Here is a 72089-nt window from a genome sequence, read left to right as displayed (position 1 = left end):
CGATTTATTGAACTATAATATAAGGTTTGAGTCCAGCTCAATGGGCTCTCTGGTTTGAGTCTAGCTCATTGAGCTCTCTGGTTTGAGTTTGGCTCAATGAGCTCTCTAACTTTAGTCTAGCTCGAGCTCTCTGGTTCGATTTATTGAACTATAATATAAGGTTTGAGTCCAGCTCATTGAGCTCTCTGGTTTGAGTCTAGCTCATTGAGCTCTCTGGTTTGAGTTTGGCTCAATGATCGAGCTCTCTAACTTAAGTCTAGCTCAACAAGCTCTCTGGTTCGATTGATTGAGTTATAATATAATGTTTGAGTCTATAGCTCAATGAGTTCTCTGGTTTTAGTCTAGTTCATTGAGCTCTCTGGCTCAGTGTGGCTAAATGTGCTCTTTAACTTTAGTCTAGCTCAACAAGCTCTCTGGTTTGAGTCTAGCTCAACGAGCTCTCTGGTTCGATTGATTCAAGTATGGTTTGAGTCTAGATTTTTGATCTCTTTAACTGAGTCCAGGGGCTCTGCGGGTTTGAGTCTAACTCAATGAGCTCTGGTTTGAGTCTAGCTCAATGACCTCTACGGGTTTGAGTCTAGCTCTCTGGAAAGAGTAGAACTTCATGTTATGAAAATATAGTTCTGGTGACGGGACAGAATGCCTACTATCAGATATGTATACATGAAGATCAATGTTTGGCCCATTTCATCATAGTTCTTTGTATGGTAGAGCATGCTTATACTAATCGCGGTCCCGTCGTACAGGGGCATTTAAACAACATTTAGGCTGTAGGCTTTCAGGGGGCGTTTGCTACTTGAAGAGCTAAACTATTCGCTAGAATATACACAAAAGTAAGCGCTTTTCCCATGAAAATATGGTGCAACATGCAAAGCAAGCCTATACACTTATCTAGGTCAGAAAAAACACATACATGTACATATTTGTATAAAATTCAAGGTTTTACATTTCAGATTCAACTTTTTTTCCGTAAATGGCTTCAAATCAGAACAATTTGGAACTGCTGATTTCCTGAAAAATTGCAACATAAATCACATGAGTTCTAAACAACTTGTCATCGTCTGTAATTACGATACATTCGTCTGGATTCGTGTTGGCGATTTGCATACATTTTGAACCTATGATAGCCATGCGTTTAATGAGTGTGTTACTGGTTTATTACCTATTATTTGCGATATTTAGTTTTTGTTCATATTATTTGACGGAAGTCACAGTGCAGAATTCTCAGGGGGAACATTGCGTCTTAATCGGTTTGGTCGGCACAGAGACTGGCCCAGTGACCGCTATGAGCCACATGGGTACATTAAGGGTACATTACAACCAAGCACCTCGAATGCTACAACTCAGTTTGCCAGAAATCGTTGGCATGATTGCATCCGAACGGCACATTGTAGGGGAGCTAATGGAGCGACGACAGAGTTACGATGGTTTGATGTAAACATAGGATACCGATAACCAGAGAGGTTCAAGCTAAATGTAGCTCCGTAAACGAAATACAACATGCTTGCAATGTTTAAGTGTAAGTAAAAGCATTCAAATACAAACCGGCATGTAATAGTTGTCATGTTTTCAAAGAGGATTTCTGGTAGGTTTATAGTGATCGGTCCTTCGACAACTCAATTTGTAACTTCAGTACTCGATGGCAAACGAACAAAGTTAAATACACGGTTTAAACACAGTGAGTTATGTGAGTAATACGTGTGTGTGTTTTCACGCTGCGCCATTTTTCACTAGCATGCCCTGCTCCCTGAGGCTGACGGTCTTGCCCCCCCCCCCCCCCCCCCCCAAGAATGGCTCGTTCAATAATAGCTCCTGGGTATGTTTTGACGTTCGTGAGTAATAACGTTTTGAATTTGCTATTGGTTACTCACCGGCCAAAAGTTTGTGTGTGTTTAAGTTTACCCGTAAAACAGAAACGCATACACGGAAGATGCAAACAAGCATCAATGTTGATGTTTATTTTGCGAAATAATCAGAGGTACTCGGTCTGTCCATGAGTGACACTAAATCATAACGGAGTCCGTCCTTTTTCACTTAACTCCTGCCACCAGTTCGCTCGCTCGCACACAGTCTGATCATTCGACATCCTGTGAAGTTTTTAAGTCAAGTCTCTTTTCATCATTATCCCATAGATGAAATGACCCTCATATAGAAGAGACTTGCCCATGACCCACACTGATCTATCACCTGGCCGAAATCATTGCCTTCTTCTAACTTGTGTTTCTTCTAGTTGTTTTCAATTCCAAGACAAGTTCTACAAGCAGGCAGCTGGTACCTCTATGAGATCTTCTATATCCCCACTCCTAGCTGACATATAATCATGGAAGAGCTTGAGATGTCATCCCTACTCACTGCCAATCTCAGACCTAGCTTGTGACTTCTTTAAGTGGATGTCACCTTCATTGTGTGGCCTAACAGACCGGATTCTCTCCTCCACTATCTGCATTACCTCAACCAGCAACACCGCATAGCTCACCATGGAGCAGAGCAGTCCTATACCCAAGTTCAACCTCAAACATGTACAATGGGGCTACGAGTAGAATGTGAATAAACCCAAACCAAGATACCCTTCCCTTCGTCTCCAGCGTACTTGAGGTAATCATGTGTCACGGTCTACCACTCTGCTCAAAGAAACCACACCGCTCTGATGCAAGAGCAAGCAAGATCCATCCAAGCGTGCAGGAGTTTTTACCACACTCCCTGTTAATGCAGCGAGGTCTAGGTTAGGGAAATCGGAGGGAAGCGACTTTTAAACTCGAGGAACATCCAGGTTTACGGAAGAAGGGGGGATTTCGGGAGGTCAAATCGTCAACACATTCAAACTTCACACGAACCACCAATATTGAGTAGACGATTAGTGCTGCAGAGTTGATCGCTCCAATCTAGGCATGGCACCCAGGACGGATCAGAGAGACTATCAAGACCCATTCCTCAAGACATCGGCTTGCGCTTTAGTGACACTTGGCTCCCACTCTGCCCGACCAATCGATCTCCTAGATCCAGGGACACATCAATAACGCCAAAGACTTGGATCTTCTATATACCTTCAGTCTCCATATATAGTCTCCACTAGTCTTCACCAGTCTCCCCACTTCCCCGTTGCAGTGCTTGTTTGACACACACTCCCCACCACACAAGAATCTAGCTCTAGATCCCCGCCTACACGCCCCATCAAGCCAAACCCTGCTAGCTGAATCTCTTATAGCACCTGCTATAGCTAAACCTTTTAGCAGCAACAGAGTATGACATTCTCATGAAGACGATTAAAGCAAACTGGTTGAAACGTCGGGCTCATAACCACATAGATAATGATGTTATACATGGTGTCTCTGCAAGTAAGCCTGAATCCTAAATGAGATTTTGGTGGTGTTCCTAAAAAGGATTCAACGTTAAACTCTTCTTGATTGTCCTTAATGGATGCACTACAAAGGAACCATAATGTGGAATATAAACGTTGGTACCTTTATTCCTATCGTAGCCAGGGAATGGGGGACGTTTTAAAAGAATGTGCATAACATTGGTGAGATTGAAAATATAACTTTCATTGTATAAAGATGCTCCTGAAAAACTTCCCTGAAATATTTCTGCTAAATATTTTGAGAAATGAGTTCAACAAACAATTAGTTTTGATTCTCACGAAAACATCAACGGGGTTTTACCGCTGATGCCCGATTGAACTTTCTTATGGTTATGTTGGGTCACAACAAGTGGTTTTTGACAATTAATGTTGCCCATGTTTTGTTCTTGAAGGTTTTTTTCACCAAAAGCTGATGCGTCAGCCGTTTGGTCGCGGTAAAGTAGTTATTTGGCACAACAAAATACATATGCATTTGTTTTGAGGGTTATTGAAGTATATAAGGTCATTGCTCCTCTTTCCTATAGTTTCGCTCATTGTTCATCCAGTAATACATGTATTCCAAAGGGAGTATTCATTCCATCCTTACATCATCGTTAAAGTTAAACAATGAAGGGAACTACCCATGAAGACGTCTCAGTATTAGTCACTCCACCACTCAGGCTCCTTCATGGCGCTGTTGAAGAAGATGAGCCGGAAGTGATGCCCTGTCTCCTCTCATCCCCCGGCATCCTAGACCAGTAGGAGCCTTCTTACTTTCACAACTTCCCCACATCAGGTATCCCCTTCTCACATAAGAGAGTTCTGCACTTCATTCATGTGGTCACGAGTTCATTACCCTTTGATTTATTGGATTTTTAGCTGAATGGGTTGATCGTACGGGGACTGTGTCACGTCATAACACCAGTTTGAATCTGTTATTGTTCACATTGACTTGTCATTAATCGACTCTGACAATCCATCTTACAACGTGAGGTTTTCACTCAATTGTGACACTAAAAACATATTTCAGCGTCGGAAATAATAGTCTTTCCAATGCGGTGAGGTATCGGGATGTTTAATTTCCAGCAATTAGGATGAACGCCTTTACCTTCCACTAGACGTGCGCAATAATATCGGTTCGGTTTTTCAAGACACGATATTTGCATTCTCACGAATAAGACTCAATTATATGAAAGTTGGGCACTTTGTTATCCCCTGGGCTATCTAGAAGAGCAAGGAACTTGGATACGACGTAATGTCACGTTGGAGATCACAACGCCCGGATAAGGATGGTGTTCATTACAATTATATGACTGGACAATTAAACACATTCAAATTATGTCCAGCTCATAGACTTTATGTTTTCAATTATACACTAGAATTTGTTGGGAAAATGGTGGGTTTTATAATTATTCTGATACAATTGTGGATATGTTTTGTACCGAGTCAAATTGTTGTATCCGTGGATTAGGAAAACCTAATCAGGTGAATTGCACGCAACCTAAGTATACAATCATTGTTAAACAACATCTGAATATCCATTTTGAAAAGAAACCCACCTAAAAGCCCCCAAACCTTAAATAATGACATAACTCGATCTAAAATTCACCAGTCACTGTGCAGCGTTTCTACCCAAGAAGTCTTCCTGTTGGTCGGTTAGCTTGTCTAATGTTAGATTTATTGTTGTCTATATGGATCGTGTACTGTCCATTAGAAACATTTGAGTTACTTTTTGTACCACCACCGTCTTGTAGCCGTGTCAGCACCAGGGCATCGAAGACACGAATCTAAGATGATGGAGACAGCTCATTAATAACTAAAGCCCCCTATTCCTTACCAAGGGGAAGTGTGTAAAATAGCTTTGGTTCTACATCCGAGTCGTCCCATCGGCACCTTCAAGGAATGGGTGGAGCATCAAACTGTCCGCCTTTGTTAGATTAAACGGCAGATGGATAAACCCTGTACCCAAAGCCAACATTACAAGTTAAGCTTGCTGCTCATCTTACCAAAGCTCGTATAGGGGCCTACTCGGTTAACGCACGTACGGTATGCTTCAAGAGAATGTACACCATGAAGAATAGTTTAGTACTGACAAAGAACAACATGGAATACACACAAAGAGACTTAACTGTGAAGACACAGATTTGTTTTACAATTGCGTGAAAGTTGGTTTTAAAACGGGGGCAAGAATGGGGGGTAATTACACACAAAATTGTTTATGGGTTAGGCGTAATTAACTATTCTAACCACTCATTATGGTTGGTTAGAGTAAGGGTTATTTATATTGGTCATTGAAGTTGCAAGAAAATAATGAAAGAAAAAAACACTAATGTTGCATATTGTGTGTTTCATGTGCCTGAGAACACCTCCATGCTCAAAGTCAAAGCCTTTCTCAGATCCAAATGTTTTGGTGGAATTGTCTCTTTCTCCAAGATCACATTGCTTCAGTATTTATGGTCGTAAATGTATGGAGTAATGACCAATCTAAGCCTCCCTTCAAGAAAGTGGAGATTATGTTCGAAAATTTATTTTCAGCCCCCCCCCCCCCCCCCAGCACAAGAAACCAAAAAGGAGGAAACAAAAAAGGAAAAAAAAGGTAGAGGAAAGTGTGCACAATTCCAAAATAGAAGATACGTTGGAGATAGGCCTAATGAACTTGATGGCTCTAAAAATACGCCCGGGAAAAATGCGAATCACGTAAGTCTGAAATCAGCCGTCAAATTGGACCAGCGATCCGGAACGCTGCATAACTTCCCCATCCGTAAAATGTTGACTGCGTCTGCTTTAAGTAACCCAGACGACTGTTGCATGATTGAAGCTTTTTAATCAAGTAGAGCTGTACCTCGCTTAGATATAAATTGCTTTGAAACGGAACGGTTATCTGGTTTTAGGTATACGTTAACATGGTTTTCTGACGTAAGTCATTGTGTGGAAATCTTATTTGGAGGGTAAGGTGTTAGAGTTAATTCCTTGATTACACATGAGTTTTAATGAATGCTGTCACTGCATACCTTGTCAATTATTGTTGTACGTATCTTGTACATAGGGAGAGGTGGGCGTTTAGAGATGAGAGATTGCTAGTGATGATATCCTTGTCTCGCCAAGATAACATCTTTATTCCTTTTATGTTTCATAATCAAAACCAAGTCATCTTGTTTGTCTTCCATACGTGATGAGGTGGGCAAGAAAAAGGCCGGGTCCTAATGCTACACAACACGTTAACGTGGAAATCGACATCAGTGTTCACTATTGTTTCCCACAAATTTAGTAAATTTCCCCCCTTTACATGTCATGTTGTTAAACTTGTATTATAAATGAATCGTTAAGTGAGTCTGGGATCTTAAGTTGCCCGATGGTTTAATGATTCACAAGTCAAATTACTCACTGGTCAAGTTTGGGAAACAAATCCAATGACCTGTAGTGTAAAAAATTAAACTAATAAAAATATCCAACCGTGAAAGATGAATGGAAAGTTTAAGGAACACCGTGTTGTCAAGTTTTTATTTGTCTTTATTACTGGTGATCGACCTAGGCCTATAGTAAAGAACTTGAAGTCGTACACCGTACAATGGCCGTCAGGTCATGAAACCACATACACCCATTAGTTCCAGGTTTAATCTCTATTTAATCCCTGTTGCTCTACTATATTTTTAATATCGTGTCAACCTTTTGAATTTGGTCCGTTCCCAATGTTGCCTTTCACCGCACAATGCGGAAAAAGTAGGCCACAACGAGCAGCTGGAAATGCCCTATAATAGGTTGTGGAGACCAGGAGGGAAGCGACTGCTAGGCCATTGGCCAGACGGGGAGAAGGTCAGTCTACTCCCCGTTACCTGCAGCCCCAAGTCCCTGCTGCTTACTTATAACCTCACACTGGGGATAGCGTATCAGAGGTGTCGATGGATTTCTCTGAATAAGATTATTACTATTTGGGAACCCAGAACTAGTCACTTGGGGGAAGAAGTTATTCCATGCTCTTGAATACGCCAGTGGATGTTATTTGGCAGCGATACTGTTTCTGGTTCTACCCCCATTGTTTTGTTGGTTCGTGTCGGTAGAAATAATTATTGTAAAGGGTTTGCTTAGAAAGAGCTGATTTTGAACGGGTTGGCGATCCCGTCCATTTCAGTTTAGTAAATGTCGTCTCTTTTTATATCACGCCATGTACTGAATAGAACCTCAAGGAAGGGAGATATGATTGTTCCTCTGTGTTTGAAAACGGTCAGCTATAGGCCTACCAAGTTTTACGTTTCAGTATTCAAATGAAACACTTATCAGTTGTAATTCGTTTTAAACTTTTGGCAGTTTCAATACGGATGACAATTTATGTTTTTAGAACACGTTCTACGACTAGCGTGTAACTGTATTCACTCATCTAGAAGAAAACTTCAACCAAGTAAACACAAATCAAATCCCAGTAATTAACAATGATGTAGCAATACATTAAGGGTAAGTGAGTCGGTTAAATAGCGTGACTGCGGTGTTTTTCTTAACCGTTCGGGCATGGGATGTTGATGGTTTTGTGGCCGCCACCGTGCACCGAGCCCGTATTAAATGCCTATTTAAAAAACATTGCTAATAATTATTTGGCTTCGTTTCAACCGTCAAAGAGGGCAGACATACTGAAAATACGCTATCGATTTCAAGGAAATGCTTACTCCCATTAGAGTTATAGTTCCAAAAAGAAATCGCTGACATCAGCTATCTTTTGACACTTGTTTTAATGTAGTATTATTAACTCAACACGAGACGTGCATGCCTATGGGCAGGTACCAATAGAACATTCATTTCTAAGAACACCTGTCAACGATACAGGGACATTATTGGTATCTGCCGAGGGTTGGGAGGAAAGGTTTACTACCAAAGCACGGTAACTTAATATGTCTAATATTTCAATTTCAACAATATAGGACATGAAATGGAGTGTATCTAAAAAGTGGTTAAAACAAAGAATGTAAATTAAGTACACCAGAAAATCCATTCAAACCCAGGTTGGAAGTATTTATAAATACATCGATGTTCTTTAAATAATCATTAAAAAAAAAAAATAATAAGTATAAGTAAGTGTTACAAGACTGCTCTGGCTATAGAAATAAATACAGTACATGTACTGTACAATGTTCTTTTAATTAAAAATATATGTCAGTCAAATGAAATAAAACAAATTTAGTTTTGCTTTTCATCGAAATAGACTTTTTTTAGGGAAATAATCTTTCCATCAGTTCCACAAGACCCTATTTGGTGACCGGTACCCCAAAATGACATGGTCTACCGTGACGAAAACATCTCTTTATCTGATTACTATATTAACCACAAGTTACTAAAACTGTACCATAGCTTTAATATGGGAGAATAATTGGGCGGGTGACTAGCACGGCTTCCGTTTCCATTGCAGTTCTTCCTGCTGAGACCTCAACATGGAACCAAACAAATCGTGTCCAAGAACTTTACAAGTTACTATGTAACGACGTACAATGTCTATGTATGCTTGTATTCATGCCCTGTAAAAACACAAGAGAAACAGATAAAAACCAACATGTTTTACGTCGAAAAATGAAATGAAAATGAAATACTCTGTTTTATGTTTTCTTCAGCACTTTCCCCCAATCATTTCAAATTTTGAATTAAGTAAACGCTAAAAGCAACTTGTTTTTTTTTCAAATCACATAATATGCCCGAAGAGAAAATTTTCTGGGAGCTGCATTCGAAGTTCGTCTACATCCAAGGAAAAATAAACACACAACAGTAGCAATTTCATTTGATATTCCCTAATTTTCATCGGTAATCAAGACTGATACTGACCTAGATTGTATGTTGTTTGGCAAAAAGGGCTGCAGACGTTGGCCTATATAAAACGGATGCACTCATTTTGTCAGTTGTTTTCTTTGAGTGACATTTTTATATTGAACATTACTTTCTAGGAAAATAAGTTGTTGTCTAGTTTTGTGCCATTTTGTTTTTCTGTGGACGTCCCCTCTTGTAGCGCAGATGTATTTTACTAACTGCCCCAACATAATGCGTGGGCGACATTGTGTTCTGATACGATAAAGGCACTCGCACATTTCATAACTTAAGAATAGCTTAGCAGAACATATCGTTTAGCCAAATATCATGATGTACACAAACGACAAATATCACACAATATGTGGTCTGTAACCGGCTGGTATATTATGTGTCTGCTAAGCAAGATTTGTTTGTGCTTAGAAGATTGAGAGTCTTTCCGATTGTAGTCCCTCCTGCTTGGACTGAAATCTCAGCCTGTCCGATACACGTGGCGCCTCTAGATGCAATCACTGATGTTAAGGACTAGATTGTGTGTGGTCGTCTTTCAAAACACGTTCTCTTGGAGACAGACGTTTTGAAAAGGGATGTGAAGAGGCAAGAAATGTGATGCTCTACATCTTAAAATAGATTGTGGGTGATAAATCCCGTAAGGCTTGCCAGAATAAAGCTGAAACGTCTCCCCAGTTCATACACATTGTCCGTTTGGTTATGGGACTACATACTTAAACCAGTTATAAGAATGTCGTAGACGGACAAAATCTTCAGTCTTCACGGTAAGTTAAAGGAAAGGCATAACGGGTTGATAGTGATCGACACTTATTTTATTTATATATACTTTTGCTTTAATAACTAACATCGCAGCTATAGAGCTGGAAAATCAAATAAAAATAATTTAAAATAATTAATAAACGAGAAGAAACCCAACAGACCATAGAGTTACACGAACCCAAGTAAAAGCTGGACATTGTACGTCTCGTGTTTTTTCTTTTCGCCATCGAATCCAACTCGACGCAATTGTGAAGGCACAATCTGTTAATGAAAATGCTACGAAGCTGCGATAAATACCCCGTCCGTGTTCGTCAGGAGGCAGTACATCCTTGCTATGACGTAACAATTTCTCTCAATCAGATCAAACGCAACCATTGAATCACATTTACTTGTTCCTTGTATGGTGACCCTAAAGGGACATCGCACATAAATAGTTACGTAAATAAACACAATTCACGACTTGTGCCCCATTGCATTAATATTGACGCACATTTTCATGACAAAACTTATCACGACTTGTGCTCAGGTCGTGAATATTGACGTCAATACATGACCAAATTTTGGCCAAAGACGCAGACATTAATTTGGTGTGTTTTTAAGCAACCTAGGTAGTTTATTTTGCTATTACGATTTCGATTCTATAGTTGCAACTGTGCAGTCCTCTCAGACTATGTGGTGTTGTTGTGTTCGCAGTGGCGGATACGTCGTGAATAAGCAGCCAGTTACAAACAACAACAGGATAATATTCATCAACAGTTGCGACAAAAATAAAGAACTGCAATGGGCACAGGATATGCATAGTAACTGGTGGGTGGCACCTTAGCATGGTGCAGCGCACATAGTGAACGTGGCTGTGGTTTGAAGAGTACAGTGACCGTCCACACCGGAACTCTTTCATTGATGCTTGGGTAAATAAACAAATAATGGCGGTTGGTTCTATGTCTCAGTTTGGTGACAAATCGTACGTAGTTCGATCGTTATCCCGCATTGGCAAACAAGAAATGTTCCTTGTGGCCAGTCAGCCTACTCACATAACTTGAAAGGGACAGAAACAATATGGGTTTTTACATTTCAATTAAACAAATACCTACCTGTAACAAAAGTAGATTTCCGTTTTTATTCACAAGACAACGCTGCGCAATCCTCGATGCAATAATATACCCCAACCAGGGTTCTATAATTTAAACCAATCACACAGCAAAGCCCCCGAATGGCGAATAGGTAAAGCCCCCGGACGGCGAATAAGTAAAGCCCCGAGCGGCGAATAAGTAAAGCCCCGAACGGCGAATAAGTAAAGCCCGAACGGCGAATAAGTAAAGCCCCGAACGGCGAATAAGTAAAGCACCCGAACGAAGAATAAGTAAAAACCCCGAACGGCGAATAAGTCTGATCAGCGTAAGAATAGCCACAAGGTTTTAATGCTAATAATATTGTTGAAAAAAAAGAACAAGATATAAATAATTGCAGATTGGTCAGCTTAGTTTATTATATTATACCCTTTAGACATCAGACCATTGTCAATAATTAACAACTAAAAGATAAAAAAAATAACTGACTACCTCAGATAAATCCTCATGGGATGATAACATCCTGAATATGTCGATAGCCAAAGATAAATTGTATATTTGGAAGGCAGCATCTTACGTTCAGAAAGTCGTCATCCTGAGATCAAGTGTATCTTGAAGACGAAATTCTACTTGTAAGATGTCGTCATCAGCTGACGTTTATGACATTGTCATCCTACGGTCAATTATATTTCAGAGTCTGAACAATATGGATGGCGCTTCTAGAGCTCCTTACTGGTCCCAATCGACCATCAAATATATGGCCAAGGCATCACGTGTCGACAGTGAAACAGTATCCTGAGAAAATAGGGTCGACAGAAAAGGTCGTGAGAAGTTTAAGAATATCTTGAGAGATAGCAATTAGGGACGGGGTGTTTTGATGCATCTTTAAGTTGAATAGTGGATGAGGAGACATGCGCTGCGTTGTCTGGAGTGGAGCATCAACGTGACTCACCTGATGCTCGAAGCTACAGGGAGGGATGGGTTAATACATATTGGTTAAACGTGTCAGGTGTGACCAGTGATACCCACAATTAATGTCGGACTTAGATGGAAAAGTGAAACGCAATTGAAATGATATGAGATCTTTTAAATTCAAACGATCGTTTTGTAGCTATACTCAAGCCTGTGCGCGTGCTAAATGCTATTGGTGTGCGGAGACTAAAGGCCCTGTCACACCTTGGCGTTTTAGACAGCGTATGCCGACGTATAAAACTTTCTCTAAAACGTTGGCATACGCTGAACTATATCAAGTGACTTTTCAATTTTGAGCGTATACATACAAAGCGTATTCATAACGAGTTAGACGTATACATCCCGTATTAGTAACTTACACAGAACGTTTCCATAACGAATGCTTAGCGTGTTGCCGGCGTTCACAACTTATGATTTCAAGCACGTTACTCATAGGTTAGAAATAAGTTTTGGGTACGCTAGACATTATCTCGGCGTATGTCGACTTATGAGTAACGGTACGTGTGGGAACGAACGTATAACTTACCTACAACTTATGCGGAACTTATGAACGTCGAGAATGTTTGTGCATGCACAAAATTTCTCGACTACCTCGCCTTACAACGACGTATATTAATGTGCTTCAGCGTGTTCTTAACTCATACAAAACTTACCCATAACCATAGATATAGAAAAGAATAATTATTTTAATTCTATATCTATGCCCATAACTTATTCGACGTGCGCCAGCGTATTCGCCAAAATTTCCATACGCTGGCTAAAACATCAAGGTGTTACAGGGTCTTTACAATGCTTGATATGTTGTCAGGACACAAACATGGTATGTGCGGCGCGGTAACGTGGTTTCAACTGGTGTTTGGACACAAGTAACCCATAGTGAGACAACAACCTAAATCGCCTACCCCTAATCACAATTTCAACGATTACATGCTCACGGTAATATTCAGTGATATCTGCCGGAGTGGACCTTTTCGCAAATACCCATTGCGCAAGCGCTAACTGTTAAATGAGGTGCATGCTGGTCTAGCTATAGAGATCAAGGCTTGAGCGCTAGCTAGACCAGCATGCACCTCATTCAACGCCTACAGCGCACGTGCCGACTAGTTGCGGTAAGGTCTATGACTTTCCACTGATCCCTATATCCCATCTTTTAGTTCTTCCTTCAGGTAGCCGGTATCGTACAACTGGTGTCTCCATAGATAGTTTTGATCTTCTTCTTGGACGAGTACTTACAGCGTACACATCGTTTATAACACACCATTGTGAGGGGAGCGGGGGGGGGGGGGGGGTACCACCACAACATAATATTATTTATCTTAGATACAGGTTGGGCAGTTTTTTGTGGTCCAGGATTGGCACGACGATGGTCCTCATTGCTTGTAAAGTTCAAAGGCTTTCAGTGTTTCGGTGTTCCAAAAAAGCGTAACAACAAAGAGTTACATGTTATGTAAACAGAATAATTGAAATAAGAATACAAATTAAAAAATATTGCACATGATCTAAAAGAAGCAAAAAAACTTCGGTTTCTCTTCAATTTGGGTGAATCGATGTTTCTAAAGGTTTGAAATTTATAGCAAGATTATCATAAATATCAGAATATTGCATTCTTAAAACGGTTTAGTTTAAATGGTATAGTGTTGCAGACTACTTTACTGATCCCGCATGAAGTGCTCTAAAGGAACACGTTGGATCGGACGAGTTGGTCTTTGAAAAGCCGTTTGTTTATGAAATGCATATGGTTAGAAAGATGTTTTAAAAGTAGAATATAATGATCCACACAAGTGTGACTCAAATTGCGCGGTTTTCCTTTAACGTCTCGAATTAACACGGTCGGCCATTTTAAGGAGTCAAAATTTTTACTCCACAAAATGGCCGACCGTGTTTCTTCACGACGTAAAAGGAAAACCGTAAAGTTTCGAGGCAGGATTGTATGTATAGTTATGTTCTACTTTTAAATTATTTAGCTATTCATTTGCATTTCAAACGGTTCCAAACGCTCTTTTCAACGACCAACTCACCGATCCAAGGCAACGTGTTCCTTTAATGTGCGTACATTCGTTCAGAGTCGAAACAAGGATTTTAAATAAATGTTTCCGCGCGTTGAAAGTGGAATTTTACACTCGATGAGCCAAAGCCGAGTTTATTGGAACATAATTCCATCTTTTAATGCATGCAATTATTGCCTCAAAATCGCACAAAATGCAAATTCTCAATTTGTGTGTTAACACACCCAAGTAAATCTTCACAATTTGATTGAAGGGAAGACTAAACTACAACGAAGGTGTTTTGCTCCTGTGTTTAATACATGATGTGATCTTTACATGGGCAGTTATTGGAAACACGGTTTATGGTGTTAGGTCCATTAGTTTGACCAACAAATGATGGATATCGACCATTCAGAATCAAGGATCCATACGAGCTGGATTGTGGAGCTTAATTCTTATAATAATCATAGAGCAAGAAAAACAGCATTCATGAAATCTTGTCATTTTGTGAAAATCAGTAAAAGTTTGCACCAACCCTTGTTATTTGCTTCCTCATCTCAGCTTAGTGATGACAAATTATCCTGGTATGTCACACACTTTCTAGTGACAGTTCTTGGTGGGTTAACAAAACAGTCTTGCAACTGTTCGCTTTTTGCAGGAATTTCTTTTTTAAACCGATTTGTTGTTTTCCGGTTCCATTTTTGTATAAGGAAACAATGTATATAAAAATTGCTTTCATTTGAGATTGTCCAACTCTCCATCTCATAGATGTGTACTCTCTCATGAGCTGCCATTATTGTGCGTATGCATTTTACTCTCATGATATAAGCTACATGCGCCAAAACAGCACACAGCCATAATTCCTGAGTTTCTTAATGAATCATTCAACACAACGAGTAATAACGAGAAAGTCTTAAGTATTAAATTAATTGACAACAATTTTATTCAGCACCATTAGTATGGTATCGCCCAACAACTCTTCTTTTATAATTATGGTTATACAATATAAACCACAGTTGATCATACAGTGGGTAGGTATTGTTTTATTTTTGCCTGATTTGTGATCAAAGGTGCGTCGTTATTGACCTATCCTCGTAGTGTAGCCACCTTGGTCTTATACCAGTCTTCCAGAACTCATCGGTCTAGTCAATTAGAACATGAGTATATAGGCCGACAAGATAGCATAACCAAGATGGCGACCATAGAGATTTTACAATATTACAATATGATGTTTAATTTACACGAACGCAGTTTACATAAAGGGTTAGGCCTATGTCCAAAATGTAGATAAAGATTTAGCAACATGTTTGGCACAAACCTTACAATAACATCAACTTCATTTTATATACCTGTAGATACTGAACAATACTCCATTCCATTATTTGCGATAGGAACAAGCATACACATGAATCAAGTTTTAGACAGATTTGTAAATTTAATTTCATTGATTTGTAACATCTATTTTATAATAGCAGTCACGCACAATAAACCAATTAGACAGATTGTCGACCAATCATGTACAGTGTACTAAAGACAATTGTTCCTCAGTCACACTTAACATCAACGTTGATTGGTCAACATAATACTGACACCATGCATGCGTCTTCGTAAACAGCACACGTATAGTTACATTATAAAGCCAAAATCCACGTGTTTTTTTTCCAGTGAAGCCCGGTTCATACTTCCTGCGAATGCCAATGCGATACGAGTTTTGACGTCACATGGCTGTTTTCGCAGCAACTGTTTCGCATGAGTATGACCACCAGTTACTGCTGCGAATTATTCGTTGCGAAAATGTGACGGCAAAATTCGTATATCGCATTCGCTTTCAGTATGAACTAGGCACATGATCATTTGAATACACCAAGCAACATGAGGTCCACTAGCCCTCGCGACAAGACAGCTATAATGAAGCGACAGCCACCCTTGCGCACGTCACCTATATACTATTAACGGTTGACGGTATTTAGATGCATTTGATATAATTCCATTTTCTTTTTACATAACGGTACATCTAGAAACATTTTTCATTTGGTAACAGGTGACATGATATTGATTACAACATGATACAGTTTCATAAATATTGAAAATTCTCAAAATACTTTTCTCAAGTACAAAACAGCATAACAAGTCTTCAATTTTCAACAAAAATGATGATATCTATCAATTTGATAAAGATGTTAATTGCTGATATCGAAAAACCCAAATATTCTAAAGTTTGATTTTTCACCGTCATGATGACACATTTTCCGCTGCAACACCTGAAACCACAATGTCAGCGTATATCAATCAAACACTTAGTGTGCGGAAGAAACAAGACGATTTACTGGTATCGAAAAGCCATTTCTTGTTACCGTTGGGGAGGTAAGCCCCAATGTTCCAGGTCATGACCTCTCCCTTGACAGGTCTTTCGGAAATCACGACCATCCGATGGGAATACTGGACTTCTATTTGGTCTGCGACTACACACCAGAAGACAATGTAGTTCTGCTCACTGTCAGGAGAGTCATGCCTGTCATTAGCCACGCTAAATTGGAACAACATGATATCACAAAATCATGCAGGGTGAGGGATGTGGGATGAGAGACTTGAACAAAGTTACACTTAAGAAACCGATGGCCCGAGTTTAATATGCATGTTTTTGGAAAATGCCCTGAAACGTTCATAACACCCCTTCTAAGGCATTACTCTTGAAACAATGCATGTAGTTGGAACGACAATGGTATCGCCATGTACCATTTCATTTTCTTGGTTCCTTGTTTACGTTGTATCAACGAACTGGCCACCACCTTATAGTGACATTATTACTTCATGAGGAATGTGAAATTTCATTTTGAAATCTTTAAAAAAAATGTAACACAAAGTCAGATTTGATTCAAAATTTGGACAAAACATCTCTAAGGATGTCAATGGCTGTAGTGTGCACGAACCGATAACTCAATCCTTAAAACCCACTAACCTCTAACATACAGCACCGGATTGGAATGAATTTGTCTCATTATACATCATTTGTTTTCGAGTAGTTTGATGTGGTAAACAACAACATCAACATCATTCCTAGTCAAACTGCCTCGATAAATCCCTAATGTTTAATTATAAAGAACTTCCTGATATAAATGACAATAACTGTTGTTGGTCTGATTTGCTTTCCATTAAGCTGCAATATTCATGATCGACGTCAGTAGTGTGAACCAAATGATGACATGGCAGTATTACCAGTGGTTCTACACAATGTTAACAAAATATCATGTGTAATTTGAGGGGGTTTTCTTTTAGATTCCAGTAAAACACTGGTATTAGAGTTACATGTATACATGGTCATATTATTAAATACATATACGCACACACATTTTCATTGGTGTCCCCCAACATGTGCCAACATTTACTTCTTTGTCTTTCGCTTTTCCCCAAACAATAATTCCCTGGACCGTTTGAAATTACACTCCGGAAGTTCAACCAAAGTATTTAAGAAAACAATTTTAACTTACATATTATTTGGGATATAAAATGAGCACATTTTTATTCAGATTTGATTACTCCCTATTTATTAATAACCATTGATATAATTAATATACAGCTTAACGTAAAGAGAAGATATATACTTTGTTTGAGTAGGAATAAAGAATACCTGGCTAAGCCGTATTGGGCAAAACTTAATGTAAACAGTGAACAGTAAGAATTTACTGGGTCAAAACAGGTTACCAGCTACATAACAATGAAATGTATGTTGTTTTTGACTGGTAACACATTTTATTTTCCTACTTATCAGCTTTAAATAATTGGGCCCTGTGGAAAACTGCTGCAAAATTGTCACCTGGTCATTACATGAAGGACTACAAGTTTTTGAAAATTATTTTCCCTCTATTACAAGAAAAAGACGAAGGAATGCTATGTGAGTTGATAAAGTAGCGGTTTAATTGAATCAAGGAGGTGGACGTGACGCAGAGCCTGCCTGAGTCCCGCAGTAACAAATTTCGTCGATAATGACTTTGTTTCAAGCGCATGTGGCGATGACAGGGAAACTATACTACGCTGAATATGAGATACCTCTAGCCTAAATGTAACAACCAGGATCGTCCATTTTCCAATGTCTTTAAACATGAGGATACCATGTAAATGAGCTTGGTATCCATTCACTAAATCACTATGACGGATTCTTAAACATTCCAATACCTTAGAACCTCTCAATTGTATAGCCGACTCCGAATTGATGGCTTCAGTCCTGGTTATGGCCGGAACGCCTAAAGTCCATTCTTTAACGTTGTGGTTGCAACAAACAGCCGGAGTCAAAGCCGTAGCCGCTTGATTCAGACGCGGCCTGTGTTTACCGTGCGGCTGTCTCTGTCCGTGTTTGGCAGTGAGTCGCGGAAGATGGTCGAAGTCCAAGCAGTCATCACGGACAAAGGACTGGATGTGAAGTTTATTATTAAACATGTCTCCAGCTTCGCACCAATATGTCACAAAAAGAAGGTAGGCCCCTATAGATCCATACTGCGTCCTTCCTACATTCCAAATAAGTCCACCAAGTGTCACCACGTCTTTTCGTCAACCGAGCCAGCGTAATAAATAAATACTTCTTCGAAGTCATTTGGTACAATATTAATTTACAATGATATAAATTACCAATCTTCATATAAAAATATTGTTACACTTTATATACATAAACTTACACAAGCTAGTTCTGGGTCCGTGGCAAGGCGGACGATGCGTGACGTGTTTCAAACTCCTGAATATTCATCAGCTGTCTGTTTTATCCTTGGAAGATTCTGTGTTCGCTTGTATTAATCGGTGTACCCATGAATAGGGGTCAGGTGACTCGTCATCTGGGGGCCTGTCTTCAGGAAGGGGGCGTTTTAAGAATTGGAATGCCCTGGCACCCGATCGAGTCCTATAACGAGCACTCACTGCTCCGCCATCCCTATTAAACCCCAAATACATCTCCGTACGCTGAACGGGTTTCAACTCAGTGTAATCATCAACGATGGTTTCTGTAAAGAGGCAACATACTCCAGAGGTCATCTTGAGCTTCTTCTGAAGAAAATGAAAGAAAAAACAAGAAAGTTCTTACTGAAAATAAAACTAACGTAAAAAATTGACCGAGAAAACGAGAGAATTATTATGATGAAGTCGAAAAACTATTTGTATTAAGCAGAAGGCATGCATCCGTTGGCATTAATATTTAGCTAACAGTCGCTTACGCTATACCTTTCAAGTTAAATACTATACACAGATACAGACATAGACTAGCTTATGCAAGTAAAATATTACAAAGAAGATCCTGGATGGAAAAAATGCGGGACGATTGTGAAGGTTTGACTGGCAATTCCTTTCCTCCCATCGACAAATGATACAACTTAATACAAGGTCAGCACGTGGGTATGTAATGCATGGTACTTTATCCATTGACTATACGTAGGAGCAGTTTGAGTCTGGACCCAATATTGGCAACAGTCCCAACCAATCTTAGATACACATGTCATGTTTATCAACTGCAAAGCTCCAATAATCATGTACAATGATGTACAATAACATGACATTATTCTATCTAGGGATGTCTCGACCCAGCCAAAACACCTGAAGGACATATGATTTAGAAAAGTAAATCGGGCAAAGAAAAAACGCTCTTCAAAATGACGTCGAAATGCACTGCTAGTGATAGTTAAGTTGAATTATCATCAGTATTATTAGAAGCCAGGTGGTGTCTTGTTAGACTACATCTTTATTTTGACTTCACAACCATTTCTCGATACAAGTTCAGATCTATGTCAAGGATTCCTCGGCATTTAAATAACATCCGGATGAGGCTTCATACTTTCCCTTCTGGTGTGGAATTTCATTTGTTTGACAGACAACAAAAGCCTGCTTAATAAGAAAAACATATGCCTTAGTCTGCTATTGTGGCGTGATGTCAAGTCATGACTATGCGTTGGTTATGTACACAGAATTATCTGCTGCGGTGAAATATCGACTCAACATTGACCCCGTATACAGAATTGTTGACGAGCAATAAATCATATTATCCCGTTTGGCTTTACACAAACAAAATATATCCAAATTCCGTTGAGCTGTAACACTATATATAATTATGCGACATTATTGGGTATTTTGTGGGTAATTCAACTGCTAAAGAGGTTGATAGCAATGATGAAACTTTTCTTGTCATCTCATAAGTTAATAACGGGAAAGAAACGCGACTGTTTGCGACATTTTGTGCCAATTACAGTACACGGACATTTCGATTAATACAAGGTGCACTAATATGAATATTATGACTGACCGGCCGTGTCCACACACAGTTCCATATTTATGCATAATGTAGCTGATGAAAATGATCTTACTTTGTAGTCTATGGAGTTTCAGCTTCAATACACAATTCATTAGCAAAAATGTTTCTCCCAATGTTTTGTTTAAAACTAAAATATTCAAATTGCATTCCGACATTTATAATTTGTATTTGCATTATTTAATATAATAATGTTGCATAACGGTGAACGCGATGATTGGTCTACGTGGTTGCCAGAGGTTCATTATCCTAAAAGGCCGTTCTATGATAAACTGATCAAGCTCCGATGTACATTTATTAAATTAGAAGAAGAAAAAACTTTTAAAAAAGGCAAAATATTATATATAACACAAAACACCCCCATATGGACCTGCCCATTGTCAAGAATGTTCCATCATTTATGTGTCCGGTAAAATAAACCAGACAATGGGTTACTTTTAGTTATAAGTTCAACCGATTTCTTGGGGTGATTTTGTTGTATCAATTGCATTTCAAATCAGCTCAGTTTCATGAAGCAGAAGTTCTAATAAAAAGGTTTGCAAATGACAATAAAATGAAGCCGTACAAACGATGTAACCGCGGGGTCAACTCCCCAAGTTCATCGCTCGGACAAAGTGTTTTTGCTGCAAGGAACACTGGAGTCTGGTTACACAAAGCGAACCGTCAATAGGGATAAAGGAATTCAAAATCAAAAGAGCTGCATGCACAACTTGGGAACCCTGAATTGTCTTTAGTTCATGAAAACCAGACGGGCCTGCCCAGGAGCAAATTAGTGAAACTATTGACGGAGCTCGTAAAGTTGGTCAATTACGCATACTTCCGTAGTGGGTAATCAATACACGTGCATAGTCCGTTGGCACAAAATATAAATTACACTCGAGTCTGAATTGAATCGTGTTTCATCAATCTTGAAAAAGCTCTTTCTCTACATCCATATATACACGCTGGGTAATTTACATCATACTGATTCCCGTTATAGATCATGTTGAATGCAGTGCATACTCCAAGTGAGTTTAGACAATCTAAAAAGCACATTTTAAGAAGGTTATTATAAGTGACTGAAGCTGGATTTTCAGGCAAATAAATTTAAAGACATAGTCTGATATTTTAGAGGGAAAAAAATAAAATAAAATTTATGGCAATCTTTCCAACCTTTTTTAGTTTGGATTTTCAATGAGAATGGTTCTAACCGGTTATGCTGGTTTGTGAGTTGCTCTAATCTAAATATAAATTTCAGAAATAGTCGACAACTTTCGATTTACGGGCATGTGATTTATTTTAGAAGAGCCTTTCATTTCTGCAGTTCACTTGATATTGTCATGAGCATTCACCTCAACAAGAGCAGCCATTTTGTTTTGGTTACAAGCCTGTCCCATGACAGAGTGCTAAAACATGTGCTTGCGGATATTTGATTTTGGTGTTAATGGCATGGTTAAAGCCTGTTATGTAACATACACCGAGGCTAGCTTGATACTGAAACGGTGTTTAGTGCTTTTAATAGTGCAGTCAATGTTGTGTTATTGACGACGAAATGGTTAGATTTATTAGCTATTCTCAATAATGCATTTGATATTGTTATCATGATTGATACCATAGCTGTTCCTGTACAACCAACCGGTTAGTACGACGATAGTCACAAACTATGGTATTTTAGACCACTTTTGTCGATATAGGTCAATTACAATGTCTTCACCACAGACTGATCATTCAACTCAATTAGACAAAACAAAGGTACTCACCCGTCCTACGACATCTCCTTTTTTGTTCATACACAGATAATATTGGCTCTCCTCTCCCTGTATTGTTATCCAGCCGTCAAACGAGTCTGTCCGGATTATAATTCTTGCTGACGAAAAGAAGGAAAACGAAAACAAATATGAATACCATCACCCATCAAAAACCGTCTGGATAGTTATTGCTGACGAAAAGAAAGAAATCAACAAAACATGACAGGGCAGACAGGCTTAGCCATTTTCATTAGGCTGTCTTCATATATTGCACGAAGATTGTGATGTACATATGCTAGGTTCTTTCCCAGAACCATGTTAACTGAAAATTTACTCGATGATTGATAAGTTGTAGAACAGAAAGGACACGTCATACGTCTATCGTGAACCAGTAAGTGAACCTTGCTAGGAATGATCTTGGTTTCGTTGATCTGCTGTGACAATTTCCCACTTGAGGCTAATTTCACGAAGTCACTCAATTGTGTCATTTTGTTTGTCACTGGTTGGAACAAGGACCGTCTGCAAAATGTAATTTTCAATTGAGTCTAAATAAACACATAGTTCGCGTGTCCCGTGCAAGATTGCCATTAATCTATAAATTGTGCTGAACAAATTTGACAGAAAGGCTGAAATACGAAATAAAAAAAATTGAACAGCCAACATATGAAATATTTTTATCCCGACTTCCCACTGTACTTTTCACATGTCGTGAAGCAATGACCACATTTCTCTATATTCACATAAGACAGACAAGTCATTTCAACCTTTAAAATCGCTCTCTCTCTCTCTGACAAGGACCCTTGCCTTTCAAATTACAGACGTATGGAAACCAGTAGCGAGGCAGTAGATAACTCGTTGGCGACGACAGGTCTTATCTTTAATCGTAAACCCTTATCAGTGCGAGAATGTCACAGTTATTGACTATTATTACCCACTCAAAACGAGTATTAGGTCACGTCAGGTCAAATCGAGTGGCTGCAATAAAATTGCAAAAAGGGGAAGGATTTGCGCGCCAATTGCAACACAAAATAATGCTGCATGTATCGGCATAAAAAAAAACGCCCGAGGAATTATTGTGCACTGTACGTGATGAAGAGCTTTAAAGCCTTCAGGGTATCAATCTAGACTGGAAATAAAGGGTGAAACTAGAACTTCTCATAAGCAAAACAAAAGAACCAAAATGTATAGGGCCTTGGTAAATTTGACCGCTATTTAGATCGCAGAGTTATAAAACCACTTGATAGCAGGCAGTGATTGGGGTTAACAGGAACTGTTTGTGGAGACTGGGTAGGTAATGGTGGCGACAGGACTTGAGACTGACCTACTAATGGTGTGTATAGTCTCTAGGAATGATCAAGAGGTGACACTGGACGAATAAGAACTCAACTTCGGTCTTCAAACGACCAGTTGTCCAACTTGTTTTGTAGTATCCTGAACGAGCTGTCCGCGTAAGATCAAACGCCATCCCCCCTTTTTTTTTTTTTGGGGGGGGGGTCACAGACAGGGGTTCAAAATAAGACAGCGGCCGAAGTCTTTGCATACGTTATTATGAAAGAGTCCTTTAACTTACGAAATGACTTTGATGTTTCATAATGCCCTAACAAGTTCTCTTAAATAAGTTTTATAACTTTAAGGCCATTGTTTGGCTGGTTGGTGTTGGTTGGTCTACAAAAAGGTGTTCTCACACAAATTGAGGAAGTTGAAATACAATTTGGGTTGAACCCAGATATAAAGCTAGTGTATCAGGACAGACATGAAACCCTTGAATCCTACGGGAACACATGCAACTCAATCTCTTGGTGGTTTTTATGGCAAACAGCTTGCCATAACTTGACCCTATACCGGTCACACGCGCCCTGCAAGGAGACGGCACGCCTCAGTTGACATTAACCAGGTAGAACAACCCCAGTGCGTAATACCAGTAGCCCAGCAATGATTTAGGATCATCTGCGGGTGGTGGTGTTATGTTTATCGTCAGTGAACCCAGCTGCAACTACGTTAATTGATTGACAGGTTGAGGGGGTGATACACTCATCATGCACTCATACGATCCTAGTAGTAGTGGTGGTACATTACATGACGTGTTTCATGTTAGGTTGTGTTCAGAGCACAACCTTGAGTACGTGATTTTTGTAACTCCTGAGCCAAGCGGAAACTATCTCACGGGACACCAAGCACTATCAACAAGAATCGCCATCTACAAAGGCAGCACCGACAACGAAAAAGAAGTCCCAAACGCAGCCAATTATTTCACATAACATAAAACCTACCAGTACTAAAAAGTGACTTAAGTCAGAAACTGGATCATCGTCCAGCACTATGCTATAGGTGTCATGCCTAGCACAGACAATTTTAAATATCAAGTATCAATATTAAGGATCAAGTTGGTGAAATAGAAAAGGACGGAAAATTGCATCGTTTTGACATCGTACGGGACTTGTGTTTGACAGAACTAAACATATTGAAATGTTACTGTTTAGTTTAAATAACACAACGTAAGACTAGAGTGAACTGTCCAAGTCCACTTGGTACGTTTCAGTGCCAATGGTATGAGCTTTATTCGATTGGGCTTATGTCTGAACTCGTGAAGAAACTTTAACAACACGACACTTGCCGACACGACAAAGAATATGACGTCACGTCCTGTCACCCATGTTTGGGATCTGCTGGCCAATTAAAATGGTAGTTTCTGTCTGATTCCCCCCAAAATCCCTTTTCATCGTTCTCTTTATGTCATTTTTGTGCTATAATCTCCCTTGATGGTTATTACAAATACATTGTCTGCGTGTATGCAGACAAAATGGGGGAAACCGAAATCCGAAAAGCCCTGATTTTCCAATGGGACCGGGCACTGACGTCAATGAGGGAGGTTTATGCCACTGGTTTGTAATGATTACACATTTAAATCATTATGACAAAGACTGCCTCGATTGATGCCCTTATTGTTAGCTGGTAATGTTTCAAACAACCTGTATTTTTTGGGTGGTGTCGCATTGCCATTGCTCGTTGTCGTCTGTAATTGTCAGTCCCACCTTCAAGCGCCCCCTTTTTTTCCAGTGAGATGTGTGGTTTTTAACTGTGGGGTGGGTATTAGGGGACATTCTTTGTGGCAGGACAGCTTTGTAGAGGAGCCGCTGGTCACCTGTTCCTCCACGCCACTCACTGGCTTGGTATTTAAAAGCTATTTTGATTCATTGTTTCTTTATGTATCGTCTTGTATATTCATATTTTTATGCCAGTGGAAATTCTAATAAAACTAAAACTATACTGCCAAACAGTCCGCGTTTCAATGTGTTTTTTCCATGGTGTAGGGTTCAAACTCAGTTTGACCATAGAGTAAGGACAGAGATGGTTTGACTACTTTCCGTATCCAATTGGCTGTACTTTTGGGTGGCCTGTTTGGACGATCACTCCAGTGTCCTATTCATTGTTCAAGGTTTGCAGCTTTGTTCGCTAAGAAAATCCCTACGTTAGAGAAACCACAAATAATTTTGTATTTTGGTTTGTGTAGTGTCGTCGGCAATAACACAAAAACACAAAGATCACCGATGGCGGGAATTGGCAGACGATTCTCGTAACTTTTTTTGTAAAGAGAATTTTTTTCCACTCCGCATCAAAAACAACAATTGAATATGGAAAGCAAGTGCATGATAAATGCAGGGTACACTGCTTATCAAAATACACGAAAGCCTAATTTTACCTGTATCACTTAATAGTCTACCCGCCATGTGCGGTGTTTTTTCGGTACGCTGGTACTATTATTACCAAATACTAATACCCTCGCAAGCTGGACAGTTCAAAATGTCACACATCTCTTTCAAAATTGTAATTAATAAAGACTCTATTGTGGGAGGCCATTGTTCGTTATGGTTTGCAAAGAGCCTTTTTATTATAGCTAGCTCGCCCTGGCACGTATTTTCCTCTGAAAACAGCTTGACCAAACAGTTTAGGTTAGCACACATTATTATAGATTTAGTTATTTGCAACACAAAGAAGGCATTAAATGCTCGCGAAAGACGCGGCAACTCTGTTTTCCGTGGTAAATTGAATTAACTTATCGGAGCCTGCAACAACAGCCTCACCAGAGGGTATGAGAGGCTTAGACAAATCTTTGCAAAGATCGGACCATTTCCCGAAGTATCCGGTGAATGTTTATAACACTTTGGGTCGCTTCGGGTTTTTTTTTCCAGTTCGATTTTCTTGATGGCTTATTCTCAGTCCCTTTTCCCAGTAAGGTTACAAGATACGCCTTTGTGCGACGTCAACATGGTGATATACTTGTTCCCCACTTCCCTATTGCTCTTCCATGCTCTAAAGCCGTAGTCCGTACTTTTTAAAGAATGAAAAATCGTGACAAAGAGTCTGTAAAAAGAGCCCAGTGTGTTTCTAGTCCTACTTTCTAAGACAAATAATGAGCGTTGATTCCTTGAATGACTTAAACCCTTGTCCCCGTACCAGAGGATTACTTGGTTTGAAAGGGACTCATCACATTCAAACCATTGCTAAGTGGGCATCATTTCGGGGCTTGATTACGACCTTTTAAAACTCTTGAGAACAATTTAAAGCAAAACAAACATTTACCCTGTACTTAAGGGCCAGCTATTACTGACTACAACATAACAGCTCTTATTTGTGGGCAGTTTAGCATTGTGGACGGGTAATAAAATGTCAAATGGTGTTCTGGTTATTGGACATGTAGACATAGCTCGCAAACTAATTTGTTGGAAAGCCCAAATCAACGGGCAGACAGTTTTATCTAAATTTCATTACCAACGTTAATTTGTTTACTATAATTCTCTCCGTATTATTTCAAATGTATAACAGGAGTATATACTATGGGGTATTTGTACTCGTCTGGGCTCAGTTTTTCTGGCATACCGTCAACTCTGCTATGACAAAGCTGTACTGTATGAGCCGTGGATTTGTGGAATGGAGTGACTGACATTCATTTCAAGCTCGCTTTGTCGGTATGAGGTCACCCCTTTTGGCACTGCGTTCTCTCTTTTTGAAATACAAGGCTTGTAGTGAAATATTGGTGCGCTGGATACATGTCATTATTTCAGGAATAAAGCAGTTTTGTGTGGTGCAGGATAAATTGCCCTAAGTGCGGAGTCCTTTGTGGTGATATCGTCGTGGGAAGGTAAAGGATGACTAGAGTCCGTGCCAGAAGAGATCGCAAACAATGTACAGGGATCATTGGCTGAGGTTAATTTACAGTGAACAACCAAAATAACTCAACGTGGGGTATGTTCAATTGCGTCAAGTCTAACCTATTTTGCAATCGACCAAAAAGTGAAAAAAAGAAAAGGAAAAAAAAGAAGAAACAAAATACAAAGAAATCATGGCTAAAAATGCTCCGTTTGGAATTTAAGTGTAGAGTTCCGTTTCCAAAGTTCCACCGATGAAATGTAATACGAAAGAAGCAGTACTTTATTTCCGTACTATATAATACGCAAGTTCTTCATTTCACTACCATTAGTGGTTATGATTACCGGGGAAAACATCCAGCTTGTGCACGTATAACCTTGTGCTTTCAAATACTTTTCAATCGAAGTAAGAGAAAAATCTATAAAAAAAAAATAATAAAAACATTCAATAGACAGGAAATACCCGTGCCAAAGTTTTCAGCTTTCAGATTAAAAACTCATCATTTATTTTATCAATTCTTGCACGACGGATATTGGGCCATGGGGGGAAAGCAACCACAAAACATCTTAGCTTACTGGAGTGTAGGCCCTAATCCCAATAATATCTTAAATGAATAGAACCAAAAAAACACCACCCCAAAACACCTAAGTTGTTTTTCAATCAAATCCAGGGCCAGGAGTTCTTATGACCTTTATGATGTGATTTGAACATACTGTGGTGCAAGAGTGAGGATAATTATTCCACGCACGATCAGGTTGCCGACGAGCCATTTCAATCAGCAGTAGAGCTCTATTCAAATCGGTATCAGCACTGAACAAAATATTAGAAGAAACATCAGGAGAGTCTCCGCGTATAAAAGGCCTTGTTTGTCGAAAGAAAATTGCTTATGTCAAAGACACATGATACTCGTGATTAACGGGGGGGTAAGTTAAGGTCTGTGTACTGTTTGAGCAAAACAATTCCTGGTTGTAATGTTGCAAGAAATTGCGATGCAGGGCTTGGGAGTGGAGAACAGAATGGGAGGACACACATGGGGAAATGACTCAGGGGGAAAAACTTGTTTGTTTCAAGGTAGCAATGCATCAGTATAGGCTTGTCGGTTATAATGTTAAAGCTTTTAACTTGCTTAACCAAAGCTAGATGGATATACATAGAGCTATAGAGTTTAAATATATTGGTCTAGGGCTCTATGCATATAGGCCCCTCCCTAGACTCTTAATCGGTAGGGGTTTGGGAGCTTTTTTAGTAGACAGATTTAAAAGGTAGGCCGAAGTAAAATGAGGTGTATGATGAAACATGTTAATTCCATCGGCGGCTCCTGGTGGTTGCTTGACCCCTTGAGATTTGCGCAGTGGTTGATGTGGTCAAGCATATAGGGGGCAACTCATTGCAACCCTGGTCGACCATGTTGACGTAGGTGGAGCCGGGCATCATCCCAGCTCCACTGGTCTCTTAGCTCCCCATCCCTCAAAAGACTTGACTAAACATCTTTGGTAAACAGATCTCCTTTCAGAATGACCGTTTTACTTCCGACAGGACCTGACCAAAAGTCCTTTATCTTTTTATAGAAGATTTTACCAATACATATAGACGTATATTTGGCTTTCGAGAGCAAATGAATTCAAGGAATTGTGTCTATATGGTTAAGGATTTTGCACTGGATCATGTCTTTACAGGCATTGGTACAAACAACATGTTTCAAAGCAACAGGCACCACGATTCTATGATATGGAGGTAGGAAGTCCGTGTAATTCATTCTGTTACCGAACAAGGAATTTCCTCCCGTCGTGGCCTTGTGCATTACAAAGTAATTCGGCCTTAATTTTCCTGATTCAGTTGTTGCATGATGTTATTGTAAATGATTACTGTCTTTCCGGATACACGTTTGCCATGGTACCTTAGGGCAACCAGCGATCTTGCGGGCAATTAATCTATTTAAGGCAGCCGATATCTACGGTATTACGGGTATGACACTGGCTGGACTAAATGAATGTTCAGCAGGAAACAAGTAGATGTGGGAACTCCTCTTCTGGATATATAAACCAGAAGGAAGACGGGTTCATTCCGTGCGAGGTACGAATGAATTACAAGATGATTACTCACCATTCTACACACATCTACAATGCATCCGATTTCCTGTTACACAAAATGCTAACAGGCATGCATATTCTTCACAATTCAGGTCTGCACTTTATTGAATTATATGCCTACAATTTCATATCTGGCATTGTGACTGGTCTTGGGAGTAACAACAGTCAAGCAATCCACGCATGACGTCTGAACGTTGGAATAAGATTAACAAGAAAAAAAACTTTCCCGCCGAAGAGCCAAACAACTTTGTAAAAAAAAAAAGAGTAAGCCTATTATTATAATTCACATCTTTAGGCATAAAATAAAAGTCAGGAGCCCACTGCAACAATGTACAGTCGAAGTTTCTGCTTGCCCCTTGTGTGGTAAATCCTAGCTGTGTCAGCCACAGTCGGACAGTGAACAAAACTATGTCAGCCACAGTCGGACAGTGAACAGAACTATGTCAGCCACAGTCGTACAGTGAACATAACTATGTCAGCCACAGTCGGACAGTGAACAGAACTTAGTGCTGTCAGAGCGGAAGGAATAGCTGCCAAGTGCCTCATGTCGCTGCACATCGCTTTTTTTATAGGGATCGTTTAGGGCCGGTTGCCGACTATTTTGTGTAAAATAAGCTGTTAGTATTAAGTAATTATTCTTTAAATAATTGTGTCACGTGGCATGAATAGCAGTGCTTATTTAATTTGCAGGTAAAAAACCAAAGTAAACTGTGAAAATCTTACCGTAGGCTTCTCCATCCTCTCCCATTGCGTCTATATCTCTCTCTTGTATCCTTAAGTGCTTATTACTGTTTCGATTATACAACTGAAGATGTATCGGTGCTGATACGCTGTTGTTTCGGTCCAGTCCAGGCATTCCTCTTTCGAAGTTGTTACCGTAAGCTAATTGGACTGATTCCTGAAATGGTGAAGACACAATGTGTTTAGTGGAAGGAGAAAGGTTACACGTGTCATGGAGGAAGAATCCTCCATGCACATATTATTCTAATGAGTTCCGAATGTTGGAACTCTAGTATAACCGCGAAGAGGTTGCTCATTACTTTACACAAACGCTTAACAACTGAACAAACTCGAATCATAGACTATTTTACGAAAACATAAGTTACTTGAACAAATTAGTAAGTGTTTCGGAACCTTGATCCCTCCTGGATAATGCACGCCGTGTTACAAAACAACACAGCACACTCTTATTGGCATAAAAACCTTCCGTAAATAAACACTAGCGTCTAATAATAGCAATGACAACCGCAATGTATGCAGTTTGTACCATAACCCCGATATCGTGAAGTAGCTTGATTAGTTCCGAAGAGGTTTGGTAAAGTACACGTCATGACCAGTACACGGAGGGCGGTTCAATTGAATAAGCCAATCACATGCGGCTACCATCAAAAAGACGGGTTTGGGACACGACAGGCCGCCGTCTTTGCATGAGATGCCGCTGAGCGTTCTATTTGAACTTGATTTTAACGTAGTTGGGTTTTAACCGTTACATTTGTCGTGAGCAAATAAATAGCACATTATAACGGAACCAGTTAATGGAAGTGCTAATTTGAAGATAGGGGTCCCTACTTCATGCGAACCTCAAGCGAGCAGACTGCTGAAACCAAATTCAAAATGTGCAACGATGGACGCCTTTGATCTCGGAGTCGGTAACTGTTTTGAGAGAGGACCTTCCGGCAATGTAAGACTAGTATTAATATACAGAAATGGAATTCGGTATATCGAGATTGAATTATGATATTAGGACATTTCTCTCAAAGTAACTAGTGTTGTTTTGATGCTAAGCATGCACTAAACAAACTTGTACCCTTGCTGTAAACCCTCTTTACTTTAGTTGTCACACAAGCAGTGACTGGGCCTCATGTCACATTTGTCTTAGAGCACATACCCCTGCAGACAATGCAAATTCACAAACCGTAAACACAATGTTTTTCTTTCATTACACACTTACAATTGCAGGCAACTTTGGTCTATTATAGTAAATCCATTTGCATTGTTCTCCATTGTCCCAAATGCTCGCTGTATTGGTTTTTAAAACCATCTGTTACAGCCTTGAAAACAGCCAAGGAAGGCAAGCAAGATTAGACGCTGAAAACGGCACCCCACTGTGTATACGTCACGATTGGTGTTCAAGCTATTATCATGTCTGCAATTTTTACAATGCACACATTCATGTAATGTGGTTAATATATCACATCACATTTCAGAGACCACTCCACGGTTGGATGTTTTTGGTTGTTGGACTGGACGGCACTACAAAGTTTAGCAGACAATTGGTCAGTTTGACCTGACCACTGGTCATCCACACTGCGGACAATCCCAACCCACACACAGTGGCGTGTTAGCTATTGACCTCGTCATAATAACATCCAAACTTGGCCGTTTTCATACTTTGTCTGCTAATTTATATTGGCAGACTAAAATATAAAGTTGACCCCAGGGACATATTACGATCAGTTGGTGACTCAATAGAGCATAAGTATAATGTAGGCCCTACGTTGGCTTTCTTGCAAGGGTACATTCTCAAAATGAATATGCCGTATATAGGCACTCAGTTCATGAATTTGAACGAAGTTTGAATCAAATTTGAGTGAACTTACCTGTATGCTAAGACACCAGATAATGATGATATGTAACAGTCTGGAAAGAAAAGAAAAACAAGAAATACACAAGTGGTAAGTTGTTATGATGGCATACACACTTGGCTATGCACCTATTATTTGACATGATAAGACAAGCTTTGGACTGTAAGTGAAGTGCAGAGGGACAGTGACCAGTCGCTTATTTGATATAGTATGCAGCACTGATATAATGGAAGGGCTGGTTTTCTAATCTAGATTGCGACACACAAAACACATAATAATGTCAGCTTGTGGATTATGAAAAATCACAATATGTAACCTAATGACCGTAGCAGCATTTACAAGTATTCCAAATATTTGACACAATAAAAGCATGACAAAACTTGACATTATTGATAATTTGTTTGCGAGATTCAAACCGAGAAGGCGACATCCTATGAGTTTTTACAGAAATGGTGCTTACATAGAAAGTAACCGTTTCTCCACAAACATCGCTGTGGTCCAAGATATGATCATGAAGCATGAGTTTTTGTACAGTGGCGGTTGCATAGAATACAATCACGGACGTTGGAGTTTCATTCGCCTCGCCACCAAAGCAGTACCCCCAAAGGCTTCGGGTTTGGCCCAACACGTTAAACCAGGCCACCGAATGTTGATGAAGCGGCTAAAAGTACGAGAACAAACTGTGAAGATAATCAGCCAAATATTTACATGTGCGGGGCTTTGGAATGACATCTCATACAGGCTCAATTAAAGGATGTTGAACAAGCGGTAAATCCTTTTAAATAGAACTGCTGGAAGCAGCAACAGCGTGGGTGTATCATCCGCATAGACCGAACCGGTAGAACAACACATCCGACGGAACGGGATTCCGATATCGCACGGGCATCAATTCCCCTAGACTCCACTGATGCTTCGGAGGCATTGACTAGTCTGGACGTGCGCTATCCAACGGACGACTGTCATGACGTGACTGTGAGATGCGATCCCAACGACACCTAACTGGCGAATGAAAGGACTATACTTCATACGTCGATCCACGGTGTGCCTGCAGTCAAGCATAACTGCTCGTATACACGAAGGCTATGCCTATAAGCTGGGAGGACATAGAGGGAGCCATAGACATGTAAATGAGGCTGACAGTCTTGTAGTTCAGTTGTCCCGCCCTGCTGGGTGGGCTTTCGATCCACTTCTCCTGCCGATCATACTATTCATGCTAATTAGCCCATTGAGACTGGATATTAACTCATCATTACTGTTGCACTTCAGTGTAGCAGGGTAGCACCCACTGCACCACAAGAGGTCTTCCCAAGTTTACACTCCATCACATTGCTTCGTCAAACCTCAAATTGTTTGATACACTCACTTCATAGGAAATACCCATTTTTCATGCATGTCTCCTTTAGGTTATGTTTCATCCAATCCAGTAACAGCTATGAAAGTCTAACTCTTTAGTCAGACCTCAGCAGTATACCTCAGTCATATCACCATGATCGCACCAAGTCACACCACATCAAGTCGATTGCAATAACCAACTACTATCCAAGAGCAAGCTTCTAACATTCGAAGTTGCCATTCGTTTATTTATAGGTCTGGTTAAGATTCGAACAGTCCCGAACCATGACAACGATTTGATATTCTCCTATGATCAGAGGATGGATGAATAAAGATGATAATCAGGATTGTCTAGCGAGTCCAGAGCGACATGTGGCGCCGGCCTTTGGCGCAATAACACCCACTCGACAATATTCGTAAATATGCTGCCCGGGGGCGGCCAAACTAGCAAATGGTTATAGCCAACATGTCATGGTACTTTACCAAAAGACCTACAGGTCACACAAATTCAGTTTTTCCTTTTTCTGCTTTCATGGCAAACGGTAATACAAGAACGACAAACACATCTTTTTTTTTTACGAAAATTTTACCCGTTTTTGGTCGCACAGAAATACAGGGGATACATAATGAGTTCATTCTGAGCAAGATTCACGGTTACAGCGTCACGGTCAGTTGTTAGTCCTTGGTTTACTCAAGTTGGCAAAAACACTTCTTTATAATATATAAGAGATGTTAAATTTGCATCGGGGATAAAGAGTATACAGAGTGTTCACTTTTAAGACATTTGGAAGTTTGCTTTATCAGGTTCTTGAAGCCAGTCTTTTGTTTGTCCTTTATTGGTTTATATTTTAAATTGTTCTTTGCATGAATTCTATATTCAAAAGTGTTGCCTATTATACACTCTTGTATTAAAACAGCATGAAGAAAACTGTCACCATTCTGTGATGACAGGATCGCTTTATCGTGAGTTGTATGGTTACAATAAAGAAGTTGCTTTTACAACATCACACACTTCTTTAAGTCTTTATGGTCGTTTAAATGAAATACTATAAATAAACCTTTCAAATCGCAACCTTAAAGCGATAGTTTTAGTCGAGATCATAACAGAGGCATGGTGACGTTGAGTAAACTTTCACCGTGCAATCGCACGTGGCGTTCATACTGGGCGGGCCGCACGCTTGACATCCAACTGGAGTGGTGTATTTCGACATAAGAATGTCTAGTTGGGGTGATTTATTGCAGTGTCACTAAACTTGGGCCGAGTGTAGTTTCTTGATACAAACACGCGATCACACCGTGTAAAATATGCACATTATTCAGCATTTTGACACATTTTTTGACAGGATTGTTGCACTTTGGGCTTAACTGTTTGTAAAAGACGAAAAGAAACTACACGTGCGCCGAGTGAATTAACTCCGTTATTTTGGAGCCTTTTGTTGCTCAGAATATTGACCGTTCAAAATACATTGCAGTCTTTACGAACAGATCAATGACAACACAATGGACTATTAACACTGGGTCATAGATGTGGTTATAATCGAGAAAGTTACATAATGTATAATTGGATTTAATGCATTCAAAAGGCGCAACTGAACCGGTTTAAATGTGTTTAAACGGTTATGATATTATTTTAACGACTGAAGATAGACAGCAGCTATAGCCGTTGACAATGGGTGGGATGCTCTGTGTGCTTGTATATGGATTACAGTGTTGTTGGTTAATGGATTTGTACCTTAAACAAATCCATTCAGTTGAATACCACCTGGTTTATTCTTCTCCAGGTGGTACCCGTCCAATAATATTTGCTTAGCTCGTCCTTGGATTGATTTGAATTGATTATTGAGGTATTTCATTCTGTTTTATATCTCTCTCCAGGAAATCAACGTAAAGGTATTTGATGTAAAACACCAAAATAACACGAGGAGCAGTTTGCAACAGTGTAAGCGACCTAAGCTGCGGATTACTGCTCGGTTCTAGCCCCGAACGCACCCAAATGAAATTGTAATCGTGTCCTACCCTCTAATGCTATTATGAGTTATGACCGACGAACCCGTTCAACCCGAAGAAAATCTGAGTAACTTACGTTGGTAAAATCTGCGTCTTCATGCTGCGCCATGTTACGCTGCCAATGACACGGGGAAACCGCGGCACTCCTTGAGCGGACTGCCTCCCCCTTGTCTCACTCGCTCCGGTTCCAGCCAGCAAGGTTGCTCTGTACAGCGTGCTCGTGGAGAAATGCCAACAAAAGTTTGTGATGAGCTTGGCTTCATTCAGTATAATCCAAGATCAATGCTGAGAATATGTTGAGGATATTGAATGTGCGTTCCAGCTGCCGCCTGCTCAAACTCTAACGAATACAGTTTCCCAGGCGCTTTTGATCGTTGTCTCTTTCAGAATATTGTTCGTCACTCATCCGAGGGAGCTTTAATGGTGCAAGTATTTTCTCTTTGTAGCTATTAAACAAAGATCATCGCATAGAAAATAACAAAATGGTATAACCAAGATTTTGTCATATACACTGTATATGTTACAGTATAAATGTTCATTAGAGTTGCGATGACTGGTGGATCGAGTACAGACTGCTGATATTTTAAAAACAAAACCTCGTCAGCCCTACGAGCAAAACCCAACCATGTTCTTTCTACAATGTCAGGAGAGTGACTAATACGGTTTCATCAATGCACATGGGCCACGAGGCCTTAAAAAGCTCTGCTTCTTTTACCCGTGCATGCGTACTGGACGCACGGGAAGTATCAATGGGACTGGGCTCGTGTATCGGTTCAAACTTGTCGGCGCCCTCGGTCCATTCATAGGCTAATAATTGTCAAAACACTGAATAATTAATGGCAAGCAGCAGGTCTTATAACCTGATCGTAAGATCGATCCACAGACGAAGAAGGTTTGAGAAAAGGTATTGCACACGTGGTTTAGAGAGGGTTGGAGCAATGGCACCGTTATCACCCCGATGGTTCTCAGGAACTCAGGAGACGCCAGCCACCCATCGACCCAACAACGACAAATATTCAGCTGTCATTATGCTCTAAATGGCGCCCCTCGTGGTCTAATTTGCTAAAACTCTATTCGATGAGGTCCTAAAGAAGAAGTAGATCGTGGTATCACAAGTCGATGCTGGTAAATATTATACAAATATTGACTGCTTCGAGTGCTATGGTTAAAACTATGACTCCCGAGGTGATCCCCGTAGCGTTCTGTTTTCCCGAGGCGAAGCCGAGGGAAAATAGAACGCTCCGGGGATCACCGAGGGAGTCATAGTTTTTAACCATTGCACGAGTAAAAGCAGTCAATATTTGTTTTATAACACCCCAAACATTTCTAAATACTGTACTATTATTATTAAGTTACAGACCTGAATGCTACAATCCACGGACGACGCGAATACAGATTGCAAACACTTTTGCTGAATGTGTTGCATGTCGTGTCGTGCAATCCGAAATGGTTACAGACTATTAATTTATCATCCTCGTACACGCAACGGACGTCTGGGTACTGCACGCCGTGTGCTAGTCTGTCGGACTAGCGCACGGCGCCATGTGCTAGTCTTCGGACTAGCGCATGGCAAACCGACGGCCGTCGTGTAGCAAAACTAAGACATGTCATGTGACGCGCTCTAAACCAATGAGCAGGCAGAATCTTTGCAAGGGGTGTTATAAAGCTGCATAGTATATCGTACCGTCTTACGGACCAGTTTACTACGGTTCGTGATCGAACACACAATAATACAAATAGACAGCCGTCATAATGTGCACACGTCCAGTCATTTTTGCTAACTTCAGTATCTTGGGCATAAATCGATGAATTGATGCAATGGAACCCAAACACCAATCTAAAAGACGTCCGTATTTCATGCTTTAATTACCGTTAACTTGATAATATAAAACAAAGAGGATGGATGGATGGAAAAGTTTTACTTTGAACTTAAAACTCTCCAGAACCGGAAGGTTTTATTGCACCATGAAATATTTCGAAATAAGTGTCGTTGAATCTAAACGTGAATGTAGACCATCACAAGTTCACACGTCACTATGGAGTGACAACATTAAACCGCCTGTTACTCACAGTGAGAAAATAAATTAACACCAATATTAAAATCGCCTTAATAGAGTGAGCATTTCATGTTCTGCCTGAGTATGTTACCATAATAAACTGTACATTATTTCCCCTTTACGGATGGTGACAGTAACTTCTTGTTTCAGATACAGGCTGACATGATGTATCCATGATTTATCCACGGTCTTTGTTGATAAGATATTGTTTGTAGGTTCGAGGTTTCAAATAATTCAACCATTTCAGCCCTGGCAATGATGAGTCTGAAGTGATGACATTGTGACAACAGAGGGCGTACTAGTATTGGCGCGGGTAACCAAAAGTGGAACTAAAATGAAATACAAGTTAACCTTCCACGTATCGAGATCCAGTTGTTTTCTGTTTCTTACAAGGTAGTGTGGTCTTCAAATAGTTCAAAGACCAAGACTGTGATATGTACATCTTTATAACATTAATTAGCAACGGGCCCTGTATTCATTGGGAATAACAACCCGGAGACGATCGCATTTTATCTGCTCATATTCTTCCATGCCTCATCATTGCTAGTCATTGAACCCACAAGACAGCCAGAAAGAAAGATATGTACATGTGAGAGGGCGGGGGGGGGGGGGGGCAGTGGAGCGGAGGTTAGTCAACAAGCTTGAGCTCTTAACCTCTCTAAGACGTTGGGCTTCACCCCTCCTCACATCGCCAAGAGAGAAAAACCAGTAAGAGGGGTGCACACCACATGCCTATGATATTAAACAAGCTAAGTAGATAGCTATTGTGTTGATCATTAACTCCATGTCAACACTTACTCCATCTTGCTATCAACCACTTTGGTCTGAGATATATTCTTTATGTATAATTAGACTATACGGAGTCCCATTATATTCTTGTCTTCCAACAAACAGCATGAGGTTAAACTGGGACCCCTGCATCAAACAGGGGGAAACCGTGCACTGACATCTTTGTGTTGGAATTACAAACAATCATCTTAAACTGAAGTTTCAGAATAGACAGATGAGTTATTGGCTGGAAGCATAAGAGGATAAGGAATCGATCGTGTCTGAGCTGTACTGGGTCTTATCGAGTGGCGCTACATCTCAGTGCATTTGTGGCATGAAGGATTCACAGGAATGCAAGGATTACCAAATACCTGGATACTCAAGTCTTTAAGATTGGGTAATATTTGCCAACAAAGGACAAGCACACGTTTTGTCAACAACAAAAACACATGAAATAGCTATATTACTGTATTATTTGTCAATGCCACCATACATTTCAGTACACCTTCGGTGCATATAGGTCTAACTTTCTATTTGTTTCGGACCAAGTCGACCTTATATCCGACGAGGTGCCTGTATTAGCTGCTACTGGGTGATTGAATGACCATGTATGTTTGTTATTGAGACCCTTTTGGCTGACGTTGTAAGCGATGATGGTGTGCCGATTTAACCAGAATCTTGGTTCGTCCTTAGTTCAGTGAAATGTAAGGGTCATTAGAAATAACAGGTCTTGTCTATAGGCATCGGTTCATCCGTAGATAAATTGGTCCAAGCGACACGAGGATATCCTTATTGCTAACAAAAAGCGGTTTGATGATCCACAAACCATCTGGTAAATCATTGCACAGATTTCCTGCAAAACACGGGGAATGGACATTTTTCTAACCATCAGGTAAAATAATTTGTCTGATCACTGTCCGGGTACCTTTCAAATGATTATAAATACTAAAAACGAAAACAAATGGTGATTTACAGATCTCACATTATCGAAAAGTCAATAATGTTAAAAGCATATTAAACGATAATTCAATTTCGATGAAACGCCGTCGGTATTCGTGATAATTTCAAGAAACATGGGTCTGGACACTATTGGTAATATCAAAGACCAATCTTCTCACTTGGTGTATCTCAACGTATTCATAAAAATTAATAACAAACCTGTGAAAATTTGAGCTCAACTGGTCGTCGAAGTTGCGAGATAATAATGAAAGAAAAAACACCCTTTTCACACGAAGTTGTGTGCTTTCAGATGCTGATTCGAGACCTCAAATTCTAAATCTGAGGTCTCGAAATCAATTTTCGGAAAATTATTTCTTTCTCGAAAACTATGTTACTTCAGAGGGAGCCGTTTTTTACATTGTTTTATACTATCAGCAGCTCCCCATTCCTCTATGCTACTAGAGTAAATACCAATAGAGTCCACTGCCTTTAGACAAACTTATGTGACATGATAAATATAGTTGAAAGTTGACGTCTATGTATAGATTAAATCACGGATTCACCATTTTTGAGTGATTTCCCGATGTAGCCTACTGCTACTTTTACACAAAGAAGGTGTATCCTTTTGGAGTACACTAAATGCCTGGATAGACAAACTATCGCATCGGACCGTTTTCCCCGTTATTAGAAGTATTATATCAGTATTTCAGACGGTGTATTTCGCTTGTCGAGTGCTAGTCAATCCCGCACTATGAAAGCTATAAATAAACGATGTCAATTTTGACCTAAGGAATACATTTAAATAAGTTGATTAAAAACAATTGTAAATGTAATTGTATTCAACCGCGTCAGGGATAGTATAGGTTTTCCCGTCCAATTTCAGCAAAAATCCATTCACTTTAACTCCTGGCTCAATCATTACCATTTCACCGATATGTGACGATCACTGTCCATCAGGCTAATCGTTTGGGATTCAAACCCACGACCAGTCTTCCCATTACCAATTAGGTCATTGCCTGTCATTGGCAATGAGTACTATAAGTGCATCGGGCTTACCCCATACAAAATAACTTGACTATCATGGGATTCAACGATATCATGATGACAACATGTAAATGTTTTCAAGTAACTGATATCCTGGCACTACCACTCAAGGGGCCAGGGGGCCAATATTTAAAAGGTAATAATTGGAAACAGATTAACCTTGATCCTTTCTTTTTTCAATTTCATTTTAGATTCACGTTTTGTCTCTGGTTTTCTATTATTTTTTTGGTAAAGAACCACCGCCTTCAATTAACATCATCGCCCCGCCCATGACAATAGGGCCTTCCTGATATTTCCTGTGCCATATTAATTCCGTTAAGTCTTGTCATTAATTTTGAGGCAAGCAAACGAACAAAATGGGAATGTTATCATTCTTTACTTCCAAACCTTTGATCGCAATGGCAAGTTTCATACTTGTTACCATAAAATGCAAATATTTGGCAGCTGCATTTTAATAAGTTCCTGGTAGATTTCAAATGAAAACAACTGTCACTAACTCAGTACTCAATTATTGTATCAAATCCTTTGAAGCTTATCTTACAAAATGTTGTTTGCTCTTGGATTGCACTAAAGTCGTCATAAACGGACTTGGTAATGAGGTTTGTATACACTACCAAAGGAACTACCATCAAAAGCGGTATTTGGAATTGATTGTTTAATGGCTATTGCCGGCGAAAAAACCGGCTGATTATTTTCCACCTTTCCATTCGAACACAGCACACACAATGTCCGAAGTTCAAGATACCTTTAAATTGTGAGGCAAACATGAACCGCAGATCCCTGGTGGTGATCAATGTGTTGGCCTCCTGGAGAGGCCGTGTGAAAGATCTTTCAGAACAACACCATCAGCAAAGTAGACGTGAAGAACTACATCCTGGAGTGACTATCAGGGATATCTTGATGGGCTTCAAGAGGTTTGGATTAAAGCCATATTATAAAGCTCAAGGGGGAAATGGCCATTATAAAAATATTGGACTGCAAAATGTCATCATTTCCGTCGAAAGCAAAATCGAGGTAATACCCTAGGAAAATGTGTAAAGGCATCAGAGAAATTTAAATAATGTTTACCTCCTCTTGGCATGTCGGTGTCCACAATAATCCAGATTGAGCATGGGCACCAATTAAAGACGTTGTTAAACGCTGAAATGGCATCCTAAAACGTCAAGAGCGTGATCGCGTGTAAAAAACGTCATTGTTTCCATGTCCGTGTTTTCGGCGTTTGACAGAATCTATGGTATTGTGTTAGATTCATTATAAGTTTGCACTTTGGACGTGTTGTGACAATACCTTGTTGACATCCTTTAATGCACAACATGCAAACAATTCACCGTGAAGTGGCTCCCAATACGTCTAATATAGCCCATTAAATTGGACCTAGGTATACCGAACTTCAACTCATACCAATCTCCTGCAGAGTAGATAATGTTTACCCATTATCAAAACTATGCCCAGAATTTACCCCGTTATGCCGAATTATGTCAGATATTGTACGATAACTCGAAAAGTAAGTTTTAATGACGCCGACATAAGTGGATGGGCCTGGCGGGACCAGGGATGTTAAATCACGCAGTGAATGGTTGTGGTTGGCCAAGTGTTATAATGAGCAAATTACACTTCACTCTAACAAGCATTACCCTGCACTTTGAAATAAAGCTCCATAAAGGTCATGCTATACTAGATTTCGAATTGATCTAAAGGTTGGTCTCGGAACAGTTTGAAACAACCAACATTCAGTTATTGTCTCAGTTGGTTTATAAGAAATGGAAAAAAGAAGAAAAAAAACGAAAAAACCCAGAAACGCCCTCCCCCCCCCCCCCAAAAAAAAAAACAAAAAAAAAACCCAGCTATTTCTTTATAGGGCACTCACACAAAAAAAACCCACAAATTATCAAAGATTTTAATACGAGTAAAGGGTCACAAAGCCATATGTAACCGTGTTCAATTCCAGGCCAATATTAACAAACAGTAAAGCAGAATTATCACGACAATCCAGTATACAAGTCACACATATTTGTCGTGAGTAAATTTCTTATATTTTTGGACGAAAAGCTATCCCAAGTTAAGATTGACCTCAAGGAAAAACGAGAACAGTGTGATAAGTAAATCCTACATACACGGGAGGTAATACATTTTTTTTACGATTCATCATGCCCATTGATATTTTTTATTTATTGCATAACATTATCAATTAACAACATTTTCTTAGCAAGGTTTTACTAACCCAACTTATAGTCTTGTATTATTCAAAATCAAAGGAACAGATTGTGTGTATAAACTTAAATTACTGGTCGTCAAAATTGTATCTCATTTTGATTAGAGGAAATTAATTCATATAGTTTGTTCGCTATAAGACTATAGTGTTTATTTGCAACATTACAGTCACCGCAGTGGCGTAAATAAAGGAGGTCGGCCTCAATATTTTGTTTGATTCTTTATGATTTAACATTACCGGAGTAAAATGATACATTTTAAAGCTTTGATGTCATTATTTCAATGTTTTAAAACTATTTTCCATTTACCGGCAAACAATATGTGGACTATTAAGTATTATTGTGTTTTTACACTCGCCGCCGGATTGTCTTCAATTCAATGACATAGCACGAGCCTTGCAAAGGAGCTCGTTTAATGCAGACGGATATTAGTTTTAATTGGCTAGAAGTGCCTCCCTTCAGAACAATAGTGCTGCAGAAGAGATATGGGTTCACAGGCAACATTTTCGTCTAGCATTTTTGCATAGCAAAATATTTAGACCGAACAGTTTTATGTACACTGAATGCTAATATTGGATAGCAACTGACACACTTTGTGTAGCATTTTACTCTGCTATGCTAGGGAAGTCGTTCCCTGGTTCACGTAACAATCATCTGGAGTTGTGACCAAGATTCGTGGACTTGCCAAGTCCAGTTAACGTTGCGCCCTCTACCGGTGACTAATAATACAAAAACTTGCTTTGCAGAACAAGACTACTAGCCACCATTCATTTTATACTTTGTTTTCCTAGTTCCACATTTAGGTTTTCCATTGATATGCTATTAATGTAAATGAAAAAGAATCAAGTGATGTGTTCTTGCTTACTTCTCATTTCTTTCTTTCTCACATGTACATGAAACCCCATCTAGTTCCCTTCCACCAGTACATAGTTTAACACTGCTTGGTTTGACTCATCCAATTAGTAAAGTTTTAACAGTTGAACTTACTATAATTTGGTGTACTACAATTTGTAACAGTGTGAAATAAAACATGAAATTTTTACAATCAAATGGGCTTAAAATAGAACCCTTTAATTGAAACTAAATTTAATTCTTGTTCAGCTATCATTGATTAACTGACCATAGAGTAAGCCAAACTGCAGGTTGCACTAAAAATACCAGTGTTTTGTTGGTCACACTACTCTACTGGGTTGCAGGTGTCGCATGTTCCTTGCTTTATGAACGTGTTCATTATATTGCAACATTACCACAAAGTGGTTGCTCAAAGGTTACTTTTTGTAGCAAAACACAATGTCTACAGATTTACATTCTAGGCAGTGGACACTATTGGTCAGGATTGGTAATTACTCAAAACTTCGTGTGACAAGGTTGTTTTTGCTTTCATTATTATCTCGCAACTTCGACCCGATTGAGCTAAAATTTTCACAGGTTTTATATTTTATTTATATGTTGAGGTACACCAACTGTGAAGTCTAATCTTTGACAGTTATCAATAGTGTCCACTTTGAAGATGGTGGTAGAAAGCGTCTCTTCAAATTCATATTACTTGCTTGGGTGCTGTAGTTTTTGAGAAGTTACTAAAACAATATAACAAAAATAACTTTCTTATGAACCTTATTTTGTCATGTACAACCTATTTACCAGTATTGTTGGTATTAACAATTATTTGTGTTACAGTGTTTACTCATTTCTTAAAAACTACAGCCCCTCAGCAAGAAAAGTAAATCAGTGTACATTGTTTTGTGTCCTACAAAAAGTACTCAAACCCTTTAAAGCACTCCTGATCTTTGCAACTCTAACCGGTACCCATCCTCAACCACCTCCATTGGTTATGCCACTGAGTTACATAGGAATGTAAAGTGTAACAAAATAGAGACCAGCCAGAAAATTGTACAAGTTGATCCTTTTTAAAATCAAAAACAGAGATGAGAGCCTGAATGTTCTGTAGCTCTGCTGCCGTTCCCCTCTCGTCATTTCACAGCATTCACTTTACTGTTACACATCTTTAAGGAATGTTTGTATGGCTTTGCCAATGTCATCTGGTGAGTCTTCCTGCAAGAAGTGCAGACCCTTGACAGAGATTGTTTTCTGATTCGGCCAAGTTGCACACCCAATACGGATGCTCGGAGAGAAGAAACCGGGTTCAGCATCAATGTACAGTTTGGGAATGGTTGAAGTAGTTTTCAACCAATCACTATAGGCATTAATGACGGCAACAACATCTTGCGGACCTTCATTCTCCAATGGGATTTCTCTTGGCCAGGTCAGGGTTGGACGACGATCTTCACCTTTGTTGCGGAAAGGCTCACGGTATGCTTCCATCTCATCATCACCAAGCTCTCTCATAATAGCTTTTTGAAATAACAATTCTACAAAGAGGTTCTTTTCCAGAACCATATCCTCTCCAGCTTCGGACCGAAGAGCTTGAAAAAACTGCTTTGCAATTTCAGGAAACACGCTCCAGTCTGGAACAGTGCTTACTAAACTTTCCATGTGAATGATAGACTTGATCCGATCTGAGTGCATGTGACACCAGTGAAAGCCAAGCCCTGACCCCCAATCATGGCAAACAATAGACACCTTATGCGGAAGATTCATAGTGTCAAACCAAGCCTTCAGGTATCGGTAATGTTCTCTATACCTATACTGAATTGGTAACTTGCTGGACCTACCCATACCAATCAGATCAGGAGCAAGACATCTTGAACTACCCTCAATGTGTGGTATAACGTTTCGCCACAAGAAGGATGAGGTTGGATTCCCGTGCAAGAACACTACAGCATCTTTTGATTTGGATTGATCCGGATCAGAGTCATAATAAGTCATCTCTCCGTCTAGAACTTTGACGCGACTACATTTTCCCCACCAGTCTTCAGCCTTGGTAATGTGGGGAGGAACCGATGATGCATATCTCATAGATGCATGGGAGAACACACTGCTTCCCATACGAAGACGGCCCAGTTGATTAGCAATGGTGTGGAGTCTGTACGAGGACGCCATGATTGTTGCTGCTCTCATCATTTGCCGATTGGTGGCGTGTACATTTATGTGTATATTTTTTTCCCAGGACGATCATGGGCTAATTAACATAAATGGGCGTGTATTATACTCCGCCTGCTGTGGAATAGCGCCCTCTTGTTGATAACCGACATTCACACATCACGCAAGTGTTTACTTCAGACGGGGCCCTTATTATCCGCACGGATGAAGATTGAAGACAGGTACTTGCTGCTTGCTATTCAGACACAGTGATTCCATTGGATACAATGATATCATTTGACATTATGCAGTGGCTAAAAGCTTCCGTATCTGTGTTTTGATTGGTCTGAGGTAATGGTTGTGCAGCTGACAAACATTACTTTGGACCAATCCAAAACACAGATTATGGAAAGCTTACTTTCGGTCGTATGCATGCTGTATCAACGTGTGTATTTTGTATACAGTACAGTACATGCATGTGGATGTACTTGCATGTAAAGTTGGTGTAGAATTTGACTACATGTCTCTAGTGTGAAATGAATGTAGGTGATCGAAAGGTGAAGATACACGGGGCGAGAGGCCACTCATCTCTGGCGTTTTTTATTCACGAGCCTCGAGGTGTGACGTCAGATGTTCAGGCTATGTTTATTGCTGGTTTCAGGTAGTTTTTAGTCAAGAGCAAGTTTCACTCGAACGCCGCGTCTAATCGACTGATGGTCGGTTTCTTCGGGGTGATCTAGCCCGTCTACACCGTGTCCAACATGCCTTGGTCGATGCCGGCTTGTCATTAAACCCAAGAGAAGCTTGCCACTCGGAAGAGTGTGACAAGCTTATCTTTTTCTAATGATGACGCGGTGAACAGCCGAAAGCAACACCCGGAACATATGAGCTGGCCGAGACAAGTGAATGCTTGCCAATGATGCCATGGCTTCTGTGTCAAACAGTTCGACCTGTGGGTGTGATCTAGATGGAAGTAAAACATCTCCCCATCAGCATGCGTGCATGCACGCACACGTACCACACCCCAAAAAGTAATCGTAAAATAAATAAAAATTGACATCATCAGGTGAATTGACAAGTAATATGTTTCTCCACCATGGTTTCACTCACTGAGAGACTCCCATTACTTAAATGTTGAAAAACGAAGTAAACACCTGTTCAAGTTAAAGCAGTTAAAATGAATTCATCATGCGGCTGTCGGTGGCAGGAGTTTCTCTCCCCAGAGATTCTGTACCCCATTGGAAAATATAAACATAGAAGGAGGGCGCTATCAAACCACATATCATTGAAGTTTGTATACAGTTCGCCATATTGGGGTGGGTGGGGTTGGGTTGGGAGACCACCGAATCTAAGGCCCACAAGTCACGTCGAGTCACTGCTGATACTTGTTCTATTATAGAGCTTATAATATCCAGTACCACCAATGAGACCCGTACGCGTATCAATTTTCCCCAGGGGCCCACTTAGCATAATGGGCGTGTTCCAGTTTTCGCGCGTGCGCACTTGGCACTTTTCGCTGTGGTGGCAGTCAGTGAAACTGAGGGTTCCATCGAAGCACTCCAAAGCACAAACGTTTAGTTTTGTCTGAATGAACAGTAAAGTTATTTTTTTCAAAAGTCGATTTAAAAGGTACAGGTCATATTAAACGTCATAATTCGTTAAAGTTTTCCGAGCAACAAAGTCGACTCTCAGGCACACGACCGTGTCAACTGATAGCACATACAACGTCATCTCCAAGATACGAAAATCGGTCTTAAGCCGTGAACAGTGCAGTAGTGCCCGTGCAACAAGGTATTTACATTTGTATGGAAATTCAGGCATAACACTTGTGTTAAAGGCAATTAAGTGAAGATATCACTTTTAATGCTTGCACTATCTTCATAATTCATTATAATATACGTACACAAAACAAGTGACTTGTGTCCGTGATTCGTCCACCAAAACCTCAAAAAGTGATAACGCAAAACAAACTACTTTAAAAGCTTCCTAATATATAACTATCTAAATCATTGTAAGCTTTCATATCCTAAGATACTAAGTAATACTGTAAACTACTCATAATTTGAATATATTTATAAAACTTTGTAAAAAGTGTAAGTTTAAATGTAGGGCATCAATGAAATAAATGTGTGCAAATACAAATACAAAGTGTATACGACATTAGCATGGCGCTATATATGCACTAGACTTTGTTCCAAGTCTGTGATCGTGGTTTTTAGCCGTTCTGATAGCCGATACATTATTTTTTGAAAAAGTGCCCTCTTGGATAAACCTCCGTCATTATCCTACGATAGAGCGTGATAGCAAATCTGCGGTGGAATTGTGAGTGATACAGAGTAATAACTGCAGTCTTAAACTTGAAATCAAGTCTAAATGCATACATGTATGGGGACGTCGTATCTGTGTAATTTTAAAAATTTCATTAAAAAATATTTTGAATAAAACGAAGACAACTGCTGGCTATAGAGTCATACACAGGGTCTCAAAGAACACTTGTAGTCACTGTAGATGTTTCTTCCATGTATGGCTTCACCGGGAAACCATGCTTTCTTGTTTGACGTGAAAACAGGAAAAACTCAAAACAAATGGGGCCAGTTGAAGTCATTGAAGATCGGTGTGTAGTGTGAACATTTCAATGTCCATCAAGTTTTAATATATGTTTGCATACTTCATATTAACAAAAGAAGGTAATTAGGGCATCGGTTGATATAAGGCTTCATTATTTTTTTCCCAATTCAAGGAAAAAGGCATAATAGCGTGAAAACTGGTAAGGGGAGGATACATGTACAGGTGGTGTCGGGTTAACTTGATTCTACACCTGGTCGGCGTGGATTGGCATGGCGAACCCCGATAATTCTTGTGCGCTTTTTACACGTTTGGTTCACACGTCGTGCGTGGTGTGCGCGAAAGTTGGTAAAACACGCCCATTATGCTAAGTGCCTCAGCTTACCTGGGAAAAAAAGCGGGTTCACCCGTGTGCGTGTGAAAAGGTCATAGGCCTACTTTATCAACAACAACAATAAATGGGGCGCAAAGGTCGGACCAGTGGTGTGTGTGAAAGTTCGCAAAGTCCATGAGTTTTAGAAAAGTTGTCTACAACAAGTAAAAGGTAACTAGAATATCAGTTAAAACATTGCATTAACATCTAAAGTTTGATTAAGTCTTTCAATGTAAAGCAACACAAGCAATCGTGAACACTTGTCGCAGGAAGAATATGTGGTTGATTGTTGGACATCGGGCCGGCAGCATATCGTATCCATTGTCATGTGTTGTAATACAGTCGTTTGACCAGTTCGGGATCACTTTTTGAATTCACATTGTTTTTTGTTGCAATCTCTTTGATATCTTAAACAAAAAAGTTTATCAGTTTACCTAAACATGACATAAAACTCACCAAGTATTCACTGACGAAAAAATATTAGTTCTTTTGAAGAGGCTTTAAGAAAAGTATTGTCACCTGTTTGACCAGTTCAGGATCAGTTGAATCTATTCTGAATCAGTAGAGTGCCCTTTATTGCAAACCCATACTCCCATTCATAAAACTGTCTCTCAAGGACACGAAACTTCAGAGGTGTGTTGGCATGGACTTGGACTTCCTTTCTTTAGTGAATGTCATGCAAGTGTCCTCAATAGCAGCACAAAAACCCAGCCACAAAACCCCAAAACAACAGCAAAGGCAAATGAAAAAGTGAAGCGAACCTAAAAAGCAATATTGACCCCTCCAAGTTTAATTTTCTCACAAAATAAAAAATCTACAAGAATTTGTTGAAGTAATGTTTCTCAAAATCAACTAAATAAACTTTCTACTGCAGTAGTATGATTTTACCATACTTACTGACTTTGTAAGTTAGTGCGGCACAATTTGACGCAATGAGATGTTGAGTGATCCCGAACTGGTCAAGGGTAAGCTGCCCGTCCAAAGAAGATTTTGGGATCTTCGTCACCTCAAAAAAACAAGATGACTGCACAGTATTTACAGGAATGTCTTTTTACACATTCTTATCACTTTACATAAATATTTTTTGCCCCGGCACTCCAATTCTACAGGTAAGAAGTTTTAACAGTGTTTTTCAACCAACATTTTTAAACAAAAAAATGATAAATTTCGCAGACAACCTTCAGGAAAACAGCCATAATTTATTTGCTGATGATATTTGGCACCTTATTTTGGGGTTTGTTGGTTTAATGGGTGTTAATCTTCACATTTATCAACAGAAATTGGTAATAATGAGAAGTGATATAACTATTTGGTTATTGCAAAGTTGAAGTGATCCCGAACTGGTCAATGATCCCGAACTGGTCAAATGACTGTAGTAATGTATTGTTGTTTTTATCGACTGACATTTTGCTTTGATTGAGCTTTCGTAAACTGCTGCTACGGATAACTTTCCGTACGACGCCACCACTTTTTCACTCATTTTTACAAAAAGGGATATCTCATTGAGGTATCGATAAATTAGATACATATTTCATATCGAATGAAAAAGTGGTGGCGCAATACGGAAACTTTTCCTTTCAGTAGGATATTATAACGGGAAAATTGTTCACAATCAAAAACTATATATATATTTTTTTAAATCATCTATCCAACCTTTTTACAATGACACGTTTACGTTGCGAGAGATAGTCTGCTATTTATAGTGCTAATGCATGCACGATATTGGAGCGACGTCATATGTTTTCAAACCGGTCATTGGTTGGTATTTTATTGAATATTCAGGAGCTAGTATGGCATGCAAAATAAATAAAAAATATCATTCAATTCCTATAAACCCTTAGCACGCTACCAGGTTGTACACACAGTACTCCCCTGGCGCTAAATTTCCTGTGTGGCGCTACTAAAATGCACTATACATTTTTCCTCAAGACTTTTACTCTGTGAAGACAGTGTTTTGGGCTAAATTGCAAAATAAGTTTTTTACTCAGTATTTTATTTCCCATCTAATGCAGTAACACTATGGGTTTTGGATAAAGAATAACCGAGATACGCTTATTTCATTACCACTATTCTATCACCGGCCGCCAAGCCCAGTTGCTGTCGATTTTCATCGGGGCAATCGATCGATCCAGACCCATCGCTGCTGCCGGCAGACCCAGTGTAGTGTTCATGTACATTGTTATCGTTGACAAGTACACAGTACACATACAGCATTTTCAACACATCAGAATCTCTCGAAAAAAGCTCTTCAAAGTTTGATTCTCTGGAGTCTGAGTCCTGAAAACAGCAGAGCCTCTGTCACCGGTGGAGCTTGCACAGTCTCGCGGTACACAGGAATCAAAGTTGGGGGTCGAAAACATGCGAGGGTCGATATCATATGACCCTAGGATACATGTATGTTTCTAGAAGTAACTTACATTTATTTAGTTAACATCATTGGATTGGTTTCAGAAATGGCCACATTGACAACGTCTACTAGTAGTTTATTACGATACAATGAGTAGTGTTGGCAGATATTGGCACATTTCTGTTTACAGAGCATTGCTTGTAAAGGAACATTACAAAACAGTTGCTGGCAGTGTATTATAAGCACTTTATTTTTTATGTAATCCACCATACACATAAACTAACAAACCTGGAGAAGGTTGAGATTGATCGGCAATCTAGGTCACAAGAAAATAGTGAAAATTTTGAGGTGTCCATCATACCTCAGAAAGGCTAGACTAATCATTAAGTCTATCGCGGTGATAGCGGTCCCATGTATGCTGTTGAGGAGACAAGTCGGCAACCAGCAGTTTGCGTAAGAGTGTACAGGAAGGCTAATAATGGGTAGTCGTAAAAACATTGCAAGAGATTTTAACCTAAAAAAGATTATTGGGTCCAGAGTTCTAGTATCTCAAACGAATCGTCAGTGTTGGATTTTGAAACTGCAGTTCATCCCTACTCCCTACAGTTTCCCATTCCCCCTCCCCCAGCCTTTTTTTGTTTCTCTCCAAGAAATTGTTTACTACTCACCAGGGCCCAAATTTTATGGCTCTACCTTACAGGAAATTCTGTGCTTGCGTCAAGCGTTGTTCACAGGTTAGCTGGGAATTATGGCGTATGCGCTTGGGAACTCCATGTTTCTAGATGTTCTACACTTACACAGCTACTGCAGAAAATCGGTGCTTGCCATCAAGCGGAGAATGGTGATCATAATCGCAGAATTTGGCAGTAAGCAGAGCCATGGAATTGGGAATGTTCTGTGTATGCTGTTGACGAGAGAGATCTGAATCCAGATGAATAGGAAATTTATTACTGATACATGTAAATAGGTTGTTCATGTTTGTTTTTCAGTGTAAGATGTGATAATTATGTAATGTACATCAAATAACACCACGATGCACTTTTACTACCTTTCTATTTAGGTACCTTCTAGACTTCACAACATCAAGCTAGTGGTAGTTTCATTATGGCAAGGTAATTTTTATACATGTTTGCAATGTATTGTGGTTTGTATAACTCAAGTCTTTGGCTCTTACTCAAATCTGACTTCAGTTAAAATGATGTCGACTCTGACTGAACTTAAGACTCATATTCAGAAAAAGACTAAATCGAAATCACTAAAGGCAGTTTAATTCTTTTGTTAATGTTAGAAATAAGTGTATCATGACTTGTTAATGACTTGAGAACTTGCACACAGTCTTTACTCAAGTACAAGTTGAGTCTAAAACTTGACAATCTGAAGTGTAACTTTGATTCTCTTTTGTACTCTACACTATTAGGCTTACACTCATTGCATAGATTAATGTCAATTTAGAATGCGATCTCTTGGTTTTTCAATGCCACTTTCGCTATTTTTGAACAAAATAATGATAAAGACACAATACTTTACATTGTACAGATATATCAGTTTTTTTAAATCAAACTTTAGTTTTTTAGATTAGCAATGGAGCAATTGTTCTGTGAATATCTGCCCTGATGACCAGGTAGCTTTTTCTGTAATAGGTAGTTGGGCTTTGCTTCTGGTAATGAAACAACAGACTATCAAGCATTACATTTTGACAGCTGTAACAATGTATGAGATTAATAGGTTACACTAATTAGTGTGTCTTTTCTTTTCTCTCGTACATGCTGCTAATGTGTTATTGAGTTTTCTTAATGTTTTAAACTCCTCACCAGAAACAAGCCAAGATGTTTCCAGATATTGATGGATTTTGCCAATTTGTTCAAGGCATTCATTGGAGTGAACTATTTGTCCATAGCGTTTGCAATAAGTCAAAGTGGCATTGCGGTGAGTTGATTGCTTGTACCTATAATGTTTCTATATAATAGCAGACCCCTTGCAATGTTGTTAATTAAGATTAATGGTCAGTTTGGGTAGCCATACCGGCACCCATACCTTACATGTCTGATAGAAGGCCTTGCAAAGTCACAACAACTTTTCTGAATGATTGTGTTAATGGTACCAGGGGTAGCTTATCTTGACGTTGCTAAGCAAAAACTTGCCCTGAACTGTAATAATAATAATAATAATAACAATAATAATAAGACTTGTAATGTGCACATATCCACCCTGCTGGGTGTTCAAGGCGCAGTAAACCAGCAAAAAAAAAAAAAAAAAAAAAACCACAACACGAAGAAAAACAGACACAACAAAATTAGTCATTGAAAACCTGTGACATAAGATAAGTTTTGAGAAGAGACTTGAATTTTGCAGTACAAAGACAAGATCGAAGATTAAGTGGTAGAGAGTTCCAGATGCGTGGCGCGGCTGAAGAAAAAGACCTGTCACCCCATGAGTGTCGAGACTTTGGTTCAATGAGGAGAAGCATGGAACTTGATCGAAGATTCCTTGATGAAGTGTAAACTTGAAGCAGTTCAGAAATATAGTGGGGAGCCTTGCCATTAAGAGCTTTGTGGACAATGAGCATCAGCTTGAAGATGATTCGTTGAGAGATAAGGAGCCAGTGTAGTTGTTTCAGAATGGGGGTGATAGAACAGTATTTTCTAGACAGTGTCACAATGCGGGCAGCAGTATTTTGGAGCCGTTGAAGTCGGGAAATCTGGTTGTTAGGAAGACTGTAGAGAAAAGCATTGCCGTTGTCAAGACGAGAAGTAACAAATGCGTGAATGACCTTTTCAGTGGCACTTCTGTCCAAGTACTTGCGAATCATACCTATATTCCTGATGTGATATGATGATAAACGAACAATGTTGTTGATGTGTGGCTGAAGTGTCATCGATGAATCAAAAATAACCCCTAAGTTCCGAGCTTTCAGCGAGGGAGCTATCCGAGCATCACCGATGGAGATGTATGGCACTGAAACCTTAGTTAACTGTTGACGTGACCCAAATAGAAGGAACTCTGTCTTATCATCATTTAACTTCAGGAAGTTTTGTTGTGTCCAACATGCCTCGAAATTGCACGGTTTTCCTTTTACCTCGTCGACTATCACGGTCGGCCATTTATGGGAGTCAAACTTTTGACTCCCATAAATGGCCGACTGTGTTAGTTTGCACAGTAAAAGAAAAACCACGCAATTTCGAAGCAAACTTGTGTGGATCATTGTATTCTACCTTTAAAACATCTTTCCAACCATATGCGTTTTATAAAAAAACGGTTACAAACGCTTTTATAGACCAACTCGTCCGATCCAAGGCAACGTGTTCCTCTAAGTCTTTATTATCATAAAAATGGAACTCACAAATGGCAAAAGCCAATCGCTTTTGTGTGAACAATATAAGTCAATTTCTGAAGCTAGAAATAGCAGGAGTGGGGTATTCACTAGCTTACATCCCAATTCATTTTTATTTAACAACAATTTGATTTACTTTTTTTAATTCTATACACAGCTTGGCATCGTTGGATTACTCCTGATTTCCATCGCAACAGTACATTGTTGTCATCTGATCATCAAATGTAAAAGAGAACTTATTAGACAGATCATAGAAGACAATATTTCCAATGAACACCAATCTCCTGAAACTCTTATGAAGACAAGACACCTGCTAAATACCACACTAGAGAAACGACTTTCTTATGGAGATACAGCTTCATTGTCTTTAGGGAAGGTTGGAATAATACTAGTCAATGTTTCTCTAGTAGTTACACAGTTTGGATTTTGTGTCAACTATTTCATATTTCTTGGTAATACATTTCAAAAAATGTTTCCTTATCATCTTCCATATATTGCTGTTGATAACAGCAGCACTACATGGACAACTCCACTCCCAAGCACTGTGCATCTCACTACTGATAAAGTGGCGCTTTCAATCACAAATAGTTCATCACCTTTAGTGAATATTTTACCATACAGTTTTGTGTCTCAAAGCCCTGGCTACAATATCTTAGTGCTTTTACCACTGCCAATTTTTATACTGTTTGGATATTTGCGTAGTATTCGTCAACTTGGTCCAGCAAGTGTCTTCGCTAACTTGTCTAGCCTTGTAGGCTATGTTGCCATGATGGTTTACATCTTATCAGGTATGTCAGTTTTAGAATTAATTTTTTTCTATCACAATTCATTACTGATGTACATGTAGTGTATTCATCTTTAGAAGCTGTTAGCAATGTGAAAGCTTTTTGTCTGAATAAGTGTCGGCCTTCATTTGAGAAATAATTGTGATAGAAACAAAACTTGCAAGAACCATTACCTGTTTGTAACTGTGTAGATAATGGTGTAGATAACTGTGTAGAGTGTAACGCACAGTAGTGTTGATAAATACCTGTATGAGTGTATCTTCTAGTGAACCTTATTCTCTTTTCATGGTTTCATCCAGATTTTTCAGTCAGTGATACTATCAGTTGGGCCCAATTTTCGACGTTTCCCATTTTCTTTGGACAAGTAACTGCAGCTTTTGAGGGTATCGGGACGGTAAGTTTTTACTTTAGATAAAATGTATAGGTCGTTGTTGTCTAGTGAAGTTTGTGGAAGAACCATATAATTGATTACCTACAAGCACGTTTAAGTGGAATTCCCTAATAGCGCTCTGTGTTATCCAACATCATTCAGTCAACAACTTGAGGTAATTAAATAAAAATAAAACTCAAACAAAACAATTTGTTTTTCCTTTTACCACTTGTAAGCTTATTAAGTTTAAGTGCATGCTTACTTTTTGAAGGTTTCAACAAAGTGCATGCAAAGTGCATGTAAACATGAATTGGTGTGCCACTTTGCTAGCTGCACATCTGCTTTTGTGTTGTGTTTCCGCTGTGAAAAAAAAACAGCATTGCATGCAAGATGCCGAGGTGTTCCATATGCACCATGATTTAAAGGATTTGGGTACTTTTTTAACACAAAACATAATGTCCAGGACATTCCACTGCAGATTTACATTAAACTTACTCAGTTTGAAAATAATAATGGTATAAAGCTTCCCCTAAAATATTAGTTTCTGAGCTGCTGTAGTTTTTGAGAAATGAGTAAAACAAGTCACAAAAATAATTTTCATCTTAGCTGTCAGTGAGACAACAATTATTTTAGCATGTAAAAACATTCTACTATCATTATCTTCAAACTGTTTAAGTTTAAAAGCAGTGGAACACTATTGGTAATTACTCAAAATATTTATTAGCATAAAACCTTACTTGGTAACGAGTAATGGGGAGAGTTTTGATAGTATAAAACATTGTGAGGAACGGCTCCCTCTGAAGTAACGTAGTTTTCGAGAAAGAAGTAATTTTTCACAAAATTTATTTTGAGACCTCAGAATTAGATTTTGAGGTCTCGAAATCAACTTCCATCTGAAAGCACACAACTTCGTGTGACAAGGTTGTTTTTTCTTTCATTATTATCTTGCAACTTCGACGACCAATTGAGCTGAAATTTTCACAGGTGTGTTAATTTATGCATATGTTGAGATACAGCAAGTGAGAAGACTGGTCTTTGACAATTACCAATAGCGTCCAGTGTCTTTTATGTAAATCTGTGTACATTGTGTAAAAATAGCCAGACCCTTTAACCAGGTTGTATGATTATACGTTATATGGCTAGCAACCATTCATGAATCAAGGATTCAGAGGAACTTGATGATAATGATTATTTATTGTCCATTAACTTGCATCCTCACTGTTTCTTGCAGTGCATTGACTCATGGCTCAAATTTAGTCTCGAGTCACAAAGGTTGATTTGTTGAAACATGGAATGGAATGATGCAAATGTTTATGCTGTGTCTGCTTGTTGTGTCTAATTAAAACCCTCACAGAAAATAATTCACCTCCGATACCTACAAATGCATTAACAATGCGCAAGCACAAGTGACTCCGCTGAACAAAACAAAGCACCTCTCCTTGCACTGCAGGTCGCGTGTGTACACACAAATAACGCCCTTCTTTTTACAGCGCCCATAGTGTCAATTCGTTTTTTTCCCCCAAGCTCTCTCAAAACAACGAAGCGTTACACACTATAAAGGCAAGCAGTGCAGTTTCCGGACATCTCCGTTACGGTGTCAGAATTGACGAAAGGAAAGAAGAAACCTGGCAGAAAATTGAAATGTAGATCCTGTGGTGGTCTTCCCTCGACCTTAGAGTTCGACATCCATGAAACATGTCAGTGATGTCGCGTTTGTTCGCAGGATAAGCCGTGCGGGGTCTGCTCCGGCTGGTCTACCGTGGATTGGAAGTATTTTACGGCCTGGCAGGATAGTCTCGCACGCAAGTCACCTACCAACAGGAAAATTTCCAGGTTTTGAAAAAGAATCTCCAAGATACAACATCTTCTTTTAACCAAACGATGTTTTTACCAGCTCTCCTGCTGGATGTCACTTTGTCAATGGCGAACAGTGGTGCTTCGGAAGATTTGTCATCCTCAAGTCATGTTTTTGATCGTCCATTCCCCGCCTATGCTGGACAGTCTCATCTACACTGGGTTGCGGTGACAGACTTCCGGCCCTCAAAATGTTCTTTCTTCCCTAACAATCCTCTCAGTCAACACATCCTTCCATGGGTCCTTTTCGGTACCCATTGGTATTTTCCCTGGCTACTACCCGCAGCAGGAATAGCCACCGGATTACAAAGGTTTTTCTCGCTCGGACGTCTGCCCACCACCGCATGTCACTTCCATGGCAGCATTGGGGATCGTCACTACTTAGACGTCACTGTCCTGGTCACTACTGCCGCTCTGGATCCTCCCCAAGGAGCTCCATTGGGCCAGATTTTGATTTGATCAAACCTGGAAATACTTCCATGTTCCACAGAGGGAGAGTTGTCATCTCTGAAGTGAGTAATATTTTATAGTTTCCTTCTCCTTCTCCCAAAGAGGCTCTCCGCTTGTCTTTTTGCAGGGTTTCTGTCCAACTCACTCCTCCACTAAAAACTACTATTCCTGTGGACAGCTTCTGCTCTGAGAATATTGACGAGGCTTTCTCAATTTTTCAAAAGAAAAAGCATGTGAGAATTCCTGCTCATGAATCATCTCTCTTCAACACGAATACTGAAGATACGTTGCCAAAAATTTCATCTAAAGTTGAAGATAAGCTTCGGTCTGATAAACCTACCCGAAAAAATATCTTCCCAGATAAACGCACTAATGACCTCAACTGTTCTCTCGAGAAGCTAGACCGTCATTTACGCTATGGGGCCAAGGTTTCCAGCATGTCTATGTTATTGTCCGATACTCTAGCTCGGGCTTCAAAGAACCCTGCGACAGTGGATCCAGTTTAGTTTTCTTGATGACTGCCTCGGTTCATGTTTACAGTCAATTACTACCAGTTCGGCTTTGGCTACTTCCCTGCATAGCTCGCTCATCCTCGATCAGCTCTACTGGCCCTCACAGTGCTCCAGAGAACAGATGGAAAAATTACCTTTCCTCTGGAGTGATCTCTTCACAAAAAAATTTGATGCCAAGAGGCCAAGCTCTTTAAGACTGATGGGAAGATCAACTTGCGTCCACCCTCAAATCAATCTTCTTCTTCACCATGTTCACTGCCCCCTCGCACCAACAACAAGGGCAGGAAAAGTGACAAAGGGCCTTTTCGTCGCCCATACCAGTCCAATTTTCGTCGACCCTGAGCCAACTTTTCTCGCTCAGCAGCAAAACCAGGTTATTGTTCCCAATCCTCTGCAGCTAAGGCAACACCCTCTAGCTCAACCTACTCCTTCAAGACGCAGTGGTCTTGTGTAGGCCTGGGCGAATTATTCGAATATCCGGTTAATGGCGAATAGGTTTTTCTATCCGTAACCGCGAATGCCTTTTTTTCTTAACCGGATATCCGCATAGGGCGCGAATACCTATTCACAAACCGGATAATTCTGTAATTACAACCGAGTAACCGGATATTCTTTAATATCCGAATATCCGCGGACGTCGGGCGACAACTGATATGAATGTTTTGACTGAATCCTTATGATACTTCTATTAAGACAGCATAAAACAGCATCTATTAAGTATTTAACTATGCTTACCTCCGTGAAGAGTTAAAACAATGACATTTCTGACGTAATTTGTTCAAAGATTACAGAAGTTTTCCTTCACGTAGAGTCAATCACGATCAAAAGAAAAAGCAAATCGCCATCTTTAAATTAGATCCGGTCATTTTTATGAATGAACCGAGTGACACTGTCTAAAACTAATATCAATCCGCCCATAAGATCTCATTCACAAACGAACAGCGCCCTCTAGAGGCAAAAAAAAAAATTAATTTTGTTTTTGGTTTTTTTTTTTAATAGCGCCCTCTAGCGGCGAAAAAAACTATTCGAATATCGGGTTAATTTCGGATAGTTGGCCAGCGGTATCCGAATAACAAAATTTCACTATTCGCCAAGCACTAGTCTTGTGGATGTCTCACCGGCTCTGGGACTGGTTGGAGGTTGGTCGCTAGACTTTGGGACTTCAATCGCAAAAGATTCATGAAAAAAAAATAATAATACTCTGCTCGTCGAAGCGTTAAAAAAGAAATGGGAAAAAATGCTGAAGTCCCTTTCCTGAAGACTGTATCGGGCTCATCTCCTTCTTTCTGGCTCCCAAGAATTTCCAACCAGTGGCGACTGATAATCAATCTTCGGCCACTCAGTGCCTTTATTTGACCAAGCATTTCCTGATGGAAACGCTATGAGCTGCCTTTAAGGGTCATACATATCATCAAAGACACCTCCAGTTCATTACCGACACAAGACCTACCAGTTCTGATGCCTCCAAGGGTCTTTACCAGAATCACATTTCTATGTACCTGGACGACTGGCTGATCCTTTATTCGGACACTCCTCGAAGCTCTTCAATGAACCTAGGGCTCATCATCAACATAGAGAGGTCTTCTCTAGTTTATCTCAAAGCCCAACATTTCTAGGGGCATCCCTAAACATGATGACCGGGAAGGTTCCCCCCCCCGCCCCACTGTGGAATGTTGCCTCACCAGAGCAGAATTTGTTCAAATCTTTCTTTCTCCGTCAACTCTCCCAGCCAGGGCCTGGCTTTGCCCAAGTTTTACATGCTTTTCAAGCACCTAGGAGCCAAAGGCTAACCAAGTTCCAATCCGAGCTCACCAAGCAGGGAGCGTGACTACATGTACATCTTTAGCTCTCTTTCAGGGGGTGACTGTTGTAATACAGCTTGTTATTAGAAGAGCGCCCTCACGAGGCCGTGTGTAACAAGTAAATGTTGTATGCAGGCGGCCATGTTTTAAGGCGATACACACTTAACTGTCTTAGTAAATGAGATACAGCAATAAAAGCATATTCAAGTTCAATCTTCAGCCATCCGGCCTCCTGAATTATTACAGTGACCATACATGAGATTGTGCAGGCAGCCTGCTGGGAAAATCCCTCAACATTCTTATCCTGCTACTTGCGAGATGTGCTCCAGTCAGATGGTCGCATGGACAGACAAGTTCTACGCTCAGCAGCTCAGTCAACAGCCTGGAGACACAGTAGAACTGCCGTCTTGACCTCTTAAAGGCACTGGACACTATTGGTTATTGTCAAAGACAAGTCTTCTCACTTGGTGTATCTCAACACATGCATGAAATAACAAACCTGTGAAAAATTGAGCTCAATTGGTGGTCGAAGCTGCGAGATAATATTGAAAGAAAAAACACCCCTGTCACACAAAGTTGTGTGCTTTCAGATGCTTGATTTTGAGACCTCAAATTCTAAATCTGGGGTCTTAAAATCAAATCCGTGGAAAATTACTTCTTTCTCGAAAACTACATTACTTCAGAGGGAGCCATTTCTCACAATATTTTATACTATTAATAGCTCCCCATTACTAATTACCAAGAAAGGTTTTGGGCTAATAATTATTTTGAGTAATATTACCAATAGTGTCCACTGCCTTTAAGAGCACCTCACTCACAGCATACTGGTATGTCTTAGCAACTCCTGTTTTTCATTTGTTTCAGGCACAAGTAGTTAAGAGTTGTACTGTCTGGGCACTACACTGCATGTCCTGTTCCCTCCCTATCTTGCGGCTTTATTGTGATTCTCTGCATTTGTAGGTATTGGAGGTGACATCATTTTTTTATCGGGATTTTCTATTCTATATTAGAAAATAGTCACCTCTGATACCTTCCCTCCCAAAAGGTTTAAAAGGAGAAAAAAAGAAAAGGCTCAAGTAAAAAGGAAGGGCGTTATTTGTGTGTACACACAGGACCTGCTGTGCAAGGAGGGGTGCTTTGTTTTTGCTCAGCGGAGTCACTTGCACTTGCGCATTGTTAATGCATTTGTAGGTATCAGAGGTGAGTATTTTCTTATATAGAACAAAAAATCTACTTTTTTGAGATTCCCTTCAATAAGAGGCCATCAATTTGAGCATCTTCACTGCATACACCACTTTACCTAAAACATGAGAACATCACTTTTGTCATTACAGATAGTTCCTATTGAATCTAGCATGGGAGAAAACAGTCACCTATTTCCTCATCTGTTATACTTGGTTGTGCTGCTCTTTACGTGTGTCCTGGCAAGTCTTGGCTTTCTGAGCTATTTACGCCTAGGAACATCTACAGCTCAAGTCATCATTTGGAACCTTCAGCCCAATAGCATGCTTCAGTTGGTAGTCAGCCTGGTTGTATGTATAGGAGTTGTCTTCACCTTTCCTTTGCAGTGTTTTCCAATTATTGAGATATTTGAACATCTCTTATTTGCTCCAGGTGCGTATTATAACAACATTTATTTGTAAATTAGGTCTGGTGTGAATCAAAAGCCAATTTACCCTACATATTATCACATTAATTTGTAAAATGTAAAGAATGCGGTCAACATAAATTTTAAAAAATCTTCATAATATCTAATGTACCCCACCTATGAGAACTGTTCCCATCACTTCCTAATAGCTGATGTACCCCACCCATGAGAACTGTTCCCATCACTTCCTAATATCTGATGTACCCCACCCATGAGAACTGTTCCCATCACTTCCTAATATCTGATGTACCCCACCCATGAGAACTGTTCCCATCGCTTCCTAATAGCTGATGTACCCCACCCATGAGAACTGTTTCTATCGCTTCCTAATAGCTGATGTACCCCACCCATGAGAACTGTTCCCATCGCTTCCTAATAGCTGATGTACCCCACCCATGAGAACTGTTCCCATCACTTCCTAATATCTGATGTACCCCACCCATGAGAACTGTTCCCATCACTTCCTAATATCTGATGTACCCCACCCATGAGAACTGTTCCCATCACTTCCTAATATCTGATGTACCCCACCCATGAGAACTGTTCCCATCACTTCTTAATATCTGATGTACCCCACCCATGAGAACTGTTCCTATCACTTCCTAATATCTGATGTACCCCACCCGTGAGAACTGTTCCCATCACTTCCTAATATCTGATGTACCCCACCCATGAGAACTGTTCCCATCACTTCTTAATATCTGATGTACCCCACCCATGAGAACTGTTCCCATCACTTCTTAATATCTGATGTACCCCACCCATGAGAACTGTTCCTATCACTTCCTAATATCTGATGTACCCCACCCGTGAGAACTGTTCCCATCACTTCCTAATACATGTAATAGCTATTATGTCCCACCCATGAGAACTGTTTCTTTCTAATATCTTATACTCCACCAATGAAATTGTGATGTTCTCGATCCACTAGAATCATCTTCCGATAGTTGAATTGATTTTCCCGAAGGCCGCTTAAAACTAGGGTGTTTCTGAGTTAATGGCTTCGCCAGTAGCAATGGCTAAATCACAATGTTGTCATTTCATTTCTTATTTTAATGTTGTCATTTTAGCCAATTGTTATAGCCCTAGTCGAAGTTGCTGTATTCTGATGCAGTCTGATTCTCAATACGTCCTGATTTTTGAAGCACCCCTTCTACTAAATTTGCTGTTACAATGTATGTCCTTGTGGTAGTTAAGGAGTTCTATCCATAAGAGTATCTCGAGGTAGCTTGCATGCCCCATCCACCAAAATCACTTTCACTACCTCTTGATAGCTGATGATCCCCAACCATCAGAAGTAGATAGTCTCCTTTGTTGCATCCTTTTATTTGATTACATTTTGACAACCAAATGTGGCTGTTAATGTGCTAGCCATATAATTTTGATGCAGTTTGTAATCTTTACTCCATTGTTTTTGTTTTCTTTTAAAGGGAAGTTTTGTGGTCCGCTGAAGTTAAATTCTTCCAATATCAATAACAGTCAGGATGAAGTAGATACAGTGGATGATAGTGATTTACGTGTAAATACAGCGATTACAGACTCTAAAGAGGATGCAGAACTTTGTCAGCTCCTACAAGATCCACAAGCTGCTAAATGTCTGAGTAACCTTCCTGTGGCCCCTGAGATACCGAAATCAGTGAGTGTTTGACAGTGCACACACTGTTTTTTTAAGTTTTTTTTACTAGTTATAATTTTATTCTGCAAGCATCCCTGGACAGTTTTCAGACATGTGTTTATCATTTTACCGTTTGCATGTCCGTTAATGTTTTGTTTGAATACATGTCTTTTGGCTTGGCTGGTTACCCTTTTGATTAAATATTTTAAAATGTATCTACACTGTTGAAAAATCAAACACGGCATACATTGTTAGTATTAAGTGATTTTATAAATACCTAAGACAGTTTATCCATTCTGATTGGTCAAGAGGGCATCATTAGGGGTTGTCTGAACGGGTGATATAACACCAGTAAAAAGTGTTATAACATGGGTGTGACACGGGAGCTTGCACCATCACACACAGCGCTTATAAGACAGTTTCTTCATTCCTTTTGGTCGAGAGCAACATTAACTTAATGACGCCTTCAAAGTAAACAGGCTTACAGTGCAATATGGTGACAGGCTTACAGTGCCATATGGTGACAGGCTTACAGTGCCATATGGTGACAGGCTTACAGTGCCATATGGTGACAAGCTTACAGTGCCATATGGTGACAAGCTTACAGTGCCATATGGTGACAGGCTTACAGTGCAATATGGTGACAGGCTTACAGTGCAATATGGTGACAGGCTTACAGTGCAATATGGTGACAGGCTTACAGTGCAATATGGTGACAGGCTTACAGTGCAATATGGTGACAGGCTTACAGTGCAATATGGTGACAGGCTTACAGTGCAATATGGTGACACCAACCATCGATAAGGAATCTCAAACCTTTATCAAGCAGAAGCAATATGAACAACTTGTTGTTTGTGATAGCACAAAAACTGAATTCCAAGTTTATTTTTGTTCATTTAAAACAAAACCTGAGCTTTTCCTTATCTTAAAGGAAAGGTGTTTAAAATACTTTTTTTTTTCCAAAATGCAAGAAGGTATTGTTTTAGTGCAGATTACACCTCATTTTATAAGTGTGTTTTGACAAGAAATCTGGTCCAGAAACTGATGTTTCTGTAATTGTATCACATCCTTTATTTTACATACATTTCGTTATTTCTGAAACCATCCATGTACAATCTAGCACTATCTCATTGAATCTACAATTTTCTATTGCAGGTGTGGACTGTCAAGAGGAACATTCTACGAACACTAATTGTCTTAGCACAGCTGGGTACTGCATATGCTTTCAAAGATGAATTTGCTTATATCTCTTCATTTACAGGTAAGTACTTCAGTCACCTGAACATTGTAATACACATGTGTAAGTCTTACATGTAATAAACCTTCCAGAACCATTGTGGTCCCAACTATATTGGATTTTGCATAATATGCAAGATTTTATTTTGTCAATTGGTTTAGTCTGACATATAGTTTATGGCCATGAACATTATTTATGTTGCAAATTGAGAACTCAGTGATAAAAAAATATGAAAGTAATATAAATTCAACAAAACTCATCCGCGTAAAATCAGCTTCAGTATTTGCACCAAACTTGGGTGTGGATTTAAAAAAAGTTGTGTCTAACAAGTTCAGGTAAAATAAACTTGTCTCATACTAAGTTAACAAATTGTTTGGAATTTTTATGAAAAAACTAAAACTCAATTTAAAAACGTGTACAGAAACTTTTTGTCATTCAAATTTTGTTTTTGAATATAATTTAGAAACAAAGATTTGATTCCAGATAAAATAAATTCTCCATTTGACATCCTTTTTCAATTCGATGCACGCGATACTTACTGAGAATTTTACTTTTACTTCAGTGTTTTACCCCTATCAGTCAGATAAAATGCATAGTCAGTCAGACATAAAAACACCTCAATTTTAATACATACTGAAGAAGAAGTTGTCGTGAAAAGTTGATTATTTTATTAAAATATTGGGGCTGAAGATTATGGACCTGAGAAATAATGCACATTAGACCGTTGCTTGATCTTGGATGACAAAAACTATAACATAAATGAGCATTCATAAATACCCCATACAGTTTTGCTACTCCTATTGGTTGAGAGCGCGTCACGTGGGGTGTTTACATGGTTGATAATGACCAGCTGGAGCTGTTTATAACCAGCTGGCATCCGTGTGTCGGGCGCGCAAGCTAACGTCTGCCAATATTATCACGCGGAATGCAATTCATAGCTATTAGTAACAGCGCGTAATCTATTTAAAAGCGTGTGCATGTACACTCAATCTACGCGCATCAAACAGATTCTTCACCAAGTTTTTGAAAAAAATATTTCAAACCTCGAATTTTAATTGTCAAAATGTCTGTAATTGTATTTTTAACATTTATTAACAAAAGGGCATTTATGAATGGGAATAAAAGAGTAGTGACATCGTTCTTAAATGTCCGTTTAAAACCTTGCAAGGGTGGATGCAACGACCCTGCCGGCTGTTAAGAACTTGTTGCTACCCTTTTATTCCCTTATTGACTCCCAAATTGGCGCAACCAAGACTATTGTGATGCTGCGATGCGGCAAATTAGGTTTAAGGACAATTTTTGCATATAGTGAGGTGTACTCGAGACAGACATGCATGTCACATGTAGCATGGTTAAAGTTGCAACATAGTATGTGAGATAAATATTATTAATGTGAATAATTTTACCAATATACTCTGAGGGAGTAATTTATGTCTGCACTGTTTAATCTTCTACATTGCGCTCTTAACCGCCACAAGCTCGTTGTATCAGGTTTTTTTACACCTAATAATAGGGAGGAATACCAACACAATACAAAGTAAGATGAACTCCTTGAATAAGATGAATGCATAAAATAACAAACCTGTTAAAATTTGATCTCAATCGGTCGTCGAAGTTGCGAGATAATAATGAAAGGAAAAAACACCCTTGTTACATGAAGTTGTGTGCTTTCAGATGCTTGATTTTGAGACCTCAAAATCTAATTCTGAGGTCTCGAAATCAAAGTCATGGAAAATTACTTCTTTCTCTCAAAAACTACGTTACTTCAGAGGGAGCCATTTCTCACAATGTGTTATACTATCAACAGCTCGCCATTAATCGTAACCAAGTACGTTTTTTACACTAACAACAGCTCTCCATTACTCAGAACCAAGTTCGTTTTTATGCTAACAATTATGTCCAGTGCTTTTAAATGAGTAATGACAAATGAGGAGTATTGGCAAATGTGGAATATAATGTGCAAATACTACAGACTTAGTCTGTTTGAGACATTATGTTCAGTACATACATTAGGAAAAGCAAAGGATAATTGAAACTCCATGATACACATTTCTGATTTCCTACAGGAGCAATTGGAAGCACCATGATTGCCTACATTATACCAGCTGTAATACATTTGAAGCTGAAGAGACATGATTTAGGAATAATGATCATCTGTAAAGATATCTTACTGATTATCTTTGGATTGGTGGGAGGGGTAACTGGTGTCTATACTTCTGTCAGATCAATTATTGTGGATTTCCAGTGAAGGTATTGTGCAACCAATACTTTGAGATACAAGTCTTATTGTGAGTCAAAGTTGATGCTGAATGTCCACAAGAATGTTGATGACGTCGTTACTTATGTACTGTAGTTTGCTACTATACCTGGATAGTTGATCTATTTTTGTTACGTTTTGGCAAGCATTGTTTGTGTTACCTATATGCCTTGTGCACCTGAGTTGCTAGTTGAATACCGAACGACCTTCCCTAACGACAAACATTTTTCATTTGCATGTGTTTTTGCCTTGTCTTATACAGAGCTTTGGAAGGGGCATGGTCGATAACTAATCTTTGTTCGAACAAAACCAGTTTTTGTTCAAACAAAGTTTTGTTTTCCGTTCTAAATCTGTGGTATCTAAATGTTTTTGATATTTTTCATCATATTAAATGTTCATTCTTTCCAAAATCGAAAACAAATTAAATATATATTGGGTCTGAGAATTCATCACTGCAATAACCTATCTTTCTGAAAGTTTGTATATACTCAGCGCCTTGAGTACCTTGTTTGGTAGATACGTGCACTATAGGACTTCGATGTTGTTTACATATCTATAATGTATTTTTTTAAATTATAAATTGTCGAAAATTTAGCCATAAAACTTTAACAAGACACTGGCACTGTTTTTTTTAAAGATCTTCCGCCACATTCCAGCGGTACTGCACACACTAATTACTTGATGCATAGAATGTCACTCACAAAACGGATGGGTATGACGAGATGAGCACTAGGGTTATGTAGATTGGCGGTAAGTTGGTTGGGGGGGGGGGGGCGGTAGCACTTCACATGTTAGAGTGTGGAAACAGTACAGTATGGGTGCCATTTACAGCAATGGTCATTTTCTGCACTTTAAGGTGTGGTAAAAAAGTTGCTAAATCAATGGTGTCTGGTGCACACAGATCGATTTGCCTATCATTGCACGTCACGTCACGTGACCTGAGATGGGTATTACACGCATCAAGAACAAGGGTACTGCATATCAACGTTTGTTAAAAAGACATAGTTAATGTTGCATTTGTTTGTTCAATCGAGGCTTTTTTTCTTGAAATCATGAAGACAGTTCCACCAACTAGGAAATTCTACAAGAATGTTCACATGCTGTCAAACCTTGGTAATTTAAGGTAATCTAACCATACTCTTGTGGTAGAATACTGGATCCATGTAACAGTAAATGTGATTTAAATTAATGCCACAATACTCAACTTTATAAAAAGGGCTTTGTTTTGAGTTAAAAGTGTATTTATCGAAAATACAGCCGATTGTGGTCCATCGGTATGAGTCTTCCCATGTCTTTACTGTGTAGCTGTGTTTTGTCTATACCCATAGGTCACGTGATCACATGTTAGCATTGGCAGCGCAATTGGTCTACTGTCACTGTGGTTAGTAAGTTGAGTTATATTATAAATGAAATATAAAAGCTTTCGCCTACCTCCAATTACAAATGTATTTGTTTATTCACTCTCTAGCTTGGTAGTAAAACTTAATTATTGGTTAATCGTAATTGTTTTTTATAAGTAACTATTTTCTGTGTAATTCCATATGTTTTTTGATTGGTTTGTATACAAATTATTCATTTTTAATTATTTATTTGTTTGCCATTATACACTTTCGGAACAGAAAGGAAAAACAAAGTTCACAGATTAACAAATAACTTACATGGTTTAAAGGAGGTAATGGTGAAAGACTTCTCTTGAAATATTATTCCATGAAATGCTTTACTTTTTGAGAAAACATTAAAACAATTATCAATTCTCGATATCGAGAATTACTGTCATGACACGGCGAAACGTACGGAAATGGTTTTCCCATTATTTTCTCCCGAATCCGATGGACTGATTGAGCCTAAATTTTCACAGGTTTGTTATTTTATATATAAGTTGTGATGCACGCAGTGTTTGGACAATACTGTTTACCGAAAGTGTTTTGTTATTTACTTATTTACTACTTAATTATTCAATTATTTAGTTGGTACTTGATTTACAAGATGAAACTTTGACAACGAATTTTATAAACAAAATAATGTGTTCACACATTTGGTGATTAGGTAAACACTAAAATCGAACATACATAACAAGTTTTTGGGTGTCACCTAAACGTTATCTTGTACCCGCTGAGGCCCGATGATAACACGAATCTGATTACTGTGCAGCTCGCCCTGTCTTGAGTTAAATGGAATCAAAATAGGAAGAGGGTCACAAATAGTTGTCGATCGAACGTATGACGGCCCGATACGGCAATGTATCTGCATTATAAGAACCAGTAAATGCCTCCATCCATATATTAGGGAGCGAGAGATACTTGTTTTGGATAGAATAAGGAAAACTGATGTGCTGACAATAGTTATCACAATGTGTCTTGTTGTGTGTTATGGCATCGCCCAGAAACCTATTGGTATAATTCGGGTGAAGCCTCAAAGTTTGTTTGTTTTTGTTCCACTTTTTAAAGGCAGTGGACAGCAGTGGACACTATTGGTAATTAGTCAAAATATTTATTAGCATAAAACCTTACTTGGTAACGAACATGGGAGAGGTTGATAGTATAAAATGGTGTGAGAATTGGCTCTCTCTGAAATGACGTATTTCGAGAAAGAAGTAATTTTCATCGAATTTGATTTCGAGACCTCAGATTTAGAATTTGAGGTCACGAAATCAAGCATCCGAATGCACACAACTTCGTGTGAAAAGGGTGTTTTTTCTTTAATTATTTTCTCGCAACTTCGATGACCAATCGAGCTAAATTTTCACAGGTTTGTTATTTTATGCATCATGTTGAGATACACCAAGTGAGGAGACTGGTCTTAGTCTATTGTTACATCTACAGTTTGTAAAAGTTCGGGCACCTCCTTGGGAAATGTTCGCGAACTATAGCGAGGTTCACTGATTCTTGAAACTTCCAACATATATCTATAAGCGTAATAACCGTGAGGCACATGATATACCTTAAAGTTATAACGTCAATGATGACGGCACCCGGTGTCAAAGTAAATTAAATCTGTTTCAAAACTATATTTCAAATATGCATTTACCATGAACATCAGGGAACAAAATCATACCTCCTGAGCTACACAAGATAAGTTCGTAATATACACGTCAGATTATGACTAATTAAATATCATAATAATTTTGCATTGAACTTGCCGTGTTGTCGTAGTCACTTTATTATATTTTAAATGAGCACGTTGCCTTGGATCAGATGAGTTGGTCTATGAAAAGCATTTGCAACCGTAACAACTATCAAACGCTTTTTATAGAACAACTCGCCCGCCGATCCAAGGCAACGTGTTCCTTTTAATATCTGCTTTTAAGTTAGTAAAGTTCCGGTGTTGCCCTTCCCATCATCTGTTAGCCTTTAGTCAAGGCGCACGCGATACCCCCAGATGTCAAGCACGACCCCAGAAATGACGCGCGAAAAAAGATCAGCGTGAGCGGCTATAGGCAGCTTTGCCGCTCGCGCTGGTCTGTTTCGTGTAATCCGGGGGGTGCCGCCGCCGCCGTCTGCGCCTTGATGAAAGGCTATGGCTCCGCCGGTGTCGCGTGCAATTGTGTCCTCTATGCAAGACATACACGAGATCGTGTCCTCCCGGATGCTGCTCGTATTATGGGGATGCATATTGCAATCGTTGCCGCCACCGTGCAACGGTCAGTGAATTAGACGCCCTCTTTGGTCGCGACGGGACACGAAGTACGTTCGTTATTTTTTACAAGCTGGACGGCTTTATAAATATTTCTCATTTCTAGCTCTATTCGGCAGGCTTGATCAACATGAAACCTAAAGAATTATGATAAGATTGTCCGTTTGCTATATGTTCTGAGCGAGTGATGGAAGTGACGGCAGTTAAACAGAGCGAAGAATGTTTAATGGGGTCGTCAATATTCATGCGGCTTGCATACACAATTTTCATCTTGGCTGGGCCAGCACTGGACGGTTTTGTATAGCACGGGACACGATTGCATATTCAAATGTGTCTTGGAGTGGACAGTATTGCATGGCGGACACAATTATGCATCTAATACCGGCCTATAGACCTTTATCATTGTGTGGCCATCTTGACTTTAATCCAATCCAACTTAAGTAACCGAACTGAGGCTGGACAAAGCAATAATCTGATGCCTTGATTGCGCCAAGAATGTTAGCATTCGTTACTGTTATTGGAAACAGAGAACATGACCAACATGGTGACAGCGTGATAAAGGTCTATGAATCTTATGGCGTGATCTTGAATGTTGCCACTGACGGTCAGCCGATGCTTTGACCATCATCTGACCTTTCTCATGTACTGCATGCAAGCGTTTTCATATATCCCTCTTTGTAGTTGACAAAAGCTCAAAGCTCACTGACTAGTACAATCTCTGACCAAAAATCTATGTATATCAAAATAGTAATACGGAACATACAATTATTTTGTATGTCTCTAAAGCGGAGGCTGAAGGATGGGCCCTTGTTTAAAGGCCAATTACACTTACTATTTGTAACTTCTCAAAACAACCGTGAGCATAAAAATAACTTACTTTAATAGTAACGAGCAATGGAGAGCTGTTGATAGTATAAAACATGATAAACGGCTCCCTCTGAAAGGAAGTAGTTTTTCAGAAAAGTAACTTACCCCTAAAATATTTGAATTCAATTCGATACCTCACCTTAGGTCTTGAATTCAAGTGTCTTTTCTGAAAGCACACACATTGTGAATTTATTTTGTTCTTCAACACTATTCTCTCGCAACTTTGACGACCAGTTGAGTTCAAATTTACACATTTTTTTTTGTTTTAAGTGAGAAGATCAGTCTTTGACAACAACAACGGGTGTCCAGTGCACTGCAGTGCCTTTATAAGGGCCTGAGTGGTCGATGTTTCGGCAGTGCTGATGCTTAGATGCCCTTTTCGCGTGGTATAATGGAGTAGTGCTTAGGATATTTGCATTTTACTGCAGACCAAGGAGTAGTCAGTCGACCTTTCAATCAGCACTGTGTAAGCTGAGGGTAAGGTAGACCATGGGTAGACACAGTTCAGTTATATTTTCTTGTGTGACAATTGAATCAAGCTTTAATGCCAGTGATACTTCGGATGCCTCCAGGATGGTGTTCGATGAGGAAGAATGCGTTCGTTTAGATAAAGGTTGTGATGACGGCGTTCTGGCAGCCTTCGTTCTTCATTTCCCCTTTTTTCCCGATGCAGTTTGGCCGCCAAGAGTAATATATTCAGAGCATAACAGTCTCCTAAGTTTAGTAGGGCAGGTTCTTGGTGGTAGACCCTGTCCTCGTGGAACTACTACTTGGTTCAAATTGTGCGATCATGGCGTTCAGTCTACCCGAGATAGCCAATACATTAATCTCTGAAATAGCGCCCTCTTGTTAACTTTACCTCCGTTATAAATAGTCTACGACAACCACTTGGGGCGCGTGATAGCTTATATATGTGGGGGCGTTTTTCGTGGCGGATGCAGAGGAATAACCGCGGACTCAGACTTGAAATCAAGTCTATTGTTGAACCGATCCATGATCTCTGCAGAGGAGGTTGAAACGTAAAAGTCATGATGATTATACTGAGCCTGAGGAGCATGCAAGGTGTACGGAGATAATGTGTTCTGTGTTTTCTGTTGGCGATTCTACCGGAGAGAGTAAAAAACACTTCAAATTAGTGTGCTTCGTTAGTCATGATGACGTCACTTGTTTTCTTTGCTGCATTATAAAGTAATCAGCTGCAATGTTATACACGATTTTGTCTAGTGTAAGGATGGCAATATACAAGTGAAAATGTAGCCTTTTAAATGGTGTCTGCATATAATCATGTGGTCACCAAACCTACTTGTCGAAAGTGTACATCTCTCTGATGATGTCATACACTGAGAACATAATCCCCGTTT

General features: G+C 39.5%; 3 protein-coding genes across 7 annotated transcripts; 1 reads left to right on the top strand and 2 right to left on the bottom strand.

The window, feature by feature from the left end:
- Window positions 1–14838: 14838 nt before the first annotated feature.
- LOC139940957 (fibroblast growth factor 18-like) lies at window positions 14839–41102 on the bottom strand. Of its 3 annotated transcripts, none has more exons than XM_071937360.1 (5): window positions 40962–41102; window positions 31762–31801; window positions 29885–30059; window positions 21936–22042; window positions 14839–18944 (listed from the first exon to the last, which is right to left on the bottom strand). In XM_071937360.1, exons 1-5 carry the CDS (start codon window positions 41003–41005, stop codon window positions 18651–18653), a joined length of 660 nt encoding a protein of 219 aa, XP_071793461.1. In that variant the 5' UTR covers window positions 41006–41102; the 3' UTR covers window positions 14839–18650. The 3 variants fall into 3 exon arrangements, with proteins under 3 accessions (XP_071793461.1, XP_071793462.1, XP_071793460.1); XM_071937361.1 differs by lacking the exon at window positions 40962–41102 and adding an exon at window positions 35162–35855; XM_071937359.1 differs by lacking the exon at window positions 40962–41102 and adding an exon at window positions 32207–32758.
- An 860-nt stretch (window positions 41103–41962) lies between these two features.
- Window positions 41963–45123, bottom strand: LOC139941010 (coelenterazine h 2-monooxygenase-like). The gene has a single exon (XM_071937422.1). It carries the CDS (start codon window positions 45119–45121, stop codon window positions 44099–44101), a length of 1023 nt encoding a protein of 340 aa, XP_071793523.1. The 5' UTR covers window positions 45122–45123; the 3' UTR covers window positions 41963–44098.
- Window positions 45124–48107: 2984 nt separating this feature from the next.
- LOC139940753 (proton-coupled amino acid transporter 1-like) lies at window positions 48108–69317 on the top strand. 3 transcript variants are annotated; one of them, XM_071937122.1, is made up of 9 exons: window positions 48108–48191; window positions 51428–51479; window positions 52182–52293; window positions 53856–54486; window positions 54783–54877; window positions 60806–61085; window positions 62550–62755; window positions 63890–63995; window positions 66038–69317. In XM_071937122.1, the coding sequence occupies exons 2-9, from the start codon at window positions 51472–51474 to the stop codon at window positions 66217–66219; spliced, it is 1620 nt and encodes a 539-aa protein (XP_071793223.1). In that variant the 5' UTR covers window positions 48108–48191; window positions 51428–51471; the 3' UTR covers window positions 66220–69317. The 3 variants fall into 3 exon arrangements, with proteins under 3 accessions (XP_071793223.1, XP_071793225.1, XP_071793224.1); XM_071937123.1 differs by lacking the exon at window positions 48108–48191 and adding an exon at window positions 50006–50414; XM_071937124.1 differs by lacking the exon at window positions 52182–52293.
- Window positions 69318–72089: the final 2772 nt, after the last annotated feature.

The sequence above is a fragment of the Asterias amurensis genome, chromosome 8 (assembly GCF_032118995.1).
Source record: "Asterias amurensis chromosome 8, ASM3211899v1".
In the NCBI taxonomy this organism is placed as follows: domain Eukaryota; kingdom Metazoa; phylum Echinodermata; class Asteroidea; order Forcipulatida; family Asteriidae; genus Asterias; species Asterias amurensis.
Note: the sequence above shows the minus strand (reverse complement) of the source record. Positions and strands in the feature narration are given on the sequence as shown.

What these genes read in the sequence shown, in the direction of transcription:
- LOC139940957 (XM_071937359.1), bottom strand. Translation starts at nt 32,292, where the DNA reads ATGCAACCGCCACTGTACAAAAACTCATGCTTCATGATCATATCTTGG. An exon ending in GAGAAACGGTTACTTTCTAT is followed by an intron (nt 31,802 to 32,206) that starts GTAAGCACCATT and finishes TTTTCTTTCCAG; the next exon opens with ACTGTTACATATCATCATTA. An exon ending in TCTGGTGTCTTAGCATACAG is followed by an intron (nt 30,060 to 31,761) that starts GTAAGTTCACTC and finishes TCACCATTTCAG; the next exon opens with GAATCAGTCCAATTAGCTTA.
- LOC139941010 (XM_071937422.1), bottom strand. Translation starts at nt 45,121, where the DNA reads ATGAGAGCAGCAACAATCATGGCGTCCTCGTACAGACTCCACACCATT.
- LOC139940753 (XM_071937122.1), top strand. An exon ending in TAAGTCAAAGTGGCATTGCG is followed by an intron (nt 52,294 to 53,855) that starts GTGAGTTGATTG and finishes TTCTATACACAG; the next exon opens with CTTGGCATCGTTGGATTACT. An exon ending in CTTTTGAGGGTATCGGGACG is followed by an intron (nt 54,878 to 60,805) that starts GTAAGTTTTTAC and finishes TTGTCATTACAG; the next exon opens with ATAGTTCCTATTGAATCTAG.